We start from the raw sequence: 72089 nt of genomic DNA on the forward strand, positions 1-72089 counted from the left end.
TTTAATTTAATGTCTGCAGTCTGTCGATGATGATAAATCAAATCCATGAATACAGCAGCCCATACTGTACATGTGAAACTCACCACCACCCATCCTATCCTGCTCAGTATTAAGCCTGCATAAGTCACCGAAAATACAGTCTGCATTATCATCTGTCCTAATTCTTCTAAGTTTCTCTGGTGAATCATTTGATGGTGAATCATTTGATGGTGAATGATCTCAGAAAGATACTGATATTTGTATGTTGTCAAGACACACATCAGAATCAAGTACAATGCAAGCATGCACAAGGAATTCACTTCGGTGTAATTGGTGCTACAGAAATACTAAGATACCTGTACATAAAACAAGCTGCATACAAGACAGACATTGGACACACAGTTGGTATAACACCCCCGCTCTGCTTCCTTACAATACAACAGTACAAACTCACCATCACCCATACTGGGGGGGATGGGTTATTTAATTTAATTTTAAATATGTGTCAAGGTTAAGATGTCAAGGTTAAGAAATGGTATGGTCCACTTTAGGGGTGTCTGAAATCGTATTACAAGATTCTTCCAGGCATGAATATGGAAAATATATTGTAATATTTACGGTTACAGATAAGATATACTGTAAATGTTTCTACCCCCTGTTGTTTTGACCTCTTTTGGGGGCGGTCCAAGTCTTAATCAATCCCCCCCCATAATTCAAACCATGCATGTCCCAGGGGGGCAAAATGTTTGAAAATCTATTATCATTAACACTTCCAAACAGTCAGATCAGAAAATTCCAGTCTAAAAAAACATCACACCATTTCAATTTTTCCAATATAATCTTTATTTTTCATATACAAACACACATTTTCTGTACCACTTTAATAATGTTCACTAAACAAGCAGTTTCTAAATGTACAGAGAATTTGACATACTTACTCATACTTACATGTACGTATATTGTATATAGTGTATGCAGAGGCTATTCCACCCAATAAGAGGAGCTCTTTGACATCCCATTGAAAAAGGAGCAGCTTTGAAAATATGATGTTCCACAAAACAAAAGTAGTAAACAAATCCATATTTTACACTTAAGGCGAACACCATGGTTTACCGAATGAAATCCTACCATGTCACCATGTCTTTGTATTTCCTGTTGTAATAAGCTGTGACGCACTGTTGACATCCTCTGTGTAGTACACCACACTGGTCCAAAAACATTTACTTTGACAAATTCATACAAAGACTTCTTTTCAAGGATGATTATCATTACAAAACAACTCATGCACATTGTTTATGTATTATTTATTATGGCTATTATTCAGCTTGTTTGGTCAAGAAGAAGATCCTACGAAGCACTTCATGTGTCACAGCAGTTCTTCCTTGTAGACTCCTGTTCTACAACGGACAGTTGAATAAGGCTAGAAACGGGCAGCTAACATTAGCCTAATTGTCATCCGTTTGGACTGCTCAACTCAACATCCTTTAATTGTATCTATCCATTGTCTATCTTTACCAAGGTTGAAAATAGCAACAGCAGTATCTTCTGGCAAATATATTTACCCAGAATAACATGTTATTCTTGAGTATTGATACAGAAATAAAGCTGTATGAAACTGGGATGGCTATGAGATAAGAGATACCATTAGCTCAGCAACAAAAGTCAGGAAAATGTGGACATGATTTGGGGGTTGGGTCACTTTAGCTAATGTACAGATACAAATGAATGTGAGAAAGTCAGGATCACAGTTATTTTGTTATCAACATCTTAACAGAAATAATTCAACTACTTGAAAGGAATGGAAAATCGTATAATATAATATAACACTATGCCATGGAAATCACAGAACTGTTTAGGACTTAAAAGGTCCAGTATGTATTTTAAAACAGTGCTAAATGGCTGTGATGTATCGGTAGACATCAAGGAATGAGATCACATGATGACTGTGCCTATTTCACGTTTGGTTTGTTTACAAGGATATGCAAATGTTTAGAAACATAGCATATGCACATTTTCCAATTTTCAGTATGGCCATCGGGGACAGCAACAGGCAACACTACATGCTGAACCATTAAGATTCAGAGCAAGCTGCTAGTTGGCAGCTATGTTCCGAATCCTAAGCATCTACTCCCTTCTTTAACAAGTACAAAACTTGGGAGCATCATGAAAACAGAAGCCATACTATACTGTATGGTGCTGACAGATCCTTTGGCAGACTTTTAAGCCAGCGCTTGATTTCACATTCAGCACATCTAGACCAATTACTAGACCAATCATTAAGGATGAATGTCTCTGGCCCTACATCATGCCCCCGATACATGCCCCCCCTACACATACACACACACACACACACACACACACACACACACACACACACCACAACTCCCACTTGTGTGGCCGGTGTGCAATAAGAGAGGGAAAACAAACAATGTCATCGAAAATAAACTTTGAAACAGCGACTTTCCCTGTGAGAGAAATCAACTTTATAGCTGCTACATACAATCAAATGGTCCCTCAACTAATTGATGACAAGAAGGACGGTAGAAAAAGATAAATGCATAATAAATAGTGTGAAACATGGAGGATGTCCCATATGCTTTCAGCACAGTTAGTGTTAAAATAAAGTTGTAGCTAAAGTTGATTTATCACCCAAAGGAATCATTCATAGAAATATAGATGGATTTGTAAGTCTGGCATACTGTAGGGTCAATGCTGTTCCCCGTCATTCTGGTAAATATACACACATACTGTATACAAGAGAGAACACATACAAATCTTTACTTTGCAGTATTTGGTCCAATGACCCTGAAAACCCCAAAAAGCAATACTGATAGTAAGTCTCAACAGCTTTACTGATGACTTGTGCATTGAGAAAATGTGTGCGTGTGTGCGTGTGTGTGTGTGTGTGTGTGTGTGTATGTGTGTGTGTGTGTGTGTGTGTTGAGTGTACAGTAGAGAGAGGGGCAGGCTCTGGCTATGAGCCAGTGTGTATGGGCAGCCTGCTGGTCAGAGACCCTCACTGCTGTAGTTAGTTTGTGGAACCTCTGGCTGTGCTTCTCATCCGTCGGGGGAGGAGGTGGCGGAGGGGTTGGGGAGGGAGGGGTACAGGGAGAAGGAGACGAGGTGAGGGGGTCACTGCAGCACACACATGGAGCTGCGTGGGGGGTTGACTGTCCTGGCCACAGGCTCCTGGCTGTAGTTCACTATGTCTGCCTTTACCACGCGCTGCAGACAAACACATACAGAGAGACACACAAACAGAGAGCAGTAGTATTATGAGTATGCAAAGTATACTGTATGTTTACTGTACAAGTAAATATATAAACGTGCTTTAGAAAGGAAGACAGACTTGCTCTTCTCTCTTTTTTCACAGATGCGTTCAGCTCTAAGCCAATCAGGAGCTTCCAAACACAGGTCAAACTGAGGTCAAACTGACAGAAGAAGTCAGTTCACCCAAGTCCCCATCCATGGACTACCGACTACAATTGTCTAAATTCCTTAAAAGACAATGTTGACGTAATTTGATAGGAAAAATAGGACTAGCCTGAACCAAATTACCACCCACGGATTTCAATACTAGCCACCTATTTCGTTGTTTGGTACCTGTACTATAGCAATGACAATAAAGACCATTCATTCATTCATTCATTCATTCATTCATTCATTCATTCATTCATTCATTCATTCATTCATTCATAAATCACCACAACTCAAGTGCTACAACCACAATAACTACCACTACCACTACCATTACCACTACAACTAGTGTACTTTTAAAAGACACAACTAATAACTGTTTCTACTACACCATACACAAATAGGGTATATTATATATGGGATATATATTTATATTTTGGGATATATTTGGGATATATAACCCAAAAGCATATCTACATGTGACCAAGTACCGTAGACATACTGTGACTATTGAACAGAACAGATTTTGCTCTGATTGGGCTCGTCTCTGATGGGGCCTTCATCCTGAGGGTAGTCCACCAGCTCAGCTTTCACAATCCTCTGAACACAAGACAACACACCAGAGCCATGGAGAGATGGAGGGATGGAGGGATGGGGAGACAGGAGAAGAGGGGGAAAGAAAAGGAGGGGAGAGATGGAGGGAGACAGAGAAGACAAAGCAGTGTAGATATAGGAGGAGGAGGAGGTGAGGCGTGAGAAGGAGACGTGGACAGGGAGGTCAACAAAAACACAGACAGGGAGAAACAGAGGTACAGTTGGTTAGAATGGAAGATGGGTTAAAAGAACAGGAGAGGGTGATGTCATTTTGTTTATTTTTCCTTGAATCATTTTCTATTCTAATCTATGTCATATGTAAAGATGAAAGCTCCCCAAGTTCACTCTCTATTTCTTTTTCTTTTCTTTTTTCTTTTTTTCTTTTTACTTAATATAAAAAAGGGAAAAAAGACTTTGGTCATAGGAACTGAGTTGATTGTGATATGTTGAATGTAATGACGATTGTTGTAACCAATGACCATTGACAATAAAAAAAAGAAAAGAATGGAAGATGGGTAGATGTGAAGACGGGGGTCACGGTCTCGACAGCGAGAGGAATGACAGAGAAAACAAATGACACGTACTGGTTTGATGATTAAAATATATATATATATATTTTTTTTTTTAAGAAACAGAAATTGCTGCAACCAAAATACATACAGTACTGTCTGTGACCTATTTCACCATGCCACCTATAGCTTCAATCAACCCCATCTCAAAGAGTCCAACAACACAAACGATGCTAAATGCGGAAGCATCTTTTGTTTTTTTCTTACAATGAGGACATTTCCATGGAGATGTCCCTGTGAGTCAGTGGCACAGGGCTTACTGTTAATCTAACCCTGTAAGCAAAACCCAACTGAGACAACCGGGCCGTGCAGTATAGAGACAGCAGACCTGAACTGGGACAAGGAGCCGGGCGGCACAGAGTCCAACCCATACCACATGGTTGAAAGGCAGGCCCCTGGTTGGCTGTGTGATTAACGAGCTGCCCATGCCGGGTGTCGGGGTCTCAGAGTCGTCAGCGCTCTCAGTATGTGCTCTCTCAGACAGGGGACCATGATGAAGTGGGCTCCCAGGCCGATAAGATCTGCTTAGGGGTCGCGACCCCCATGTACCGCTCTCTAAACCTGACAACTAATAATGAGTCTCCTCTAGCCCCCCCAGCAAGACCCTGAGCCCTGACCTGCTCCAACACACACACACCCCCGACCCCCCCCCCCCCCCCCCAACCCAACCCATACACGCTACTACAGATCACAACTGCATCCCTTGACATCACTAACATTGCAGAGCAACAAGGTAGAACAAACTAGAAGACGGTCTCTTTTTCCTTTGTGTCTCAATCCCCAGTGTAGCACCTATCTGAGCACCTTCACCCTGAACCTCTCCCTTCCGTCTCTGTGTGCCGTTGAGAAGAGAAGAACACACATATCACTGGAAGTGGAATGTTCCTCACTGCGTTACAAACATCACAGACTAGAGTCCTCCCTCCGTGGCCGCTGTGGCAGGCTGGTGACTGGTGGATCAGAGCAGGCCACTCGCCCTGCTTGTTTGGCCTGGATTAAGGCACTTGGGTTTATTGAGACAGCTATCACGGGAGGTGACGGAGAGGAGCAGAGTTGGACACCTTCATTAGCCCCTGTCTGTTGAAAGCAACAAGGCTGAGATGGTGGGTGGTAGGAGGTATGTGTGTGTGTGTGTGTGATTCCCCACCCAGGTCAGTGGCTAGTCCCCTACCCTTCCCTCCCTCTAGGGGTCGTGACCTCCCCCTAGCCCCTGCCGGCCTCCTCAGCCAGCCGCTAGCCAGCGCGGCTCCAGCCAGTCATACTGTATCACCCCCAGGATTAATGCCCCTGCGTGGGAGGAGGTAACCCTGTAATCCCGGCGCTGCCCGCCCCACCGCGGGGCCACCTGGTCTGGGCGGGTGAGCAGGGGCCGAGAAGGCCGAGCTCGGAGGTCCCCCCCCCCCCCCGGACCCTCGTCGCCAGGAGATAAAACGCAATAAATCAGAGGACGCAGCCTAACCTACTCACCCCGCCTCGACCGACCTCCGACCTCTCACTTCACACACTAGTGTCAACGTGGTTCGACGCGGGGCCGTGTGTACAGATGGACAGTGTCAAGTCGCAGGTAGGGCATCGCAGGAGTCAGACATAACACGGCGTGTTGCCATAACAACGGCTTTTCTTTTTCTTTTCTTTTTACAGTGTGAAGTGAACTCCTGACCTGACACACTCCTTGTTGACCTTGCTCAGAGCTACAGTTAGCGCTTTGGCTAACAGTGAAGAAAGGTCACGGGGGAGATGGTGACTGTTACGGCCGTAGTGTGGTCGTGTGTGTGTGTGTGTTTTTGTGTTTTCTTGTGTCTCTCCCTAGGGCGATTGCCCTTCCGCCCTTCCGCCCTTCCTATCGCCATGGTGACGGCCTGAGGAGTGAGCACACCTGGTACAGGTGCAGTACAGGTTGCTGTAGAGAGGCTGCAGCGTAATAATAAACAAAAAAGTGTCTGATGTAAAACAAACAAGACTCACCTGAGACTGCTCCATCTCTGCTTTGTTGAGCTTCACGCCCAGAATCTCAGCAGCTACTCTCTGGAAACACAGGAACACCTGAGGGAAGACAACCGGGGGGGGGGGAGGAGAGTACACAGAAAAAGAGAGATGGGGAGAATAAGTATTAAACATAATTTCCTTTTTTTCTTTTTCTTTTTGGGGGGGGGCTTCTTCATCCTTAAGAATATCACACACCCACACGTCATCATGAGTGAACTTTATGGGTATGTGAGCCACACTTCTGACGTGATTTTAAGTGGCTAACAAACAGCAAGTGACTCACCGAATCTCCAGACTTGGCTGACACCAACTGGCTGATCAGGCCATTCTCCTGGCAGAAGCGCTGGTGTTTGTCAGGTTTCACCGTCCGCATGTGCTCCAGGTCGACTGGGGGATGAGACAACGTGACAACAACGCGTCAGCAAACTACACAGACGGGGCAGGGCAAAGGCTTCACGTAAGGTTATATACCGGCGTAGACAGACATACTGACACAGTGAACTGTCTCATATCTGGTGTGGTGGTTAACACAGAAAAAGATACGGTTAACACAGGGATTTAGATACACGTGACCCTGTCTCATTTAGACGGATAATAAATAAGCAGTCGTCTATAACTGTTGTTGTGGTTCTTCATTTCCAATTCTGCCTGTGTGTTTGTGTATGGTCGAGTTGTTTTAGTTAGTTGTTATTTAAGGACAAGGGGGGGGGTTCAATTTAAAGTCCCTGTGGCTCAATTCCCAGCTGGGAAGATTCCCGCCTCACTGTCACACACAGACATTCCATAGCATAGTACACGGTCCTTAATAGTCGTACCCTGCGGCTATGCACCTTTACCTTTACCTCTCCGTGACCCGGGACAGTCAAAGGAGCCCAGCTGTGGAGGCAGTTAAAACAGGCGACCCAAGGACGACTGCAGGCTATCCACGGGTATGGGTGTCTAACGCAGAGAATACCTCTGTGACATATAGTGTTTAATGCAATATTGGAAGCAGGCCTTTAAGGTGAACACGTGGTGCCAGAGAACTGGGTCTGTCACCACCTTGTTGATTTACTGCAAACAGGCAACAATGACGGGCAGCTTCTTTTCTAGCCATTGTGCGCCGTCTACTCTGTGCACTCGACTCCTGTGCAGTGATACCCAGCATGCTTTGCTTCAGCCCTGTTCCTCAATGCCGGGGTCATGCCGGGGTCGCTAGGGGAAGACACCCGGGGGTCCCGCTGCTGAAAGCAATAGCTTTCCTCTTTATTTGTGTCTTTGTGTGACCAAGGCGGCCACGCCCGGTATCTGGTGCATGCGAGGAGGCACGGCCTACTGTACTGGTGTTGCCTTTCTCCCCCCCCCCCCCTTCCCGCCCTACCCCCACGACTTGTTGCTCTTTGTGTGAGGCTTCATTCAAGCTGTCAGTGTTTTTTTGTTTTTTTTTACCCCGTTCTCCCGTTCTCATGCCCCCTTCCCTTGGTTTGTGTCTGTGTGTCAAAGACAAAATGTAAATGATCAAGAGGGAAAAAAAAGTTTAGAAATGTTTTTTGTAACTAGTTTCGTTCCTGAATCTTGTTTAAGAATGTCGACGATATAGCTGAAAAAAACATATCCTACTGTATAAGTCCAAATCATATGAGTCTCAAACATCATCACACGTGAATTTGAACGAAAAACCTTTCTATTACTACACACGCGCACGCACGCAACGCACGCACCACACACACAACATTTACTCTACGGCCGAAGCAGGTTGCCATGTCTTTCCTCCCCACGAGTAAACATGGCTGTCTCATAGGCGTCAGCACGTTATTAATTCGTGTCATTAAGAGCGGAGGTACTCCTCATGCTACTAGAAGTAAACTGTGCTAATCCTTTGGATCCTGAACACTTGGGAGAGGTTATCAATCATGTGTCACGGTCAGATTAGCCAACATTAACACACGCGGGGCAGGGCCTCGGGAGTGGAGGGAGAGTGGCAGGCCACTGCGAGGAAACGTGATGACGTGGGTGACAAATGAAGATCAAGAGCAATTAAAAAAACTACGGGAGTAATGTTCATCTGTGCTGCCTTAACAAACAAATACAGTACAGGGACAATAAAAGACCACAGTCAATAACAATGTTCATAGAGGTACAAAGGCATGAAGGATCATTTGCAAGTACTCAATGTTGATGAGGTTGGTAGTCCACCGCATTAGCGTTGTAACAGTTTTCACAAGATTCCATTTGTCATAAACAACAGGCAAGATGGTCCATTCTTACCTCACATGCTCAGTGACATGTTCTGAGCTCGTCCACAGACATGGGAGAGTAGTCATGTGTTATTCTGCTCTAGCTCTGACAGTCGTCAGGAGAGTTCAGTTATCACGTACCCCCACACAGGAGAAACAATACGGACCCGGAGACTAACAGAGCGAGAAGGACTTGAAATTCTCTCCCACACAAAAATAAAACAAAGGCGATGTGAGGATGTGGATGAATAGAACGTCTGGACATGGATGTCAATTAATTATATATGTTTTAATCTTCGTACATCTCATGACAATAAGAGATAAATGGTGCGGTAGAGCCGACCTCAACATTACATGCATGAAACCCCTGACAAGCTATCAGGCAATAATCAATCAACCCAAATGTAATGTCTGTCAAATGTAGTCCTGAAGGACTAACAATGACAAAGAGCAGACAAAGAGAAAACATTGTACAAATTGTTACAATTTGGAAGGCGAAAAAAAAAAAGTTTGATTTTTCTCCTAAACAAATTCTCGCCACATGTGTCATCCTGTCCGAGGACACTGACCGCACGAAAGCACTAATCCTACATTTTTTGTGTTTCGTTTTTTGTTTTTTTCCACCTTCTTAATGTAGCCATTTCCACTTATCAGGTTGAAACAATCTTCAACCGACGATCTGGTTTCCCTCCGTTTCTGACAAACTGTACATCAGGTTAACTACCCCCAGGAAGTCACTGCAAACAAAACTAAACTGTTTAGGCCTCCGAGCACATAGAGATAGCAGAGTGGACCATCACTCGTCAAGACCGATGGCTCTCCCTCACCCCAGTCACCGCCAGTGTTTACTTTAACAGTCTGTATGTCATTGTGGTGCGTTTCAGAACACAACAGTTGGGAGACAGAAATCCTTGTGAGTAAATCACTGGTATACCCTATTTGTCATACAGCACCGTATTACAAAACGAATATTCTAATAAAAGGTTAGAGTAGGACAAATGAACAGTGTGGAAAGATGTTGTTCCAATTATTTTCCTAAGTGAAATGACCAGTTTAATTTAAAAAATGACTAAAAGAAATGTAATATTTCCTCAAAGGAATCAGATTTGGGGCAACAGTGTTTAAAGTACTCGCATTGTATACAATTGGGTCAATCAAGGAAGTACTCCAGACTCATGCCACAGAGGTGCGTCAGGACCCGGTCCAGGAGACAGTGAGGAGCGCAGTGCTGTGTGGTCCCTGGCGTCACAGTGATGGTCCGGGGCCCTGTTACACTGGCACACTGAGCTGACTGCTGCTGCTGGGGCCCGAGTGGAACATTTAATGGAGCGAGAAACTGCCAGGGGATAAACTTGACACAACACTGTTCATCGGCCACCAGCCTCATTTAAACCAAACAACTGTTAGAGCATTGGGGAGAGGATGGGGGGCCTCCTGGAGTGGGCGGCTTGGGGGTCATACCCCTCTAGTGAAAGTTGCAGCCAGGGGTTTAACAACCTGAGGGAACACCTCTCACTTCCAAAATTACCTCACTGTGCCTGGCAGACCCTTCCTTGGGGGGGTCACATATAACCCTAAAGCACAAATTGACAAACTGGATTTTTTTATAACTTTCGAATCTAACCAAAATCAACCAGGTTGGCGGTTAAAACAACCTTTCTGTTACCTACAGTAGGTAAACATTTCAGATGCTTACAATGGTCCGATATGATACTTCTCTGTTTCCAAACCTACTGTTAATGTTCTCCCTCCACACCTGCTGCGTTATAATGACTGATGGTCCACTATTCTATGATGGGAGACAGGGGCCTGATATACAGCTTTACTTGTACTTTTTTTTTTTTTTTTTTACTATTCCCTTTGTTTGTGTAGAAGATGGACCACCACCAGAGCCATTTTGGCAGATGGGCAGCGCATTAATGTGGGCTAATGTCTATAATGTCTCTACTGCAGGCCCATGGAACCTAACATGGACTACTGCCGGATGCTGAACAATGTCGTGGATAAAGCCAAGATAAGATACTAGGGATTAGCATCCTAGAAAACAGCCAAACCCATTAGATTAAAGCCTCTTATGGACATGGTGAATGACATCATTCTCATGCCTTTCTTTCCTGTTTTCCTCTCTCTCCCAATATATGATATAGAACCCAGTATAATTGCAAGTGACATTTTATTTACTGTTAAAATTACTATTAAAAGGACATGAGGAAAAACGTATAGAATCTCACAAAACTCATAAGCGTATAATTGAATATTCTCACTGTGAGCTTTAATCTGTTTGGTCATTGACTGACCTTTTTTCTGCACGAAGTGGCCAATAAAATTAAATGGTAAGGTGAAATCATGCAGTAAGTTTTAACCCATTAGTACCCAACTGGTTTACGTGACATGAGCACAGCTCATAAAAGCTCGGCGATACGAAGTGTTAAGAGCTTTGCTGCTTTGACGTTTGCACGAAGAACAACATGAGCGTATAATAAACGTCAGGACATATTTGACAGAATTCAAAGCAGGACGGTACACATGCTGTTTGGCTGTTATTGCTTTATCTTCTTCGCCAGAGGCTGAGCGGCGATTCATTCTACATTTTTAATCTTTAGAGTAGAGAGAAGCGTTAAAACGTCAAAGTCAGTCTTGCCTCTAGAACACCATGCAGTCATTTAGAACATGCAGTAGCCAGGGTTTGGAAACCTTAAATGCTACTCTTGTGCGTTTTATTAGCCTTAAACAGTCTATGGATTGTTTACACAGCACAGCATGCACTGGGTTTATTTTTAGCAGGTTGGAGAAAACTGCTAGATTTGATATTAAAACTGTTAGTATTAGAGAAGTACTGTTGAAAGTAAATGTGTTCAATATTTTCTCAATTAAGGACATACAGTATTTCTGTAAAAACATGTTTTTTAAGTAGGCTATAACATATTGCTACCCAAATCGTATACTCTGTTTAAATTACCTGGATGACCTTTACTAAATTGACTAAATTAATTTCTAAGACGAACAGTAAAACACAGGGGGCGAGTGTATTTGTGACTATTATTATTTTCTGTATCTTAGAGAATAGACTGTGTAGGAGGATGAGGTGAGTCAGCCTGATGTCAGGGTGAGGGAGGCCTGTGTTAGACGCTTGTGTTAGAGGCCTGTGTTAGAGGCCTATGGGGGGGGGGGGGGGGGGGGGGGGGGCGTCCTGACTCCTGACAGAGACAGAGCGCTCTTTGTGCTCCAGTGCCCCTGCCCCGGTGGCCTGAAGCGGGCCAGCACCGCCAGGGGACCAGCTTTCCTCCAGGTCAGAAGTGTTCTGTCGACAGCTCATTGATCACAGCTCATCTTGTCACCCGACCGTTCTTCACGGACACACATGCAGACACAAACACACACACACACGCACACGCACACGCACACACCCTGCACACACATGTGCACATGCGCGCACGCACACACACACACACACACACGAAAACATAATCAGATACCCTAGTCACCTGTAAAACAACATTGAGCAAGTTCTTCCTCCCCCGTGTACAGGTGTGGACCGAGTAGGTCCAGTGATAGGGTGTAGACAGGTGAGTAGGTCCAGTGGTAGGGTGTAGACAGGTGAGTAGGTCCAGTGGTAGGGTGTAGACCCCGTTCGGGGTGGGTGTAGACCGGTGAGTAGGTCCAGCAGTAGCCGGCCGTTGGGGGGTGGGGGCCGGGAGTTGCGAGGCTGTCAATGCTCACAGTAAAACACGGGGCCCGCGGGCCTCGCCGACTGGGTTAACGGGCTCCCAGGACCAGTGAAAGTGAACAAAAGGCCCAGTTCTGAGCCGACCGCACAAGACGCTGGCCGGGGTTTCACTGGCCGTGTCCTCTGAGCTCTCCTGTCGCAGTTAAACTAAGTGGACTTTTATGGCCGAGCTGTAATACACAGAGCTATGAGCCATGAGTGTGACTGTGAACCATAATAATCATACAGAGAGCACCAGGAGTCGACATCATTATTAGGGACGTGTTAGGGGAATTATTAGATCGATCTGCTAGCAATCGGAATCGGACGATAATGAGTAAAAAAATATGTGATCGGGGAAATCCGATAATGCTTTCTAGTGGCCGATCACGACAACCGATCGATAACGCAAACAACGTGAGCCAATTCATTGCCTCGCGTGCTCATTAACCTAAACGAGCCACTCTTGCATGCTTGTTAAAGTAAAATATGTCGGTGTTATGTGTTTATAACATTAACCCTAACCCTAACATTAGGACTCCAGTTCCCAGGATGCTTAGAAGAATGTTACCTGTGTGTGTAGCCTAGCCGGCAAGTTGAATGAATGAATGAATGAATGGTCTTTATTGTCATTGATATAGTACAGGTACCAAACAACGAAATTTGGGAGGGGGGGCTCCCCTGGTGCTAGGAAAAAAAAAAAAAACTAAAAACAAGAAGGGAAAAGAGCTGGTTTACACAAATAAAGGCTATGTACACTATCCACTATACTATACTATACAAATAAAACACTGTGCTGTACTCTATGCTATGCTATACCTATTCTAACATTTCCTATCTCTGAACCTTATGTACCCGAGGGTTGTCATATTGCACATAGTGTTATTGCACATTCATTTAAAGTGTCGCAGTTTGCAGGTTTGAAATGTTCACAGTTGTGTTTCAGTGTTGCACTTGATTTCAATCTCGTAGCTGCCATCAAATTGTCTAGATCAGCGGTTCCCAACCTGTGGGCCGCGGCCCACTGGTGGTCCGCGAGAGTACAGCAAGTGGGCCGCCAAATCATGGGCCAACATTTTTTTTTATTGACGTTTTTTTTGTTACAAAAACGTTTTAATTTTAAAAAGATAAAAAATCTTGGATTGAACAGCCTTGATCGTATTGTGTGTGGTGTGCGCCGATATTTCCATCCGAAAAGAAGAAGTCAGCTCGCTTCTTGATTGGCTACATTCCATCCCGGACTCGCGAACAGGGTTGCCAGATGGGATCGACATTTTCCACCCTAACCACAGTCTAAAAGCGCTAATTCCACCAAAAAAACCTGAGCCCATCTGGCAACCCTAGTCGGGAATCGGGAGTTGCCCACACACATAAGGATGTTTGGTCGTAAATATTGAACACATACAACATTTACGATCTTGGTATTTGATCACCTGCTATATAAAACATCGCCGCTCGGCTTTAATGGTTTAACCGCTATTTATTTATTTTTTTTTTGCCACGCTCCCTCTAGTTTTTGGTCAAATTACGTCATTGTTTTGAGCGCTCGTGCGCGTTTCATGCACGTGCACGCGGAAAAAAAGTGGTGGGCCGCGAATACTGGACATATCTGTAAAGTGGGCCGTGAGTCCTAAAAGGTTGGGAACCGCTGGTCTAGATTGTCCAGGGCCTAGAACCTAGGTCTTTGCTGTGTTCAGGGCCTGAATGGCCCTGGGGTAGAAGCTGAGCTTCAGTCTGTTTGTCCTTGCGAACATGGTCCTGAACCGCCTGTCCGAGGGCAGCCGAGCAAAGTGTTCGTACCCAGGGTGGGATGGGTCTCTGGAGATCTTGGAGGCCTTCCTGAGGCAGCGTGTGTTGTACAGCTCTTCCAGAGAGGGGAGGGGGGCGCCGGTGATCTTCTGGGCCGATCTCACGACTCTCTGTAGCGCATTCCTCTCTGCGGCTGTGCAGCTGGAGAACCACACGCAGATGCAGTAGGTGAGGATGCTCTCCACTGCGCAGCGGTAGAAGGTCACCAGCATCTCCTGTCCGATGTGGTCTTTCCTGAGGACTCTCAGGAAGTAGAGCCGCTGTTGTGCCTTCTTGATGATGGCTGCTGTGTTGATCTTCCAGGACAGGTCATCCTGTATGTGCACCCCCAGGAATCGGAGGGTTGAGACTCTCTCCACGCTCCCTCCATCGACGAGCAGGGGCTGGACCTCAGATTTTTTCCTCCTGAAGTCCACGATGATTTCCTGGGTCTTTGACTGGTTCAGCAGCAGGTTGTTAACCTTGCACAGCTTGCCCAGCTGCTCCACCTCATCCCTGAACGCCGCCTCGTCCCCCCCCGAGATGCAGCCCACCACGGTGGTGTCGTCTGCAAACTTTACGATGGAGTTGCTGGGGTGGACGGGGGTGAAGTCGTAGGTGTAGAGGTTGTAGAGGATGGGGCTTAGCACGCAGCCCTGGGGGGACCCAGTGCTGAGTCTGAGGGCTGTGGGAGCCCACCCGCACCCTCTGGGGGCGGTCAGACAGGAAGTCCTTGATCCATGCACATATAGAGTGTGATAGTCCCAGGTCTAGTAGTTTGGTCACTAGCCTGTCTGGAAGGATGGTGTTGAAGGCAGAGCTGAAGTCCACAAAGAGCAGTCTCGCGTAGCTGTTTCCCCTCTCCAGGTGGGATAGAGTGGAGTGGAGAGTCGTCGCGATGGCGTCCTCTGTGGACCTGTGGGCTCTGTAGGCGAACTGGTATGGATCCAGGTTGGGCGGGAGGCGTGTGACTATGTGGGCCCGGACTAGTTTCTCGAAGCACTTCATGATGATTGGTGTGAGTGCCACCGGGCGGTAGTCGTTTAGGCAGCTCACCGTGCTTTTCTTCGGGACTGGGATGATAGTTGAGGTTTTCAGGCAGGGTGGGATGGTGGCCTGGGACAGGGACTGGTTGAAGATGTTGGTGAAAACCCCGGCCAGCTGGTCGGCGCAGTCCCTCAGCACCCGTCCCAGGACGCCATCCGGCCCTGAGGCTTTCCTGGGGTCCACCGCCTTCAGCACGCGTCTCACTTCATGCTCTGTGAGGGTGAGGCTGCTGAGAGCTGGAGAGAGTGGTGTTTGTGTTGTGGTTACCTCCGTTCGCCCCTCGTCGAACCGGGCGTAGAAGGAGTTCAGCTTTTCCGCCAGCAGGGGGTCGTCCTCCGCGGCTGTGAGCCTGTTGGCTCTGAAGTTTGTCATGTGCTGAACCCCCTGCCACACCCGCCTGGAGTCGTTGCTCAGGAAGCATTCCTCAATCTTCTCTCTGTGGTCTGCCTTGGCCTCCCGGATGCCGCGCTTTAGGTTAGCCCTGGTGGTGCTGTAAAGCAGTGTGTCCTTCCCTGAGAAGGCGTTGTCCCTCTCCTTGAGCAGTTTTTGGACCTTCCCAGTCATCCATGGCTTCGTGTTGGGGTAGACCCGGACCCGTTTGTCCACGGTGGCTGAGTTGGTGCAGTTCACAATGTGGTTCAGAACCGACGACGTGAACTTGGCATTTTGTAAATAAAAAGAAGGCTTAAACCTACACCTAGTTTAGAATAGAAATACAAACATAACAGTGTGGAGCTAGGGTAAAATCCTTCAACACAGCCAGTTTAATAAGGCACTTGAAGTTGCATCATGTGGCGGACCATGGCGAGTTTGAAAAGCTGACCGCGGAGAATGAGAAGAAAAAGGCAGAGAAACGTCCGCTAACACAAACCCACTATAGAGACCCACGCGTGTGCATGTCATACTCAGAGATAATGCCTGAAACATGCTCAAATCAATGCAAGACGCAGGATTGCCAAGTCTGGGATGTATGGCCCACACTTCAGCTGGCTGTCCACGATGGAGCATAAGTGATATCATAGCTACAGAGCCAGCCTATCAAAAGGTTTGTGGAGATTTTTTTTAAAAGGCTCTTAAAACATTTGGGCTTAGGCCTCGCTTTATCGGATGCTCTAAATGTTAAATGTCTTTTCTACACTAATTTTCATTTTTTTTATTAGCCTATTAGTATTAAGATATTATTTGATCGGTATCGGCAGTATATCGGCCGATAGTGCTCATAGATTATCGGTGATCGGTATCGGTGGCAAAAAACGGTATCAGGGCATCCCTAATAATTATGCACATCACATTACCAGAGACTGATTCACAATTATATGGCTGTCCTATGAGATCATCATACACTGTTACACATACCAATTAAAACGAAGTAATCTCGTCCTAAATTCAGACCATTGTTAATTGAAACATAGAAACAAGCAAAAGGTAACGCTAAAAAGTGAGGTGCAACACTATCACCCAACAAATAAAATAAAAGGTAGAGGATACTAAAAAAAAAAAAAAGGGAAAAAAAAAGAAACATTTTGTCCCAAATAACATTCAGAAACACAACTTTCTAACCTTTCTAATCACATGATTTCAAAAGACCCTAGCTATTTAAAAGGGAAGTATCCGATGCTGGGTAGGCCAGGCTAGGCCAGGCCTAGGCCAGGCATTCCTCCATATCAATGTTGTGGAGAAACTAACAGGAATAAGACTCAGTGTGACCGTGGTGAGGGTTCCAGGCTGCATTGGGGTCAGGTGGCTAAGCAGGGCTGCGCTGTGCAACTCAAATTGCCCATGACTTGCCACACAAGAAGGCATCCGAAGACTGATCATCTACTGCATGTGCAACAATATTTGCTTTATGGATGGCTAAAATGAATGAGGACTTTCCATGTTACTGCAGGTTCACGAGTCAGAGGGATGAGTGTGTGAGTGTGTGAGAGTGTGTGAGTGTGTGAGTGTGTGTGAGTGTGTGAGTGTGTGAGTGTGTGAGTGTGTGAGTGTATGTGTGTGTGTGAGTGTGTGAGTGTGTGAGTGTGTGAGTGTGTGAGTGTGAGAGTGTGTGAGTGTGTGAGTGTGTGAGTGTGTGTGAGTGTGTGAGTGTGTGTGTGTGTGTGTGTGTGTGTGTGAGTGTGTGTGTGTGTGTGTGTAACCTACCTAATCCCCTTCATCCTCCCATAGACTCAGTGTGACCTGGTCATCCAATAACAACACTAGTCTTCTTCAGACCAGCAGAGAGGCCAGCTCTTCAGCCAATGCGGTCGTGCTACGACTCTGATACAACAAACATTGAATTTAACCCACGCTTCCCTTTCAATACAATGTGAGAGAGAAAAAACAGGAAACGCTGGACGTGCTGTATACTGTAAACATTCCACATCTTTAGCCAACCATAACCCTAACCCTTACTAGATTCTATACTGTATATAGAATATTTTAACCATAACCCTTACTAGATTCTATACTGTATATAGAATGTTTTAACCATAACCCTTACTAGATTCTATACTGTATATAGAATGTTTTAACCATAACCCTAACCCTTACTAGATTCTATACTGTATATAGAATGTTTTAACCATATCCCTAACCCTTACTAGATTCTATACTGTATATAGAATGTTTTAACCATGCACCGTGCCGTACTAGATTCTATACTGTATATAGAATGTTTTAACCATGCACCGTGCCGTACTAGATTCTATACTGTATATAGAATGTTTTACGGTGTTGAACCTGCGGTCACCCTCCCCGTAGCGCTACACAGACACGCTGACGTGTGCATCCCCTATATCTAGAGAAGGGGGGGGGGGGGGGGGGGGGGCGAGGGGGGGGAGGGCATTGGGCTTTTGTTCCACCACGTCTATTGTGGCTAAACCGTCCCCTTGGGGGCAATTAGGACCTTTTAGTTTGTTGTAAGAGGACCTAAGTATGAGTGGGCTGAGCCAGGAAAAACATTTCTGAGCTAAACCAAAAACAGAAGCGCATTGAGCTCCTCCGGGCTCCTGGGCTTCTGAGCATCTCTCTATTAACAAATGTGCAGGCCTACACTGAACAGACAGGACCCGTGGCAGCTTTACAGGGGCAGGGGGGGGGGGGGGGGGGGGGGAGAGACGAGGGGGGGGGGGGGGGAGGGGAGAGACGAGAGGGGGTCGGGGGGGGCTTCAAACCCCACCCTGGGCCTTGCCAAGAGGGCAAACAACATGGACAATGTTGGTGGCGGAGGCCAGCTATAAGAGAACCGAGGGGTCTGGCGAATACACGCTTTAGCTTCTGCACAGCCGACTGGGCTGGACAAGGAAGAGGAGTGTGACACATGTGGTACGTGGGCAGGTCAGGAGGTACTCGCATGTCACGCATGTTGTTTGACACAACAGTGACACAGAGCCAATTAAAATACATGACTGTAAAAGGCAGCGAAAGTGAATGTGTTCGTTCAAACTTGTGAACGATAGTGAGAGTGTGTGCGTGCGTGTGTGTGTATGTGCTGTGTGTGTGTGTGTGTGTGTGTGTGTGTGTGCTGTGTGTGTGTGTGTGTGTGTGTGTGTGTGTGTGTGTGTGTGTGTGTGTGGGCAATAAACTCTCTCTGTGCAACAACCTTATCTATCTTCCAGCCAGTCGGGGGAACATTTCCCATGGCGAGCCGGTGTGGATCTGCTGGACTGAAGAGCGTCAGAACCTCTGTGCTAAAAGGCATGAGTGATGAGGAGGGGTTAAGAGAACTGAACCCATTTAAGTCACCCAAATAAGGACTGTGGGAGCCCGTGATGGATGCCCTGGAGTTCCTCAGGGAGAGAGGGCTGGAGAGGAGAGAGGGAGATGGGGTGGGGCGGGGGGGGAATGGGGGGTTGGGGGGCAGGGGTTCAGTGGTCCTGTCTTAATAAAAATAAATGTGCTTGATAAACGGCATGAAAAGAGGGTTACACAGTTCCAATGTCTACGTAAACATGCCACTTGTTAAATCTATTCTACAAATGATACCGGTAATGATCTTGGCCTGAACACTGTGTTTTAGGGTTTACGACGATCGCAAAATGTCACATCGAATGAGATACAGTCTATTTGCTCAGTCCTTTTGTCAATATTTATGGACAACATTATAACAACGAAACATAGCTTTGCATGACCATTATATAGCCACGTCATAATCGTTTAGGAATTATTTTGTACTGTATGACTATCAACTAGTAGTAGCCTAAAGCTAAATGCACACAATAAATCCTTTGGTAACCTCTGGTAACAGTTATTTGGCTACATATACTGTCCAGTGTTAAAGGAGAGCAGGATCTTAGCGAGGGAGACTACTCCACATCAAGCCAACATTTCCCTGAGAGGATTCTGTGTACCATACAGTGTTACACTGGGCTGCGCTGTAATAAACAGTTATAGTATGTTTAGACAGGCCAAGAGCTTAGCATTCTTCCATTACCCGTGTGTGTGTGTGTGTGTGTGTGTGTGTGTGTGTGTGTGTGTGTGTGTGTGTGTGTGTGTGTGTGTGTACGACTGAGTGTGTATAACTCTGTTATGTGTATACACGTGTGTCCTCAATAAAATATTTCATTGGCTTCCTCCCTGAATTGTTACAAGTGGTGCCATTATTTAAGCCAAGGGTCTGGGTAGCATGTGGAGGGCAAGGGTATGCACAGCGCTGGGCTTAACAAGCACACTTAACCTGACACGGCCAGGCTAGGCAGAAGAATGGCCAGGCTGTTCCCCCGCCTCGGCGTGGCCGAGCAGGGCAGCAAGACCACCGTAAAGAGAGAACAGGAATGAAGATAGCACCCCAAATAACAAAATCTGACTAGTCTATAAATTCTATTAGGCTCAATATAAAGTCTAGAGTACAGGTCTTAATTAGGTTTTGGCGTGATCAGTGTATACCGTATATGGGTCAGTTTAGTTTTGAAAGGTTTGCTAAAAATCTGCTGAAGTGGTGAGTTAGGTAGCTACACTTCAGAAATAAGAACATGCGCTAAGTCAAATTCATAGAGAAACAACACAAAAAAACCGGAGCGTTGCAACGAGAGAAAGGATCTCTCAGAAGACACGCTCCCTAAGGGACCTAAATCCATATCGAGAGCAGATATTGTTTTTGTAAGCTCCTAGATCTAGTCTGTCGTTCTATTTCAGTTGTCATAAACATGGTCTGAGGGTTGCTTCCCCTCACTCAAACTTCATGGGAAACCTACAAAAAAACAATCTCAAACACCGCTCACCAAGAATGCTGTCCATTTTTTGGGGGGGGGGGTCGGACTCACTGTAAACGAGTGCCGCCCTCCCGGGCCACTCGGCCGAAACAGAGAGCTACGATACATAAACGTGTTAGAGGCTCCTCAGCAAAAGAGCGAGAGAGGGAGAGGGAGGGAGGGGAAAAAGAGAGAAACCAAAACAGAAATGTCTGTGTGGGCAATTCCCACAAGATAGCAAGACTAACTCTCTCTTCATGCCCCCTGAAAAAAGCGGAGTCCGTGAGAGGGTTCAGGGATTCATAAAGTCTCGCAAGGTAATTGATTGCTCCTGGTAGGGCAATCTGTGTGGGATTTTCTTTTTCTTTTCAGTTTTTTTCAGACTGTAGGAGCAAAAAATAAAAAAAACACACGTTCTCAGCAATATAGCCATTAGGTGGAGACAGACGGAGTGAGGGGGGGGGGTCTCTGGCAGTGGGGGTATAGACTGCTTAAATCCATATTACAGTATATATATATACACACACACACACAGAGAGAGAGACACACACACACACACGCACACACACACGCACACACACACGGACACACACACACGGACACGCACACACACACGCACACATACACGGACACACACACACACACACAAAATGTAGCCTAAATACGGAGGCGCCCGCCGTTAGGCCCTGGGCATTAAGAGATGCATCGAATGCAAAGACGAGAGAATCCCATGTTAGACAGGCGAATTAAGCTGTGACCTACGGCCCCCGTTGAGTAACATTAGAGAGAGCTTCCTGTGTAGACACCACTCTGTGGACCGTTCATCATTGGGGGGGGGGGGGGGGCTGTGGATGGAGTAGAAGGGGGTGGGGGTGGGCGACTGCCATCATTACACACACGGACGCTTACTTTATAATAACACGGCGGCAGCCTCGTCTCCACATCTGTCAGAGGGATGTTTAAAAAGAGTCATCATTATTAGTCTTTTTTTTTTTTTTTCTAACATGGGCGGATAGGCGGAGGTAGGGCGGGGGCGGGGGGCGGGGGGCGCAGGGGCTGGGAGGTAGGAGGAGGTTGTCTGGTTATCATCCAGCTCCTCTCCTCACTCAGAGTCACGGCCGTGGCTGGGGCTGGGTGGGGGGGGGGGGGCAGGGGGCTTGAGGGGTACTAGGATTGACGGGTGGGGCAGGGGGGGGGTGGTACAGATAAGAAGTGCCCAGCAGCCACTGCAGCAGGGTGTTAAATCACAGAGAGTCACGCACACATCGCCGTTCACATCGCCCAGGAGACCACGGCCGCCGCGCTCCATCAGTTATCTTATCACATACATCCATTCTCCCTGAGCCCTAACATACATATCTGTTATCATCCAGCACACTCCTACACACACACACACATCCAGCACACTCCTACACACACACACACACACACACACACACACACACAAACACACACAGACACACTCCTACACACACACACACAGACAGACAGAGTGGGAGCACAAAGGCATAAGAGGGTACAAATAATCAAAAAGCCCAAGAGAGGTAAAGAAAATATATATATATAAAAATTATATATATATATAAAATCAGACAAAAATCGCCTCAATGTTCTTTAAATAATACGGTTACACTGCGAACGGCAGTGAGGCTGTGCGGAGTACATAAAAGAGTGAATAAAATTGTAACGGCACAAAGAAGGCATCTTCACTGAGAGGAAAATGCCCTTCTCTTCACAGCTCTCTGAACATGGGTTCATACAGGATGTCTCTGCTGCACACTCGATTTCACCACGCATGAGAGTTTGTGTGTGTGTGTGTGTGTGTGTGTGTGTGTGTGTGTGTGTGTGTCTGTCCGTGTGTGTGTGTGTGTGTGTGTGTGTGTGTGTGTGTGTGTGTCTATGTGTGTGTGTGTGTGTCTGTCCGTGTGTGTGTGTGTGTGTGTGTCTGTCCGTGTGTGTGTGTGTGTGTGTGTGTGTCTGTCTATGTGTCTGTGTGTGTGTGTGTGTGTGTATGTGTGTGTGTGTGTGTGTGTGTGTGTGTGTGTGTGTGTGCGTCTGTGTGTGTGTGTGTGTTTTTTTAGTCTAGGCCTTTTGCCGTTTCAGTTTTTTTTAAATGCTTTGAAAAGATTGACAAAAAAAATAACACGGTGGCGTTGTTACTGACACTCACTCTTGTTCCCCACCAGGGAGACCACGGGCTGGACGTCCGACTCCTCGTTGGCCTTCTTCACCATGCTGTACCAGTCCTCCAGGTTCTCAAAGCTCTGGTAGTTTGTAATGTCGTACACGAGAAGCACACCCTGCAATTGAAGACAAGAGAAAGTTACACACTAGATGAACCTGGTGCACACTGAGCCGCTATTCAGCTTTTGGAGGGATATATACAGTATATAGATATATATATATATATATATATATATATATATATATATATATATAGATATGTGTGTGTGTGCGTTTGACGTTAAACAAACCTACACATATCCCAGAGAGGTGGAGTGTGACAGAATGAGCAGTAGGTGGCACTGGTGCCTGATGGGAAGCCAGTCGGTCATCATACCCACCTCCGCACGGGCACGCGGACGCACTCGCTCTCACACACGCGCCCGTACACACACAAACGCCCATACGCACACGCACGAAACGCACACGCACCCACACGCCCAAAAACATGGCATATCCTAAGCTCTCTCTGATGATGATCCGGGAGTTAAAGATGATGCATGATCCCCAGCGCTAAGGACACGCAGCAGGCCTCCTGTCTGAGCAGTCTGTCCGCAGGCAGAGCTTTTGTCCACAGAGCCAAAAACAGTCAAGGTAGGATAATGGTGGGGTTGGGTTATCTCGGCGTCAGTGTCTGGTGTCTGGGCTGGTAGATGGAAGGCTGGTGGTGTTTAAGGCTGGCTGTGAGGTACTGTACACTCGCCCTTCCTTCATCTAATCCTCAGGTGTTGTCAGTGCAAGTGTAGACAGTGTCGGAACCACTAGACCGTTAAAGCTCAAGCGCTTATATGTACGCGAAATGCGATCAAAACCCCAGAACGTTACATACAAAAGCGCAACAAGTTGGCGCGAAACGCCTCGACGAATAACTAAGTACAAAAACCTGCGTTTTTTTTTGTCGTCCACAGCCTTTTGCTATTTCAAAAGGATAGAACACACACACACACAAAAAACAACGCCAAAGTAAATCTCTCCACTCTGCGCGGTGAAACGTGGAGGGTGAATCCCTCAGTATTGGGGCGTCTGTTTCGGAGACACGCAATGTCACAACACACTAGGTCGGTGACGACAGTTCACATCAGTTACCATGACAACGTGTCGCTACCAATTCCTCCGTGATTGATTACAGCCTGTGGTGTCGGGAACAATAGTGGTGAAAGCTTCATAAAGCACTGGTGAGAAACCTGCGGAGCAACGTATTCTAACGTGGAACTGACATACAACACCTTGTTAGTGCAGGAGTGAAGACACACACACACAGACACACACACACACACACACACACACACACACACAAAGCAGGTGTGTGATGGGTTGTCTTGTTCTCTCCATCATATACAGGCCGGGCTGTTCAGACAGACAGAACCTATAGCTTCCTCTTTAAACGAGCCTAGCTCTGAGGGTCCCTGCGGGTGACAGGCATCTGTAGTCTGTAGCAACAGCAACCACTTATGGATGTTGCCTAGAGGAGCGCCGCTAACGCACAAACAAACACACTCCTATGCTAGCTTTATTGCATGTCAGCACGGCCCTCTCATTGTCACATTCATTATATAACACATTATGTTCATTTGCTCACAGAGAATGAGGTGAGAACCAGGATGAGAGAGAGAGAAAGAGAGAGAGAGAGAGAATTCATCAATCCTTCTTTACATACTGTAGTGCGCATACAGCTAGAGTATTGGAACTTGGCTGCAGCCTACTCAGGGTCCTGTTGCACTAATATTATCATAAACGCGTATTAATTACACAGCCTAATAGAGAAACACTATTACATTGTAAATGGGTTACAGTAAAACCTTCAGAAATCTAACATGAAGAACGATGGACCACCTCTGGGTTTATTGAGAGAGAGAGAGAGAGAGAGAGAGAGAGAGAGAGAGAGAGAGAGAGAGAGAGAGAGAGTGTGTGTGTGTGTGTGTGTGTGTGTGTGTGTGTGTGTGTGTGTGTGTGTGTGTGTGTGTGAGAGAGAGAGAGAGATCAAGTTATTTTCATACACTACCTGCGCCCCGTAGACGTATTTATCCAGCATTTTCCCTCCAATTGTTTGTCCACCGATGTCCCATACTTGCAGTGTCACATTCAAGTTGCCTGAGGGAAGAGAAAAGGGTGAAACATTAAGACACTGGTCAAGAAAAAAAACGTAGGCTACCTCCTCATTTCAAGCCTACAATGGAATTTCACAAACTACAATACTTTTAGTTTTTTGGCTTGACATGATAGGTGCCTTTTTCGAATTATCAGCTTGTATTGACTCAAGAGTGAATGTAACGCGATAGACTGAAGAAAAATTGTTGTAAGACAAAAGCTGATGGTTCTGTAAATTTGTGAGCTTTCCACCTCGGATGTTTTTGTGTTCTTTAAGCGTTTAGGCGTTTGTTTGAACAAAGCTCATAATCTCAGGGAAATCGCGAGTCAGCCGTAACTGGAGCCTATATTTTTCGAGGAGAGGGATTTCTATAATAAAAGTCGACGTTGTTCATGTACATATTGGAAACAATAAATCAGAGATTAATCTTTCATTCTAACCGCTCTCTCCTGGCAGGTCACCCACGCTCCACATCCAAGAATATCCAGCCCAGAGATTCAGGGGGATGAATAGGTATGCTTACCCTGTAATTTAAACATTCCCAATACCCCAGCAAAGGAGGAGAAGAAAAAAAAAAAGAAGCACTTATTAGCCTGGGAATAGCTGTTTGCATTGTGCCTTTTTCTGCCAAGTAAAGGAGAGCGAGGAGAAATATATGTGGTGTTAAGAAAAATAGGGATAATTAAACAGAAAATAAGAGGAAAAGACGACTCCTGCTCCAACGTGTGGCAAGAGGGAGGGAAGAGAGCAAGACCGAGAGAGAGAGAGAGAGAGAGAGAGAGAGAGAGAGAGAGAGAGAGAGAGAGGGAGGAGGAGAGGGGTACAAAACCAAATCCAAATAAATATTTTCTTCCTCTGGAAAATGAAAGGAGTGGTTGGAATAAGAAGAGGAGGGAAGACCAGACAGTGAGGAGTTTATGTTGGTGTGATGAGGGCCCTCCAATGGGGTGGAGCGGCGATGGAGGGCAGAGCGCTCAGTGTGTGGACACGGCTGGACAAGCCGACCCCCGCACACTATACACAAGTTCCTGATGGAGCAAGGAAGGAAACCCAAGTGTTCACAGTGACTACATCTAGACTATACAGTGTCAATGTAAAGCTACATTGAAGAGTGCAATGAATAACTCTTGGTGTTACAGTATGTGAGCTGGGCCTAATACCCACCCATCCTTTGCACTTGGACATTCACTTTATTTATGTTTCAAAAGATTCACGCTGACTCGACAGCACCGAATGTTTTCATGCTTGATGGCGGGGCTCAATGTGTTCTTTCTGTTTATTGGCGAGAGTGAAATCCAATAAATACATGAATATAAAAAAAACACTGTCCTATGCACGAATGCATCCAAAAATGTATAGTATCACACAAGAATGTGATGCCTGGCTGCAAAGATCAGAAAATGAAAGAATAGCAGAAATTATCAAGTAAATTTCCATCCATAGTCCACCCCGGTCATCCCCCCCCCCCCACTCCTCCCCTCCCTACCTCGTTGGTTTGGCCCGACACATCTGGAAGAGGTATTGTTATAAAAAGCACACACAGAGGAGGCCGTTGTGTGCCAATCGGCCTTGCCTCACCTCTCCTCGCGTTGGAAAATGTACATTAAGTTTGACAAGCCGGGCCTTCATGGTGAGAGGGGCCAGCTCCCAGTATACTCTAGCCTATCTTATAGAGACCCTCACAGCCCCACAGCGCCCCAGAGACCGACACAACTCATCCAATATAAGCCAGGGTGGGAGCAAGTGATGGGGGAGCCCTCCTAACGATCCTCTCTGACAGACCACCCAAATCGCAACAGGCACCACCTCTTCATCAGCTCATCAACACCCAATTCCCCAGAAAATGTGCCATTTAACAGCTCCGGTGTTGAACTGAGGTCTGGGCGCTATCATATCTACAATATTGTTACAGATGCAGCCTACAGCAAAACTTTTGTCGAAAATCACGAGGTGGACTAGAATTATTAGCATGATTTCTAACTGTCTAAATGTTCACTAAGGTCAGCCTATTCATTCTCTTTTACAAAACATTTTAAGGAACTTCTTGGGGGCGGTTTCCCTCTCCTGACATCTCATTACCAACTGAAATGGAGGTAACGATGAAATGTAATATTTTTCACCAACTCCCAAATCAACAAAATGATCATATTTTCATTTCAGCACTTAATTCTCCCTCAGGTTATGTTATTTTAATAGTAATAAAAGAATGGAACCACTTTGCAGACTTTTCGAGCTTTATGCCTTGGCAGAGTTTTCGAAAATGCAATTTAAAAATGCTGAAAATCCCCATTTTATATGGTAGGAAGTCCAAACGGAGTGCTTTAGTCTTAATATAGAATTTAGTCAATAAACATTTATTTTACACATCTAAGGGGATACAGAGCGTGGCTTTATTTCCTCCGATTTGAAAATAAACAAATAAGAACAGGAATGTTTTATGTGGTGCGGAACAAAGATCAGTTGAGCCTTGAGGATCAACGATATGAATATAAAATGCTAAATGTATTTACCCTGTACTGTGCCCACAGAATTATGTGCTAGACTTGCCTCTCTGGACATAAGCTGTCCATTGGCTTCATGGAGGAAAAAAGAGCCCGGTTGTTTGCACTGGAGAGAACAGCTTTCAGACTCAATAAGGCTGAGAAGTGGCAGACTCCACAATGTGGTGCGACCAAGAAAGACACATTCAAAGTCCTGACTTAACCTGAAGAACAAATCCTTCTACTACATGGAAGCCCTCGGCTGCGTCAGGAAATGTAAAATATGAACAAAATAAACAAAATAAAAAGATTTACAAAACTCAAAAGAAGATTCACGGTCCTCTTATGTAAAAAGGGGTAATTATCAGCAAACTGAATTAAGCAAGCCTAGGCCTACTGTATATGTTTACCTTTGATGAGGGAGAGGTTTAATTCACATAAATACTAATCCATATAGATCTTCTGAATCAAATCTGATGACCACTTTATCATCCTATACTGTATGTTTCATGAGCAGAGTTCTTAAGCATTAAAACTAGACCCACCTCATCCCCGATAGGCAATTGTGGATTTACCGTGTGTGTTTTTGAATGCTTGTGTCTGCGTGTGTGTGTGTGTGTGTGTGTGTGTGTGTGTGTGTGTGTGTGTGTGTGTGTGTATGTGTGTGTGTGTGTGTGTGTATGTGTGCGCGCGTGTGTGAGAGAGTAACTGCATGGGTGCGCGAGTAGGTGTGTCTGTGGTGAGGTACAGAATAAGCTTTTACTCCCAAAGGATTATGAAGGTGTGTTACCTGGCAGAGTTATTCTCTTCAGAAAGAAATCCAGACCAAGAGTTTGTTTGTACTGTTTCCCGAAGGCCTCCTGGGCGAACCTGGTGGCGAGTGATGTCTGAAACAGGGAGAGACAATGCTAAGACCCGCGCTCTGCAATTAAGAAGACTGGAAACATTTAGGCTGTGTTTATAAAAAAATTGGTAACAAAACCTAATAATCACACACATTTTAAATGCTTTATTTATCTCCACATAAATAGTACAATATCTAAAGGACAAATACTATCAGTGCATTTTGACATTATGAAAACAGGCAGTTACAGTAGTGCTGAGCCAACAAGCGAGCGCACACACGCGCACGCGCACGCACGCACACACACACACACACACACACACACACACAGTGGTGCTTTGTTAGGGTGCGCTGTAAGACAACAATCAGTTGACTCCTAATAAATCAGACCTGTACTTTTGTATGTTGCAAAAAAAAGTTCCAATGCTTGGAAGACATTGGTTAATTCTAACCAGTGTAGTTAATATCAGCTGTGAGGCCTCTGCTGTCTGCTGTCTTAAAGAACTGCCATGGCTCTGACGGCGAAAATCACAGTGAATTAAGAAAACAGGTGTCTGGTTGATGTCTCCAAGCTACAGCCTCAATAATAATTGCACTGAATTACAAAACTCCATCACTCTATGTCACTTTTGAGTTTGGGGTATAAATGTCATCTCGTAGCCTAGCCTTAAAATCCATGGGAATTCACTGCACAGAGACCTGACATGCCAAGTTTAATTCATTTTGATGGATGAGGACGAAAGGAAAAAAAAGTGCTGGATGTCTATTAGCTATCTTTAGAGCAGTGTGCTTACGTAAACACAGAGGAGCACTGAAACAGCGGGGCTCCGCGGGTCTTCTTGTGGTGGATTCAGCTTATGTACTACTTGACAATCACTCAAGGTTATAGAATTTGAAATAAATTGTTACTTGAACTCCGCAGAGCGTCCACTTATGTCGCAATCTAGCTCAATTTACTTTCAGGTTGTGCCAGAGAAAGCATCAAAAATACAAAATGAGAAAACGAAACAGACAAGTACACCAACAGGCAAGCATTATTCAATTGTCTTTGCGCCATAACAACATGCCAGACTTCAGTCTCAGTTGTTAGGTTGCTGCACCTTTTGGGCATGCCACTTTCTCCCAGCTGGGTTCGCTGATAGTCACACTGTAGTACTTTCTCCCATTTCAATGTACGGTTTACAATTACACACAATTCTCAAATACCAATGCTTTCTTTATGGACCTATATAGGCAGCCAGTGTCCATGATACTGTGTATATAAATCAAACTGTGTGCCTACGGTCCTACGCCTCTGTCCTATGAAACTGTGTCAACCTCCCGCACCTGAAAAAGGCCTGAAAAAGTTGCCTCGTTGAGCGCGTCACCAGCTCTAAGGTGAGTGAAGAAATTACTGGAGGTGACTGACGCAACGAGGAGAAAATCGGCCATTTAAGTAGCCCAAACAATCATTGACAACACAGGAATAACCAGTCCAGACAGCAAAAATCTATTCCACATGCTCTTGTTCGCTCAGCCAGCCATTTGTCTTGGCATTCCAGTAGCTTGGCTACCCTCCCCTTTCTGTACTCCTTTTTTTCCACCATACAATTGGAACTAACCAGGGCATGTAAAAGCTGGCGTAATCCAGACTTCTCTCCAATAAGGGAACAGAAAAGGGTCACCAGTGATACCACTGCCGGGAAATGAGGGAAGTTCCATCGCGAGGGGCGGGGGGGGGTGGAGACACAGAGAGAGAGAGAGAGAGAGAGAGAGAGACAAAGATGACAGCCTGTGTCCATGTGACGCAACTCAAATACTGTAGACTATTTCAATATGACTAATGTACTATGTTACTGTCTGTTAACACAGTGTTACTAGTTTTACTGATTTAGCCAAGTATACCCCCGTTTAGGGGCTACTTTCTGTAAACTGTTACCAACATCTGTAATGCCATAGGATGTCGGGTGGCGCTTTGAGCGTCTATATTTTGGCATCTTCTAGGCCGAGACTACGAGGACAAGCGTTCACACATCTCCCCTATATTTCTGAATGGACAACCACAAGTGAAAATACCACGCAAGATGGCGTCCAAGAAAAACGGATCCAATTGCAATTTTCTGAGCAAATTGACATTAATAAGGGGGGAAAAGGCATTCAAGATGTCAGTCACCGGTGCCTGTTCAGAATGGGGGGTAGGGGTCCTGTTTTCTGCCCAAAACAGACAAGCAGGTAAGTCATTCAGACAGTGATGAACTGACACCTGGCAGCCCTGTGGGGAGGGTTATTAATGTAGCGTATCTAGTGGGGAACTGAGTTCCGTGTGTTCTCGGTCCGCTAGTCTTTTCAGACTGAGAAGAACATTCATTTTTCTCATTGAGCCTCCTCCATTACTGCTACACTCGTTTTCTTTCTCAACTCGTCCCTCGAAAGGAAGGGAAAATGACATTCAAAGAGAGGCTAGCGACGCTGAGAAGCACTTAGAATCACTGCAGTAGTACATTCACACAATCACTGGGGGATTGAGAGATGCATTGAAGAAGAAACATTGCCGCATTGTCATGACAACCTCTTTGCTTTTGCTGCAAACAAATGTGTGGTGTGACAAAGAGAAATGTCTGCTCCATTGAGAGGTTACCTGCTTCCTAAAAAGCTATTACGAACACACAATCCAGCCGCCTCCTTATAAGCACATCAATCCTTAGGTCTACATTAAATAGACTAGGGATGCACCGAAATGAAAATTCTTGGCCGAAGCCAAAACCGAACTTAAGGAAACACTTGGTTGAATGACGAATACCGAATACCGAGTGCATACCGGCAGTTTTTCATTCATTTTGCCAATTCTTGTACCATTGCATACATTTGATAAATGTAGCTTTTTTATTCATGCTTGTATGCTTATTCATGTAAAATGATAATTATCTAAATGATGTGTTTGAAATTGTATATACTTTATGTTACGTAATATTTCCTAATTTCATGAAAGGTGTAAAAATTGTGACAGCGGCTGGTGAAAGGGGGAACAAGTCGCCAATCAAAATGATCAGACTTTTATTTGGGAAAATGGAAATACATTTCAACATTGTTGAAAATCACATCGCACACTCGCTAGTCAAGCCAAAATACTGCAATGCATTGGATTGGGTGAGTAATCCCCACTGCTACCTAGTTAACTATAACACTACTTTACATTGTTAGCATGCTCACAAAACAAGCTGTGTTAGTTGACTAGCGATGTGTCATTGATTCTCAACAACGCTTAGCTCGCGCTTTTATTTTGATGTCGTGAAAACGAAACAGAGGCCCAACATGTTTGCTGTAATTATAAGACTTGGCAGTAGGCAGTCATCACTCAATGCTTGTCTCATTCACAGAACAGGATACCGTCTCGTATTCGGTAAACATTCGGTCTTTTCACACCGAATGGCCGAATACCAAATGTGCTTTTATTTGCTATTTTCGGGTGGCCAAACTTTCGGTGCATCCCTAAAATAGACTGTGGAAAAAGTGTTGATATGTTCTAAACACAAATCTTTGAAGTAGCCTCGGTCTACTTTCAATATAATAATCTAAAATGTGTTAGTATAATTATTGTCCTTAAAAAATGTGTATGTAGTGTTAATGACCATTGGCATTCAAATATGTCTATTTGTCTTCATTTAACAAAGTAGGCCTACACTTTTACAAAACATAGGCCTATAGGCCTACGTCAACCAAGTGAATGAATGAAAATCACAAAATAAAAATGGCATAATATTGTTATTTATGAGGTCAATAGTTTGAATGATGACTGCTTTATTACTGGACTCAAGGTTGACAGTGAGCAAAAACCACTCAAACATACGTAAACAGAACACTACTACCACAATTGGTTAAATAGATTTTTTTAAATCTAATTAAATAGAGGAACATTGACTGAAAGCTTATCATTAAGAACACAATAAATGCCTATGGAGCTTCTTTTTATAAAAAAAAAAGAAGAAAAAAAAGAAAAAGAATAACAGTGAATGCGTCTTTAAAGATGTGTGCAATCTGGAGCAAGGTCAATCCCATTTCTGCAGACTGCGACTCAGCCCCTGCTGCTTCATATGAAGGAATCGGTCATTACTGCAAGACCACATCCGTCACGTTAAAGCGCTGCTTGTGCAGCAGGGAGTCCAATAAGAAAACAACATTGAATAGAGCCGATGGCAAAGAAGAGATTTAGCTTTAGCAGTGTTCACTTATTCCTTCCTCCACAACACTATAGTACCGGTAGTCCGGTACAGTACAGCTTTAAAACTGTTAGGCCAATTTAGATGATTCGCCTTCTAGAACATCTTATTTTAAATGAATCTAAGAAGTTTTTTTAAGCATAGACCATCATTTGAGGTCAACTGCCAATCCAATATTTTACAAGATCTTCTAACCATTATTATTATTTCCTTATATATATTTTATTATAAACCCTTTATTTGGTGAGGACGGAGTGGCCCAAAAAACATTTGTTTCTGTTTCCTTAACTTCTAGCAACTAGGTAACAAACCACTAGGCCCATCTACCATAGTATTGTTACAGTAGGCCCACTGTCCAAAGCCCTACAGAAATCCCTCCAACAGCACATGCAACATGGATTATGGGCCAGGTACAATTAATAGGTTTAGAGGAAAGTATCCTTAAAGCCTGATTTAAATTCACACTATGCTATATTTGAACCGCTTCCGCAATTACTCGTATAGTAGGTAGGCCCTACCTCAACCATCATGACAACAATACCCATTTGTAAATTCTCACAATTAAGTTTGCTTTAGGCCAGAGGAAGAAAACAAAATCTACAGAATTCTGTATGTTAGTATCAAACTTGAATTTACAGCCCATTGTATTATTGTATTTTGTAGGGCCATTAGAACAATGCACTTGTCTGTCTTAAACTGAAGCACATCACTACGCTTTGGAAACAGACTATATTATATAGTAATATATATCAGGAATTCAGTTCAAGGTAAATAGGTGAATAGCAATCCAAAAGGAGGAATTCTTCGGTGTCTTTTCCAGACTGCTTAATGTTTCTCATTGATGACCTGTAGTAATACCATCTGATTACTGAGCAATATCTTGATTAGGCCAAGATGTTCAGTCACCTGAATCAGGTGTTAAATGAACACGTTTCCCCTATGGCATGGCAATGCACACAGGCCACAGAGTAGCTACCCTCCTAACCCTACATGGATCTCTATTTTCCGTCAAGGGCCGTCAAGGCCCTGAACACAGAAAAGGCCTAAGTTCTGGGCCCAGGACAGTCCGGACGGATTGTATGGCAGCTAGTGCTGAGGCACAAACATGTACATTTTCAAGCCTGCAAACTGTGACACTTTAAAATAATGTGAAAAAATACTTTCTTGTGAAATATGACAACCCTAGTTGACTATCTGTGCAGTATAGTACAGTGGATTGTGTACATAGCCTCTATTGATGTAAACCAGCTCCTTACCTTCTTGTGATTTTATGCATCTATGCTTTTTCCAAAATGTGTTTCTTTTTCCTTTCCTAAACACCAGGGGAGCCTCCCCTCCTAAATTTCGTTGTTTGGTACCTGTACTGTAACAATGACAAATAAAGTCTATCTATCTATCTCGTTTCCATACTGAGTCCCTGTTGCAGTCGTATATCAGACGGTAAAATAACATATATAGTACCTATCCTTTATGCTTGTCAAGCCAACCGAAAAACCACAAATCTGAATCGTCTTGAGAAGCATCAGCACAGCAACTGTGTTGTGCAGTGACACTAACCTTCCTAAACAGTTGTGTGTGTGTGTGTGTGTGTGTGTGTGTGTGTGTGTGTGTGTGTGTGTGTGTGTGTGTGTGTGTGTGTGTGTGTGTGTGTGTGTGTGTGTGTGTGTGTGTGTGTGTGTGTGTGTGTGTGTGTGTGTGTGTGTGGGGGTGTGTGTGTGTGTGTGTTGTGCAGTGACAGCTAACCATCCTAAACAGTTGTGTGTGTGTGTGTGTGTGTGTGTGTGTGTGTGTGTGTGTGTGTGTGTGTGTGTGTGTGTGTGTGTGTGTGTGTGTGTGTGTGTGTGTGTGTGTGTGTGTGTGTGCAGTGACAGGAGCTAACCTGTACTTTAGCCATCATCTTAGCTATCTATGCTAGCTCACTGGTGTTGTTGATGTTCACTAGCTAAGCTTGTGTCTTTATCTGTACAACATTGTTATTCGCTACAGAGCTAAACGCTAACGCTAAAATACACGGTTGGTTTGTTTAGCTGTAATCTGGAATATGTATTCAGTTAGCTTAGCTTAATCTTGCTAACGCTAGCAGAAATGTCAACAAACCTTCCCAGACGCGCCGTCACCGATAACCACGATTTTAAGTTGCCGGTCTTGACTGTCCTCTTCAGAGTCCGACATGGTTCCAAACTAGGATGATTGTGTTTGTTATATAATAAAATAACTGTCTGTTTGTAACCAAATAGTCCCAAGTTTATTGAACGTAGCTAATCAGAGGAGGATTAACCAGAGCGAGGCAGCCAGACGCCATGTTTTCCTCCGCCACTGTTGCTAGGCTGCGTGTTCCACTGTTGCTAGGCTGCGTGTTCCACTGTTGCTAGGCTGCGTGTTCCATTGTTACGTAGCAGCGTCTCTTGTACTCGCGCTGCTTGCTTAGGACACGTGATCTATGTTTATAAATGATTGCATGTTTATTATAAAACGTTTTGGTATTTTTATTGTTTTTATTGTATTACTTATACATTCAACCTAAGGTCGAAAAGAAAACTGGTTGGTAAAACTACAATGGATCAGTCCTATATTATGATATGACGCGTCCCTGTCGCTATGTTACTAGAGGTCAAAGGTTGACAGGTATTTTCCCTAGAAAAATATATTACTTTTAGAGCTATTCCTTCTACCAATGTATTCTACTCATTTTTAATGTCCATTAATATCCACTGCTCTGAGCATTACACATATAACATTAGACCAAACGTGTTGTTAAGCAAGGAAAAATCTGACAAAAACGCTCAGCATCAGAGTAGATTGATAAATATAGCCAATAAGGACCCGTCATAAAGAATAAACCTACAAATCTGCAAATGATCAGGTGTTTCTCGATGACCGATATGCCAGGAAATCAGACATAGACTTCTTTATGTATTATCTTCATAAGGGGTCATTGCTTTCCTCAATCTGAGTAGGCTATACAGAATGGTTTACCTTTATTTTGTTCCTCAGTAGCCTAATGAATGATATCTGGGGGGTATTCCATCAACGTCACTAAAGGAAAATCCAGGCTCGCGAGATTATCAAAAATAAGACTGGATTCTCCTTTAGCTGCGTTGATGGAATACCCCCCTGCAGGCAACCTTTATGAGACATGTTGTGTACCAGACGCTACCATTTGTATTTTAGATTAGACATTTTCAAGTAAGAGTAAGTGAAGGTTGTAAAACATATTACCATTACATTATTTATCTGCAAGCAATTTGCTATGTTAAACTGAAGTTTAATTATCATTAGTTTTTATTTAAAATGTTTATTTAAGTTCTAGGCCTATACGTTTAGATTGTATGGCATCCCATTTCATTTTGTTCAAAGAAATATTTTTGCATTTATTGCTTTACTGATAGCATAAAGGTAACTTACACCTTTGTTGTGTTCTGCTCTTGGTCTAAAGAATCAAGCATAATGGATCACTACATTTATTCAGGTGATTTTACAAAGCAAACCCAAATTCCCATTTTATAGCCTGGTTTTCATGCACTTTATGCATATTGTGGGAAAGGGACAGACATTTTGCTATGCGAGGTAATCCAGAGGAATTTGCACCTGGGTCGTGCTGAGCCAGGTGGCAGTGGCTGTCGGTCAATATTGGCGCATCAAGATGGTAGGTGAGGGTGCCAAGACAGATGCCTGTGAAATAAGAGAATTGTGGGGGTCTTTATATGGCAGCTTCTAAACTGGACATACAAAGACGAAGATGCACTGCAACAATAACATGGTTTGTTTTTGTAAGAGAGACATATAGGCCTAGCACCAAATAACTGTAGGTTCTAAATGTTGATAAGAAAATGATTACAGGTTAAGATGACAATGCTATTGATATGTTTGGCAATATCTTTCATACAGTACATGTTCTTCAGGAAACTGATACCAGAAACCTCATGAATTGCCGGTTAGAAAATGACATGGCTATAGGCTATACCCCTCCAAAAGTATAGCCTACCGACCAACTCTGCTTAAATAATTGACACCATGATCGAGGAATAGTAAAATTGAGGACCTAGACTAACATGCCATATGCATGTAAGTCATATTTCTTTCACACGTATTGTTTATATATATATATTTGCTTCCTGGATGAACTATTGTGGATGACAACGACAGTATGGGATTATTCACTTTACATTAAAGAAGCATTATGTTGCATTAAAAACGTGGCATACTGCTGCACATGGGATTATTATTAACTGGGTTGGATTAGGTATGTTTTTTCATGGGATTTTACTTATCATCATACTTAAAACATAAAATCATGCGCATCAATACTGAGAGAAAGCCTTATAGATATGTCGGACATTGATACGGGCAGTATCGTTGGGAAGACTGATATAACAGGGAAATACAAGACAAAATACATCAGGTTATATGGAACAAAAAACATTGTCGTACAATAACTTGTGTTATTCAAATAGAGAATCTGCATTTCATTTAAAAAAATCGATTGATACAGCTTTACATTTACAAAAAGAAATTAAATAATACACACTTTGTTATTGCCTATTTCACCACATTGTGAAATCCAAAAGATATTCGGTGTAGGCTATTTCATGAAACTAAAGGGGGTGCCTGCCTTGCCTAAATGTTCAACAGTAGCCTAATTTAGATGATCGTGGTTTTATACGTTTCGCTTGATACATGACTTAGATATGTTTTCAGTTTGTATTTCAGTGTACACGTATTACACTCATATTTTTTTTAATAATTAAAATATGTTGCGCATGCATTATTCATTTGGATATCATTGGCGTGCCAGCTGCATCACCTGTCCTATCCTAAAAGAATCGCATTTTCTGCCACATGCAAATCAAGTGTGTGTGTGTGGGGGGGGGGGGGATTAAACATCAATCATACCAATGTCTATATCTTGTTGTGTTTGCATGTATACAGAATATATAAGTTGGTCCTTGTAAACCAAACATATTTAGTTATCATATACATCCTTACATGTTCAAGATGTGATCAGCACAGCACCAACAATTAATTATTTTAATAGAATCATTCACAGATAGATCATTGAAGACGGCACACATGCGTATCGCGCGCACTTTCCTGTGCAAAGTCTGTTATGCGCTGTCAATTATGCGAATAAGATATACACCATGGTCTGATTTCCCGGACACAGATTAAGTCTAATCCTAGAGAGCGTCTGCCATACAGATTTACCATTGATAGTGGGATTTCGTCCAAAACCATGTCCGTCCCCGTCCCCATCCCGTGCCTTTTCCCAACAAGTTCACAACAAGCCTGCATTCTGGATGCGTCACATAGCACCCTGCAGAAATATTTTTCTCAGATTAACCAATTTGAGGAGATTGACTGTTTGAAATACTTTTATTTCATGACGGTTGGCTTCCAAGATGTTGAAATGTCTTCCACAAATTTGTCAGATCAGTTTTAAATGGCCTAATTGTTGAATTGCATTGATCGATAGATTTTTAACCTCAGTTCATTTGTTAAAATGTTTGTTGAGGCTAATTGGCGAAATTAACGTGATTTGTTAACATATATAGGCTATTTGGTTGTGTCCATATTCATATAGGATGATACAAAGGCTACTTTGATTAGCCTACATCAGTGGGCTATAATCAATATATTTGTTAAGGCTAATAGGCCTACTCTTAATTATCAGTTACGAACTGCAACTGACAATCAGTCATAGCTACCCTAAACATAGGACCAAATAAGGTGCATGTCTTGCATTCACTGTTTAAGTGAGTTAAATTGAGTTTTAAGTTGTTTTACCTGATATGGCCTATTCTCCACTGGGTCTGAACATATATCAAGATGTTAATTATATATACGCAAGTCAGTCATGGGATAAGCTGATGGGCACAGCTTGCATAAACCTCACAGAGCACAATGATTTTCCTGCCAGAGGTTAAATTGTGCCATAGAATGAGATTGAGCGAGGACACCTGTTGGGCATTTTGAATTTTCATTAAATTTTCATGAGTGGAGGAGAGAGATGCATTATCAGAACCCATACTCAATAGACCAATATGTATACGGTATTAATGTGACGTTCGGCCGTGTGGCTGTCGACACTGTATTTGCTGCGGATGTCATATGCTATAGCACCTTTCGTGTAAATGTCCGCATCATGAAAATTAGTAGAATCCCACCGGTCAAATTTTGCAAAAAATATGTCGCGTTTCGATAACTGTGCTATTATAACCTGGCATTTCTAAATATTATTTAAGCCATACGCACCGATAAACTTATCCATGCATAGTGAAACATGTGGTTTATGGATTAAAGTGTCAAAGAAAGTCATATTAAATGCCAATTTTCTATCATTAAACTCGCAACTTGATCTGGAACAACAACTGGAACATGTCTCTGCGAGAAAAAATAATAATTTCGCTGATTAAGTCCCATTATATGTGTCAAGCGAACTAATTTAACTTGTTGGGAATTGTCCTTGACAAGATCTTACACAAAATATACGGGGATTCGTGGAATAGTAGAAGTGTACCAATAAACTGGAAAAATTAGACATAGTGTGTTCAAGTTTTAAACCTTGTTAAAATATAATTCGGTGTGTGTGTGTGTGTGTGTGTGTGTGTGTGTGTGTGAGAGAGAGAGAGAGAGAGAGAGAGAGAGAGAGAGAGAGAGAGAGAGAGAGAGAGAGAGAGAGAGAGAGAGAGAGAGAGAGAGAGTGTGTGTGTGTGTGTGTGTGTGTGTGAGAGAGAGAGTGTGTGTATGTGTGTGTGTGTGTGTGTGTGTGTGTGTGTGTGTGTGTGTGTGTGTGTGTGTGTGTGTGTGTGTGAGAGAGAGAGAGAGAGAGAGAGAGAGAGAGAGTGTGTGTGTGTGTGTGTGTGTGTGGGGGGGGGGGTCACACAGATGAACACAATGGCTAGGCCGCTAGCCAGGCTGTATCCATACTCGTAAAATCATGTACCATACTCTGAAAGGCTCTATGGAAGTACATACGTTCTTCACATTACCATACCAGTTGTTTTGGGTTTCAGATGCAGATAATTAGAACAAAGCCCAGAGGTGTGACTTTATATTTTAGGGTTGCCTTAATTTTCTATTTAAATGTATTTGTATCTAAGCAATATTAGGCCTATTCATTTCGGTGACAAATTAGATCAGACAAAATTAATATAAACGGTAGGCATAGGCCTATATCTTTGTCCCAAAAAGGAAAAACAAAAAATATGTATCAGGCAATCTTCTGGTTTCCCATAATTAAAACCATGTTTAGGCCTATCTAAAGTGTATACTTTAACTGAACAGTGTTCCACTTCACAGTTTATGATCAACTAAAGCCCCCATGGGTCTCTGGGACTGACACCAGATTCTATGCACATCTCTGAAATGAGAACGCCTCTTTCTGAGATATTTAAGAAGTGATTTCAGCGAGAATTTCAGTTGTAAAAGGGGACTATTCCGCTTAAAACCATGCAGGCAATAATAGGCTATCCATATCGCCATGGCCTGCTATGGGGCTCCATGGTGCGCATGGTGTGAAGACAGAAGGAGGAGCAACCAAAGACATGACATATCTAAGGGTACAAAACATAGCAAATGCGGGATGATTAATAATCGAGGTATAGGCTAATCCATAATGGTAGAAAATTCGCCATGCCTAACTTCACCTATAGCCTAATAAGGTTATCCATATAGCTGGCGCTGGATAACTGGAATCTGGAAGTCATAGCCATGCACTACGCATAGAGGACAGGCTGAAACTATAATGTATCAGGTTCAAGGTTAAGTTTTAAATCATTTAAATATATAGATTGTTAATGTTGAATTGAACGGATAGTTCACGCCTTTACACCTTATAGACAGATGCTTTCTTACAGTAGAAACTGTAATCAATGCTCCAGAGTTACTTCAGCGAGGTCATTTCATTTGAGGTGATTTGGCCACATAAATTAACTTCCCCATATCACTCACATTATTTTTTTGTTAGTGGTGGCTAAAGTTAGCTGAAGTTAGGAGTGAGTTAAACAACTCTAATGGCGTACAGTTTCTCCTGACCATTAGACTATTTTGAAGTTAAGGAAACATCTGACTATAAATTGTAAAATAGTGAACTAATTGCAATACATTCATAAAATAAATAGGCCTTAGCACACTATTGCCTACAATAGGGGCTGATGAACGTAATTGTGTACGCTTAATTTGGCCTATACCAAGTATGACAAACAATCAGGACTTGTGTTTACATTCCACAACATACTCAGAATCTTCATGTTTTCGCAGCTTATATATATATTATATTAGGCTATACACATTTGTCGCCTATTCCCTCCAAATTGCATGCAAACAGTTGGGAGTTTGGGGTGGGGGTCTAATGGTTAGACAATGGAATGGGGTTAATGCACACCAATGTGGGTGTTTGCATTTCAACGATCAAATGTTGAAAGGAAAACTGCCAGGACATTTCACTCTATATCAGATATCTCCTTATGCTGGCATGAGACGGATATGCCGTGTCAAGGGATGTGGGATGACCTTCCTTCCCTATAATGCAGATCTATGTAGGTTATGTTTACGTTTTATAATATATGATCAACGCGAACGACATCTTTGTAAACTGAAATTCGAGGGGAAAATAGTAGGATAATGTATATAATCACTGCATGGACCTTACATAACGGTTGTAAAACGGTTGATATCATTCTTGTATAGGCTCTTGGGACAATTTGGTTTGTCAATGGGGTGAACAGCAGGCCGTTTTTGAAACGTATGGCTATTGGCCCAATGTTGATGAAATTTGAATGTTTCTAAAATGACTACCCCCAAAAAATATATAGATTTTTTTTTCATGTTATTTAGTAATTTCTTTTGATGTTTCCTAAAAAAAAACTTGGTAGTCCGGTAAATATTTAAACCTGAATTTACACAACATTTTCAATTCAAATAGTAGGCCCATATGCGCAGAATTAGGCTACGGTCTAATTTTCTATCAGTGAAAATAGGATAGGTGATATGAGCCGGACTTTTCCGCTAACCTCTTTAACCATGGTTGTATATCTCTCGTGCATGTTGACATCCACCTCGCAGGGCCCTGTCAGTTTACACAGCTCGGGAATCAGGGAGCCATTCATCACTGTCTGGCAGGTGTGTAGGGGAGGCGAGGGATGGTTCCTCTATGGCCTACCTGTCTTACTATGGGTTAACAACATTGCAGAACATTTCTCATTGAAACTTTGGAAATGAGTACATAACAAACGAGTACATATAGGCCCATATGCGAGTCAAAAGTTGCCTATAGCTATTATTATAATAATGATAATGAGGATGATAGGCTCTAAAACTAGATCGAGTTCGTCTGATAGTGTCTATGTACCACCACAATATGATGATTGGCTTAATAATGAATCCTCACTTTTTAAAATAATGAATCCTCCCTACCACCTTTATAAATAAGTCCGGCCACACTTTGCATTTACCCGTGTAAGGTCTGCAATCACAACATTGTAGTAATATAAGGCTACTGTTACGCAGTAGATTACACTCTGTAATTGCATATGCCTAGAGTAAATAAATACAGTGTACAAATAGGTGCATTACAACTTAGTGAACATTGTAACGTTCATTCAAGTTTCTCAGGAAGATAAAATGTTATAGTCAAGAAAAATGTTACTCTTGAGATTGCTATTGAGAGCTGGTTTTCAAATCAATGTATCCGACCGTAATCAATCCAACCGTGGAGTCCCCGAACCAACAATAGTTCCGCTAACCCTTTGGTTTCCCGCCGGGACGAGAATGTGTTCATTATCGTGACGTTAGAATTATAAGGTTCTATCTCCATTTTTATCAAAATTGAGTTTTTTACATAATCTGATCCATTAGGTGTTTAATAATGCCTGTGTGGTGTTATTTTTAAAATGTTGACATTTTTGAGTTAGTAATTCATAAAATACAAAGGTTCCATCTCACAGAACATAATGGAATGTAAAAACTTTGACGCTCAATATCTCTAAACTGCCCTAAACGGAGATAGAACCTTATAATTCTAAGCTCACGATATGGCTACATATATAGGGTATCATTCGAGGTGTATGTCGGGGGACTGTTGAGTCCAAAGCTCTAATCATTCGGCTAGAACTATCCAGAAACAAAGACCTATAGGCTATATGTGCGCCCGTAGCTTTATAGCTTTATAGCTTTATAGGCTATATGGAAGAAAATCAGGCTGCCCAACATCAGCACATGCTAACTGCATAGGGTAGACCTGAGAAAAACACTGAACTGTAGTAAAAGGAAAACGTGTTATTTATTTGTTTGAGTTAGACCTATTACGATGTAGTTGCAAGCAATTTATCAACACAATAGCCTATGACCATTGCTCAGCAACTTGTAAACGCAGAGTGTAAATACCAATTCCAATTCAATAACTGGTTGGTAATAAATCCGTCTATAGCCTACATGTTTTTAATCATTAGCATAATATTATGATCATGATTATTATTATTATTTAGGCCCACAGCAAATGAGGTCACCAACAATTTACTTACACTGCTGTTATGTTATACAATGTTATATGTCAATAGAAGCCTATATAAGGACACCCGTATCATGGTAAAGCTTGAGTCAAACAAGACTAAGTTTCGAAAAAAAATGTATATGCCTGATATGTTTTAATGTTTGATTTATTTCTAAATAAACAGTTAACAATTAGAAAACAAAAACAAAGAGTTCAACGGTTTACTGTTCCTGCACAGTTCATATCATAAGGAAAACAAACCTTCAAATCAGTCGGATATAATGTCCACACTCTATCTCTATGTCTTCGAAAAGTGCCGAAAAATCTTACCGTTACCCTACACCCGCAGCAAGAAAAAAAGTAACAGAATTATTCTCAGAAAAGCTGCAGTGATACTTCCAATGCTTTGCTCATAGGAACTAGGATAGGCCTGAGAGGCTTACACTCCATACATTCCCAAACAATAGCCCTAGTGTTCTATAGTGTCACCACGAAACCAACACAGGTGACATGTTCAGTCTAGACACCGTGGAGCAGTTCAAATCGGAGGCATTTGGCAAAGTCAGGAGTTCATTATACCCTCTCCCTTTTTTCTTCTCAAGAGTCGAAGTAGTAAAATGCCTCGTTTTCCTGGGAAAAATAAATACAATGTACTGAGGCTGGGCTATTCAATAATTCTCACTGGTTCCCTGCAGCACACGCGGAGAGAGTCCATGCGGGGAGGCAGTACGCGTAGGGGTAGTAATATGAGGGCTGGAGGGCCAGGAGCGGAGGCCGGGGCAGGAGGTCCCCGGGGCTGTACTGTCTCTGGTCGTCCCGGACTAACACCTTCACCGCCACTTTTTTCGCCGCCGGGGCCGAGGCCAACATGTCAGCGGCCATCTGACGACGTTTCGTTTTGTACCGGCGGTTCTGGAACCATATCTTGACCTGCGTCTCTGTGAGCTTCAGCGAGGCGGCCAGGTCGGCCCTCTCGGGCCCGGACAGGTACCTCTGGTGGTTGAACCGCCTCTCAAGCTCGAACACCTGGGCGTGAGAGAACGCAGCTCGCGACCTCTTTTTCCTCTGTTTGGGCTGGTCCCCTGAACTTTTATTATCACAATTCGCCTCGTCTTGGTTGTTGGAATCTAAAAAAGAAAACATCGATAGTATGTTATAAACGACGAATAATAACGCTATTGACATCGTTGTCTAACATGTTTTTATTGTGTCATGAACATGAAAACTTTGGGTTTAAATTGCATAATAAAATCATGTTTGTCTTTTATAAAGTTGTCTTACTATATTCGTATGAAAGATTAATGATAGCAAAACATGATTTTATTTCATGCAACCGATGTCCATGATTCATTTAGGTAGATTCGACAGACTTTTTTTTTCAGTGCATTGACCAACATTGGAATAGCCCATAGCAGCTGAAAACGTATATATACATCTCAAACTAAACACATTCATCTAGCCTACAAACCAAAATCTCATGGCGATGTACAGTAATGGCCTATACATTAAAGCCTAACAATAAAACGGTGATACAATAACATCCTGCTGGGTCGTGCGTAAAAGGGCGGCGCACACAGGCGAGTCAACAGGCACATACATGCTTTGTAGGAAATTAACTTGGGTGGCCCAGATTTTTTACTGAATGTGAATAATGGATCAAATGAGAGATTCACTGGATTTCATAAAGCATACTGTACAATGTAGCCTATAGGACAAATGCACTTCTTACCCGAGGCGTTGGGTTCACAGTCACTGAGACCCTTTGCGTGATCGACAGCAGTAGACTCGTGATCCGTTTCTTCCAGCAAACTTTCCTCCAGTACATCTGAAGCAGGACCCCCGGGGTCTTTCTCTGATTTGCAAACGGCCAGAGTCTTGCTGTCATTGTCGTCGCTGAGACCTGAGTCCGAGTCGTAACTTTTCTGGTCACTGGCCATGCCACAAGCCCCCTCGTTACTACTTCTACACGCAGCGGTGGTAAAGTCCTCCGACCCAGTATCATCAATCCCCCCGAATATTTTCCAACATGCAGTCTTTGAGAAGCACATGTCCAACTCGGGCAAGTGTCTGCTGTCCTCTTTCTTGTTCAGAATGGCTTGGATGGAGAAAGGCATGAAGGAGTTGCTGCGCACGGCCATTTTCCAAAAAGCAACGTTGCTTGAATCTTATGAATAGTATAAAAAAAAAAAAATCAATGAACAAATGTCAAATCATCCACATTTTTATTCACCTTGAAAGCGCTAGAACTGCTTTTCTGTCACTCCCCAGGCTTGTATCTCATTGCATTCCCAGTGAAAAGGCACAGATGGAAACACAGTGCTTATATCCCTGCCAGGCACGGTGCTGCTCCATGCATAGCTCTGCTCCAGCCTCAGCTCTCTCTGGTTTCCTGCCCCTCTCACACAGTTCTGCTACCCCACCTCACCTGGGACTGACAGCGAGGCCTCTGCGCTCCCCATTGGACCAGAGCAGGGGAAAGTCGCTTGGTTATTGGTCCCCGTGAATTACGACACACTTACGACAAAGTCAGGGCAATAAATGCCTTTTTTCAGCAGGTTAACCCTTCACCCACCAAATAGGGTTGTGGGCATCCTATGGGGCATCCATATGTCCAGGCATGTAAATAAAATGCAGATATTGTTTTTTTACGCATGGGAAAGACCTATAAAAGTGTACCTCTAGTTTGTCTAACAAAGGAGCTTCTCCGCCTTATTATACAAAACATGTTTGCTTGCTCTATTTGGCTACCAACCATCCTACCAGGTAAGCCTCGCTCTGGATAAAAGGTGAACCATGATAGACTCAAACATGATGTCAAGTTCATTGATATATTCTGACTGACTATAACAGGAAAGTTACTGTTCAGGGAAAAGACTATGGTTTATGAGTAAATATATGTAAGAAGTAAGAAGCATCAATTTGTCTTTTACTTTTTAAGGAATTGCGAGGTTTTTTTGTGCGTGTTTGTAATGCGCATTATAGCTTTAAAGGGCTTTGCTGTTCTATTTTTTTCACAGACTGGTGATTTTTTAAATTATAGTTTTTAATGGAAATATGTTTGAGTTTTAATGCACGGGAACGTGTTTTTAAGTATAGGCACGTCACACAGACCTCGGGTGAGCCTATCGGGCGGTGCAGTTTTATAATATTAATAGGCCTCTATATAATATTCCTCAAAGACAATTAGATTTAAGCTTGGATATGGATGGGCCTATAGTGTATCTGTGCTTTAAAATAATTTAACGAATAACTACTTGTGATTGTCTCACTCGTCAAAGATTTTTATTCTGATATATTCAATTGATTGATTTCAAGTTAGGCTCTGTCATGCCCATTTGCCTTATCAGAGTAACGTTGTCATTTTTAAATACTGTTATAGGCCCAGACAGATGTGTTATACATTTGCCATCCGAATAAAGGCTAAAATAATTCGTCCTAATGTTAATTCAATAGGTCGCGTCTCGTATTTATTGATTTATCCGAATAAGATACACGTAAATGTTATAGGAATAAATTCATCGGTGAAGGCATCACCTAGGCCTATTTCCCCGAAATAATAACGATAATGAATATTCAGCTATTTGACATATTATTATGATTATATAATGACAATAACAACAACAATTATTATTATTGTTATTATTGTTATTATTGTTATTATTATTAATAATAATAATAATAGTAGTAGTAATATTGCTGTTGTTGTTTATTAATTAGCGCTAGTAGGTCTACAGCCTAACATTATAACAATGTCAAATTATTCGGTCCACTACACATATTAAACTGTAGGCTAAATTAGGGTACAACTCACAAGTACAAATCAGGTAATAGTAATAGGTCTATACATATTATTAATGACCGAAAATGTCGTTTTAAGTGAAAGGTTATGACTTGTCAAAAGTATATTAACTTCACACTAACAGGGTTTCCCAGCACACAACTTGCTTGTATGTTGTACTTCAGACAACAGCACGTCACCGCTGGGCAGGTCAGGACTCAAAGCTTCTCTCAAACAGCCACTTCATACTTCATACTTCATACTTCTCCAAGTTATTCATTTATATTTCTGCATGATAAGGTACAACTTCCTTTTACTGCCACCCAACCGAGGTTGGCGGAATGTGTTTTCAGTACAGAATGGTGGGGAACTCTTCGTTGACCCACACTGGCCGCAGCATGCAACTCGGCGTATAGCCTATTGATTTGTCCATCAGTGTTTCATTACTGGATTCAATATTCACTATCCGCCTTTACCTTGACTCAGAAAATAATGATTGCATTTGATAAAAGGTGAAAATTGTGATAGGTCATTGGCCTACACTGCCCTGTTGTTATGATACTTAATTTTATGAACTATCCTTAAAAAGTCCATAAATAAGATGATATCACTTCAAACGCGTTATGGTATTGATGGAGGACTTCAACGCGTTCAGGGCGGATATATCATGCTGCTCTATTGTATAGGTATTGTATTGTATAGGTCTAAATTATCTTCTCTTTATGTTGATTGACTGAAAATCACAATAGGTGTTTGATCAATCCTGATTTGAATTTGAATATGCCCGCAATGTAGGCTATTTTCTATTGTCTTTTAGATTGATTCGTTTAATATGCACAGAACCATGACGAGGATTTTACCCGTGAATCTGACCCTAATTAGGTATATTTGTAGATTTCCTCTTTAGCCTTCCGATCTTGTGAACACGTTTTAACATAATTGCAGTATTTTTCAGGGACCAAAATCAGGCTTCTTTAACTATAAGGTTCTGGGAAAATATATACTGGACGTACAGGAACTCATTCCAACCCATCACTAACACACCTACCTGTTTTAAACAATCATGTTATCGTGGTATTCAGTTTGGGCCAAGGTTAATTGAATCAGGTGTGTTACTGAGCTATAATTAATGCCTAGCACACAGTAGCTCTCTTAGAGACCCCATATGTCCTAGGTAATATTAGCACACATCAAATCATTTATAAAACAAAAAATGTGTCGTTTATCTCCAGCTCAGATGAATGTATTGTGGCCAGACATCTTAACCTGACTGTGTTATCCATTTCGGCCTGACCTGTTGCACGTATGTCCTCTACCATCTAGTGGTCACTGAGTATATTACATGATCATTTGCGTATGTGGCACTCTTTGATGAAATGTACTGTTCTGTGAAAACAGAACACAACATGGGAGGTGGATACATTAAATAATATCTTGTGGGATGTAAAAAAAATAAAGTGTCCAAAATGATGAAAGGCAGTAGCTCCCTATTGCAAAGTTAGTGTGGTGTTGTGATAAAACTAATTGGATGATAATAGTTATCTATGGAGTAGCATTGTCAACAGGCCTGTATTAATTAGTGAAGCCATGATGAAATGATTCAAATAGCAAAAGCAACATTTTCAAACAGTCACCTACTAGTGTCCTGTTTCTAGAGAAAACATGCGTGGTATATCCTCAAAGTATGTCTTTGCATGGGTCCTAAAACTGGGTTCTAAACCTGGGTTCTAGACTACCTCATTTTCATTTGATTTAAAAACAGCACTTTTGTTTACAGATAATTAACGATAACAATCATTCATTACACTCATATAGTGTTGTTCTCAATAATAAAAAAAATACTATTGTTTTTCCATTGTGCAATTTTTATGACAATATGTTTTATGACTATATGTTGTATATGTTGTTTATGTACACTTATGATGATATGTTGAGTGTTACTTTTTTTGTTTTTACAGGAACTTCCATGATAATCTGTAATCCAACCAGATGGACCAGCTAACTTCAGCTGTCTTAGTTATATGCCGGCCTACTATGTACTATGTCATTATTATTATTATTACTTTGTTGAGCCATGAAGGGAGGGTAAAAAGATGGGACTGTAAGGGGTGAATAGGATGGAAAATTTGTAAAATGGAGAACTTGTTCATGTGCCAGACGTCTACATACTAGTGACTCAGTCTAGCTATCAATGTGATGTCAACCAGAACTCCCTGGGCTCTGCTGTGTTTTCATAACCAGACTGGGGGGACGACCAGGAAGTAAGTAGCTGGAAGTGGCACGAAATGTAAACAGTGCAACAGCAGTTTTGTGTACAGCGAGACAATAAGGGATAAATAGTAAGTGATATGCAATAAAAGCTGTAAAAATCTGTGTGTGTGTGTGTGTGTGTGTGTGTGTGTGTGTGTGTGTGTGTGTGTGTGTGTGCGTGTGTGTGTAGAGAGAGTGAAACAAGACTGGTTTTGCTGTTTTGTTAAGACACCCTATTTGCAAAGAGGAGTCTGTCAAAGCAGTTGAAGAAACCTATACCTCTGATATCACTTTCTAAAGAGGGGACCTCCTGCTGGCTGGGGGGGGAAGGACACTGACTGACAAAGGTGTGAGGGACCGACACGTATGTCAAAATGTATATGTGTGTGAGGAACCGACACGTATGTCAACATGTATATGAGATGTGTGTCAGGGGTATGTATCAAGAAGATTATGCACAGAAATAAGATATTATATTTAGATATAAATATACATATTAGTAATTATATATAATATATAAAATATTTGTACTATAAGTATTTACCGACTGCATCATCACTTGTTGGGGGTCGTAGTACAATAGGGATAAGATGGTGGGTTTGTCTTCCACATATTTTTCACCCATTAGCTACCTCTTCAGTGTGATGCCACAACAGAGGGAAAACGATACCATCAAAGCATTATGAGACGATGGCACAACATACTGTAAGACTCTCTCTAAAAAAGACAGCTTCTAACTATAATCTTATGTTTTTAACAGAAATCCTGGTTAATCGAGCGGCATGACAGTACCATGGTAACATCTCTGTTTCCCCTCCTCTCCAGGGTGTGTGTTTATGACAGGTCCTGAACCTTTGCGTGCTGGTATGAGGAAGGAGGCTCACAGCACGCCATTCTCTCCCCCTCTCTCTTAGGAGAGCCGCTGCCAAATTGTATTCAGATGGAGCAATGCATGAGAGGAGGGCACTGCCAAGAGTCATTTGCAATAAATGCTCCCAAAAAGTTCCTCTGCATTTCTCACCAAATATCAAGATCCGCCATGATAGCACCCTTAATCAACTTCAACATTGAAAAGTGGAAGGGGGTTGGTGGGGGGTGGAGTAGGAATGGCACCAGGCTATAAGTATGCTTTTAGTCGCCTAAGTAACAACTGAACCCTCCTAATCTTTCTTTTTTTTTTTTTTTTTCTTTCCTCAAGAAAAATTATCCTTGCATGCGATGGACCACTAAATGGGAGAAGGCCTTTGGACGGCACACTTAATACTGTAAATGGAACCAAGAGGCCTACCACTACCCTCCCCCTCTTGGAAGTTATTCAAAACAACCCAGCTTTGGCTACATTACTGTGGGCCCACAGTCAAAAGTACAGGAGCACTTTTTAGAGGGGAGGGGGGGGGACTGTTACAGTCCAATTAATTTGTGAAGATAGCGCCGACATGATTTATAGTTGATTTCGGGGCGAGCTCTCCCGACAGACAAGCTCCTATCTGCCTTTGGCATGCCACAGACAATACATGCAACTCAAGCACATTCATGCACGGCTACTCTCTCTTCAAGGGCCTAGTTGCCCTAAGTGCTCTGTTACCAATCGCTTTCTCTTGCGCTCACGCTTCAATAGAAATGTCCTTCAAAGAGAGAGAGCCCACTGGTGATTGTTATGTCTTTTGAATACACACAAGTGTGGTGGATCTGGTTATCAAAGCTCCGATGACCAATCAGACATCACCGAGTCGAATACACCTTGAGTCAATAAGGAGGATAGCTACATTGCTAACATTTGAGCTCAATACTGCTTATATAGTAGTCTAGTTGTTATGAAATTGATCACGTAGCTTGAGTTAGCTTAAAAGGGTCTAAGATGCACTAAGATGCACCTGTTTTACTGTTGCTTCTTTATATTAAGTGAATATAAAAACCTTTGAACCTTGCTTTTATTATTTATTTAATAGCCTGTGTTAGGGATAGAGTACCTAGTAGTTCTCGCTATGCTACCCTTTCTTTGCAAGTCCATTGTATCCCATCTATGCCTCCCTTAACTGTGTGTGCAACTCTGATGTATACCATGGTCCTTGACTCTTTAATATTGTTAACAGATCAACAACCTCTGAGTATATTAAAAAAATGGAAGAACACGCTAAGGAGTCAATCTAAACCCCAGGTCTGGTCAAAGGTGGCCCGCAGAATACGGCAATCGACCTAGTCTCTTTATCTAACCCATTCCTGTATACTTGTTGTTTCTGTACATTCTTGTACAGATAATAACTCAAGAAGCAGCCAGAGAAAGAGTGCCTAGCTGATAAGGTCTCTAAATGCCAACAGTCAAGCTTAAGTCAGGGGATTAAACTCTCTCTGCCTTAACCACCGTATTCTTTCAATAACGCACAGGCAAGAGAAGAAACCTCTGAGCCTAGACCCCCTCTTGGCTGCCTCTCTCTATTTCTGTGACTCTCATATGAAACACTTCTGACGTTAAACACCTGTTAACTTTTATGTCTTGTGAGAGGAGCGGCTGAATGGGAGGCCATTATATTCAGTGCCAGTCGCCGGAGCCAAATCCCAGCAGAGGAAAGACCACTCCCAATATGGACGGGCTTGAGGAGCGAGACCCTTATCCCAACAGCCGAGGAACAGCCCTGTTAGCCAGGCCGTCTGGGAGGATCCCTCCTCTCTGTTCAAATCCAATAGTCCTTCTATTTCATCTGACAGCTAGATGAAACCACACTGGGCTTTTCAGAGTTCTCACTAGATTCATAGTAGTACATCGCTACCCAGTAGACTGCCCTCACCGACACTCGACACTCACACCATGTCAGAACGAGCTGTCGTTTGATGGTGAAGCTCTTTAAGGACGAGATATATGAATAATCTGATCACAAGGTCAAAAATCTAAAATCGGGTTTTAAAAGATGAACATCTGGAACCAAAGGAGTTGGACCTACTTACCAGTATATCGCAATCGTATGCAAGAGTGTGGCTGAGTTGTCTAGTTGTCTAGTATGTCTGACTGCACGGGAGCAACGAAGCAGTGTGACATCCCTACCGTCCTCCTACAGCCTAAACCAGACCCTCATTAGACCTAGACTAGAGGTCTATACTAGACCCTCATTGTCCCTAAACCTTCAACTGTGAAGGTGGTTCCAGGAGTGGTTCCAGACAGGTACTCATTAGTGAACGAAGGCCCCCAGTCCCTCTAATAGTATCAATCACTGAAAGGGACGTTGTTTGTCTGCCAGGCCCGCCGCTGGCTACATGAAAACTGATCCAAAACTTTAAAAAGAGGTGTTAGGCTAATATTTAAGGATTGGATTCCTGAGGAGAACACCTTAAGGAATCGGATTTAGCAATCCGCAGGAATGGTCGGAAAAAACTCCATCCAATCCCCCTTAAAAAAACCTTTTTATACCCCCCTTTCAATGCTTTTGGATTCTGTGAGCTCAGGTGCGGCGCTTATTTAAATTCTTGTAATGTGTTAACGATCGAGGCATATTTCATTCTTAGCTTGTCAGTTTTATCTCCCATTAGTAAGCAGGAATGTCTTCTCTTCTCTTCTCCCCTCGGCTCACTGGCTCAGGCCTCTGCTGTTTACACACGACAGACACACAGCATATCCATTCAGACAAGGCTGAAAAATAACAGCTGGGAGATGCTAAAATGAAAGACGTTTTTATAGCCTCCCTTCTACAATGCTACTTATTTACCACCTCATCTCATGGTTCTAGCCAAAGAAAGATACATGCATACATCTCCTTCCCTCAACAGGTGTTAGTTTGCTCCAGTAGATTTTATGATGCAGTGAGAATTTGTTAAAACTTGTTTACGCTTGATGGTACGTACAAACACGGTCGACCGTAAGGTGTGTACGGTTTAAGTGCCATGTTTATTTAGAAAGTGATCTGTAGCCACGCACAATTTAATATAATATAATAATGTCATATATGCCATTTAGCTAACGCCTTTATCCAAAGTGACTTACATCGCAGTGAGTTTTTCAGTATATATGGTCCCAGGGGGAATCGAACCCACAACCTAAGGGTTGTTAGCACCATGCACTACTAACTGCGCCACAGACGACCCTGACACATTCTACCACGTTCATAAAGTCTGACTGAACCTCATGAGACTGAATGACTGAAACACTCATTTAAAAAATCACACACCAATTAGTTTTTGTTGTTGGCCGTCCGAGAGGCATTTAATCTCTTCCAATACTAACAACAAGGCATAAGCTCCATGAGCAGGTTACAAAAGATAAAGAAAAATAGAATTCCATCAATACGATAAGTAGTGACGAGCACAAGCAAATCTACATGTAGTAAAAAATAAAATGAAAAGCATAAAAACACAGGGGGAAAGGGGGAAACATCTTTACATTCATAGAATGAATATTTCCATGTTCAAGTCGACAGTGACTAATGGGAAAAGTACTTAAATACTTGACACTAAAATAGTTGATGCTTCCTATACAACACTAATGCTATCTTCATTGTGATTATGATTTCACATATCGAAGAAATACCAAACATGTGTGTGTGTGTGGTGTCATACTGAAGGAAATGTCATGTAAATGTGTGTAACAGTATGACAGTAAGTCATGACCCAAAGTCAGTTATCTGTGACAAAGAATTTTCCCCCCACACAGCCCCAGAATTCACGTGGGCTCCGTACATAAGACCTCCGAGGCCGCGTACATAAGACCTCTGATTGATCACTAATACTCTAGTTCTTGAGGCAACACTGGCCAGATCTAAGGTAGTTCGTTGAAGGTATTTCGGGGGACAGAGCTTAAGGTCCCGCTATCATAGGAATGTCTATAATACTGTACAGAAACTGAGCTTAACTACAAATTGCTGCAACACCATGAAAACAGCTCCATGCGCAAACGTCTTCAAACACCAACATATCTCACCCATACAAAAGATTGAATAGACCTGTTTTTTTCCTTTGTTTGTTTTTTATATCTGCTCAATTCATGTAAGTTTCCATCTGTATGCATGTGACATTTAGCAAAAAAAGTTATTTTAACACTACAGTAAAATCATATATTAAAAAGGGAATCTTATGAATGTTCTAAAACCAGGGCTTGGGATAAAGCAGTCCATTGCTGTGTCTTGTCAGGTGTGTCCCCCCCCCCCTAGTTTATTCATCGCTTGGTTCTTTTGGAAGGGGGTTCCTCAGATTTCTGCCCTCCTCTAGTGCGCACCGCTGGGGGGCTTGCTTCACGTTTACGTCCTGCCTTTGCTGTCGCTACAGCCTGTCCCCTCGTCCCTCTATAGGGGAAAATGGGGGACACAAATCAGTATGTGTGACAGGATATCATACTAATGATCAGCTTGTATTTTCGAATAAATGCACTTCCACATTAACTTACCGTGTGTTTGCTGCGCCGTCCTCTTTACCGCTGAGTTTACTCACAGCCCGGGTGGACGGCTTACTGGGTTTCTTCCTGGGGAATGACACAAATGCAAAGCAGCTGCATTCAGCAAATAACTTTCTCATGTGGAAGAGCCACCATACCGTATACAGGAGACAATATTGTACAGATATCTTGGTTCCTGCATTGTTTGTTCGGAACAATCATCATGGAAATTGAACGAATTGTCTGAGTCAATCATTGTCTACATGATGAAGGACATGTTCTGTTTATACCTCTCAGCCTCGAGTCGAGTTGCAGCTCTCGTTGTAGTTCTGATCTTGGTCCCCCCATCCTCTTTTTCCTCTTGTTCCTCTTCGCCCTCGCTGTCTTTCTCGCCTGTCTTTTCTCTTCTGTCCTCCGGGGTGACTGCTGCTACTTTCGGGGGCCTGCCCCTCCGAACAGGCTTCTTCTGAGGTGCCTCTGTGTCCTCCTCACCCTAGGAGAAGGACAACAGAATCAGTTCACATTTCAGAAGGCATTTTGGTTTCAAGTGCTCAAAGTGATTTGAATCAGTACAGGTGTCTACATACGTCATCTGTTTTGTTCACAGTGGGGTCCTCTTCTTTCCCTTCCTCCTCCTGCTCTTCAGACTGGCTCACTGGAGGAGAGGGAGAAAGAGAGAGACGGAAAAAGATGAGAAGAGAGCAAAGCATGGGAGGACGTGTGTGTGTGTGTGTGTGTGTGTGTGTGTGTGTATATATATATATATGTTCGCCGGTGTGCATCTGTCTGTCTGCCTCTCCTTACCACTGTCCTCTAGAGGTGGTTTATCCTCCTGCTCCTTCGGTTCACTGTCCTGGCTCTCCATCTCCTCCGGCTGGGACTCCTGCAACGCAATTGAACCCCAGTCATACACAGACCTCCACAGTTCAGCTGAACACACTAGTCTACTATCATCGCCCCTACCCAGTCATTTCCACAGATCTGAGAGGTCTGGATAGGTGTAAGCAATACGGCGATGGCTCCACCTAGGCCTCCAACACGCTACATAGAGCACCCATTATATAGCTTAGACCTATTCAGTCCTTTAAGATCTGTAAACACAGCGAGAGTAAGGAGGAGGGGCTAGTGGCCTAAATGGAAGCAGACCATGGAGCAGAACCGTATGGTTAGGTCTTACCTCCCCCGATTCTTCGCTTTCCTCAGACCTCTTCCTCTTCCCTGTTTGAAACAAAAACCAAGAACATTAAATGTCGCAGTAACTGTCATTATGGATTCAAATACATGTTGTGTGTGTGATTAAAAGACTCACGAGATCCAGAGGTCTCCTTGGACTCAGAGCTGTCTGCATCTTGGCTGGTCTCTGGTTTTGGGGTGGGAGGTCTACCTACTCTGCCTCGGCGACCGCCTCTCTTCGGCTCGTTCTTCTCCACCACCGCCTCCTCCTCCTCCTCCTCTTTCTGAAAGGTTTGGGGGACAAAACACAACGGATGCTTTGTGTTGCTTAACTCTTTGTATTGTATGTTGACTGGAGATGTATGAAACTAAAGACGGATCTGATCACGTCTGTGAAACGGACCTCTGTGTTCTCTGGGTTTTCCTCTGAGGTGTCCTCTGGTTTCTCTTCCTCTTTCCTCACCTCATCTTCCTTCGCTTCATCCATCTTTTCTTCATCCGTCTTCTGTTCATCCTTCCCGTCATCCTTCTTCTCTGCGTCCTCCTTCTCTGCATCCTCCTTCTCTGCATCCTCCTTCTCTGTGTGATTTTCGGTGTCCTTTCCATCCTTCCTCACTTCATCCGTCTCGTCTTCCTTCTTTTCATCCTTCTTCACTTCATCCTCCTCTTCTTCCTTCTTTTCATCCGTCTTCGCTTCATCCGCCTCTTCTTTCTTCTCTTCGTCCTCCTCCCCCTCATCTTCCTTCTTCTTCTTTTTGTCTGTGTGATAAAATCATATTAGTTGTGTCCCTGATGAATTACTTACTTACACACAAGAAAAAAACAGGAACACCACACAGGGGTGGCGCAGGAGGTAGAGCTGCCGTCTAATGATCGCAAGGTTGGCCGAGCCCCGGCTGGCCACACGTCGAAGTGTCCTTGGGCAAGACACTGAACCCCAAATTACTCCCAGTGAGCGGGCCGGCGCCTTGCATGGTAGCTTGCCGCCATTGGTGAGTGAATGTGTGTGAAAGGCCGTTGTAAAGCGCTTTGGATAAAGGCGCTATATAAGTGCAGTTCATCATTATTTTTCATATGTATCTAATCACAGGAGGTATTAAATAGGCCTGACACTGACAGTGTTCAGTTGACCATCTTACTTGATGTGAGGGGTTCTTTGGCTTGGCCACCAGGACGTCTACCTCGGCGGGCCGGAGTCTCCCCTGCTTTCTCAGGCTGTTCAGAGTCATACATACCACATGGTTAAAACAAACACTGTTCACTTTATGGTACGCACAGACAACAAGGGTGTGAGACACTCAATGTTAAATGTTGACCTCTTTAAGGTGTTCCTCCTCCTCAGCTGTGGGTTTAGAAGACCGCCCCCTGCGTGGTGTTTTGGATCCCGGAGCCTTTTCATCAGTGTCCTATAATAGAAAAAACATTTGAGCAAGGGCAATACATTGCATATACCTCATTTGATATAGCCACTACTACATCTGTACATACCATACTGTACATAGCTACCTTAACTGTACATAGCTCATAACTGTATATACATCTAACTACCGTACTTGCCATACTGTACCTATCTCTATCATGTTTGTTATTTATATATATACAGTGATGCTTGAAAGTATGAGAGCCCCTTGTGCAATCATATATATTTTTTGTTTAACCATGAAATCTTTATTTAATCAGAACCTGTCATTTTTATCTGACATAACAGGTTTATATTTACCAATTTAATATGTTGGTTTAGAGGGAATCATGCGTGTAGTAGGAAAACTAAATTATAAAGTGCAAAAATAAGTGAACCCCAAGTTGCCTTGGTTAAATCAAGTAGGCAAGTAGAATCAGGAGGGTAAATAATTGGGTACCAAATGAACCAGTTGAAGGACAGATCTTTCTGATATAGAGATAAGAAACCTGGTCAGTTTTGTGTTATCCATAGAGGTAAATGCAAAACACACCATGCCGAGAGCAAAGGAGATCTCAGAGGACATCAGGAAGAGGTTAGTGAGAGCACTTCAGTCTGCGGAAGGCTATATAAGATTTGAACTCCATTAGTCCACTGTGAGGCAAATCATTTACAAGGGGAGAGCATTTAACATGACAGCAACTCGGCCTAGAAGTGGACACCCTTCCAAAATATCAAGAGCCACAAGAAAGAAAAACAAAATCAGGTAAAAACCAACCCAAACATAATATTTAGAGATTTGCAGATCTCCCTTGCTGCATCTCAGGTAACTGTGCATGCTTCAACAATAAGAAGAACACTGAATCAAAATGGCATTCGTGGGAGGGTTGCTAGGAAGAAGCCTATGTCAGATAAAAAAGACTGGTTCTGATTAAATAAAGATTTCATGGTAAAAAAATAATATAAAATAAATAAATCATGCACAAGGGGTTCACATACTTTCAAGCATCACTGTATCACTATTTACACTATAACACCGGTTAGATGCTAAATTGCATCTCATTCACTGGTACTTGCACTCTACAATGACAATAAAGTTGAATCTAATCCAATCTCATCTAATCTAATCTACATGGTTGCAATGTGTCCATATAGGCAAGGTTAACTTGAGAAAGTTCTTACCTCAGACTGTTTGGACTGCTGTTCTCTACTGTCCTGTTCGTTCAGGTCCTTACCTGATGAGTTGGAGAAAATACATTGACATGTAACAAACAGTATTTCACAGAATGGAGCTATCCACTGACCTTCCAGATCTGAGAAGCTATGAATCTTTGAAAGCATAATGAAAAGAGGTTATTACTTTCACTCACTCTTAGGGACAACATATGGACTGCACTTATATAGCGCCTTTATCCAAAGCGCTTTACAACAGCCTCTCATTCACCCATTCACACACCAATGGCGGCAAGCTACCATGCAAGGCGCCGGCCCGCTCACTGGGAGCAATTTGTGGTTCAGTGTCTTGCCCAAGGACACTTCGACATGTGGCCAGCCGGGGCTCGAACCACCGATCTGCCAACCTTGCGATCATTAGACGACGGCTCTACCTCCTGCGCCACAGCCGTCCCATAACAACATGATTCTCTTCAGTGTATATCAATGGATTGGTTTACATTTTGATAGAATGGAAACAAAACGTACCAGAGTCCTTGGCCGTGGTAGCTTTCTGATTGGACAGCCTTCCTTTGCGGGTCACTCTTCCCTCTTCCCGCTTGTCCTCCTGGACACCAGACAAGGTATCAAAAGAGATCCATGTATTTGTCATTTCATTAACATAAAGAAACACGAAGAGCAAATGAGAGGGTTACCTTTTCAGAGAGGTCCGATCCCTTTACGTCTTCTTGTCCGTCTGACTTGGATGCAGTACCTGCAGCACACAATCCCAGTCAACAAAGTTCCAAAATAAACAACACTAAAACATACATATAAGCAAAAAGGAGAAAGGACCATATAGTTGGAGAAAAGTACCACAAATGGCACAGACACCTGTGTATGACAAAAGATGGAGAATGGAGACTCACTGGTTTGTTTGACCAGTTTGGGTGGGCGTCCTCGCCTGGTCTCTCTGACCGCCTCTGGCTGCTCAGGGGTGTCAGACTTCACCCCAAATACACAGTGAACAGTTTAGTTAATATGACAAAAAAACAAACTGTGTTTACATCTGTGTATGAAATGTGCTATTGAACCAAGTTTGATTTCATTCGAGTTGTAGCTGAACATGCAAAATTATGTGCGGCATCACCGTTACCGAGAACTTACAGATTGTGGGTCTGCCTTTTCCTCTTGTGGTTCATTCTGGTCTTTCTCTGAGGGGGTGAGAGCAGGAGAGATATTGACCAGACTCTCGTCCATTTCCATGGGAATCATCTCCATTGTGCCATCCACCTGTCATTCAAACAAGAGTAAGAGTAAGGTAACAGTCAAGTCTTCACTGAAACAATGCGAATGGTTGAGACTTCTATGTAACAAAATTATTTTTTAAAAACAACTCACGTTTGTGTCTTTCTCTGTTTCTGTGGAACCAGCTTGGGCCTCATCTAAGCAAAGACAGAGATAGGTAAAACAACTACGAAACAAATTATACATTCTATTAATTACATACAATGTATATATAATGCCATGCAGTACCTTCTTTACTGGGTAGGTCGGCTACTTCTTGGATGTAGAGTGTATCAGCAGAGGTAGTTTCAGACTCATTTGTGCTTCCAGCATTCTCTTTAGCCACCTTGGTTTCAGACACAACGTCACCTGGGGTTGCAACGGCAAAGAGAGGAGGTAAGAGAACTGGACCACGAAAACGGAGGAAAGCCATGTCCAGGACTTTGGACTTCTGCTAGGCTGTTTTGCTGTGGCGTTTCATGAGAATGTAAAAATACCATACAAATCTCATACCTTGTTTGTCCAATGCTGGTACCGACTTGACAAAAGCAACATCCTCTTGGCCTGTTTTTTCCGCCGTTAAGTCCAGAGTAGCTTTATCCCCCTGTGTGAAAGAGAACAAAAGTCTCAGATTGAGTAAAACATTTTTAAGAATAAACATAATATAAAACACTATAGAAGCCATTCTCACCTGTGGTACCACTTCAACGATTGTCACCTTTGACACCTCAGTGTCCGAAACATCTGCAGAAAGAGAGAGAGAGTTGCTTATTTGTAACTTTTAACTAACAATAAGCACTCGAGATATGCTCCAATGATACAATGGAAGAGGACAGACAGCCACATTACCTTGAATAATTGGTTGTTCGTCCATTTTTGGCTCATCCTTTTCCTGGGAGGTCACTAATGATGATGATTCAGCAGCTGTGAGGTCACCCTCTGCCACTTCCTGAACATGCCCAGGACCTTCCTGCTCTATTTCTCCAGGTGCGGTGGTGTCCGTCAGCTGCGGGGCAGATATCGGCACGTCCGTAACCACCGGTGTATCTGCCGCGTTTAAGCTAGGAGATACTTTGTCTGGGTCCATCGAGAGTAGGGTTAAAGCTGCTTCTTTCATCTTGATATCTGCATCATGGAAGGAAAGCTCTGGGCAGGGAAGTCCTCCCGCTTCCTCTCCGTGGTCTCCATGCGTAGTAGCCCCGGCGATGTCACTTCCTTGGCCGAGTCTAGCGTCCACCGAGGCGCAGACGTCCATCAGAGTCAGAAGAGCGTCCGTGTCCGTCAGGAGGGGGGGGCGTGGCGGTTCCACCTCACTGAGCCGCGCTTCAGCGTCGTCGTCCTCCGGTTCAGGGGTGATGTCACTTAAAGCGTCGTAGGTGTCATCTAGTGAGACCGAGGGAGTGACGGTGGCGGCAGTGAGGTCAGAGTCTGTGCTTGTGTCCTTGGGTAGAGCAGGGTGTTTCTTAACAGGCTCCGACATCTCAGGCGGAGGAGGTGAGGAGATGGAGGATGACCGTGAGGACTTCTCAGACCTGTCATCTCCTTTATGGCCTTTATTCTTCTCGTCTTGGGTCACTCCACCTTTCTTCTCTGAAACTTTGGCCTTCTTCTCAGCTGTTTTTTTGGCACTCTTACCGGCGTCCGCCTTCTCTGGTGGGTTTTCCTCTGACGCCCTCTTGTGTTCCTTTGTGCTTCCCTCTCTTTTTCTTTCCTTTGACGTGTCAGGTCTGCTGCTGACAGGCACTTCTCCTTTACTTTTAACATCCAAACTTTGACCTTTCTTCTCGGTTTTCGACGAGGACTGAAGTTTGAGGTCCTCCCTTGATTTCGACCGGGACTTTTCCGGGACTTTTCCCTTCGCTCCGTGCTCCGTCTCCCTGGACTTTCTTGGATCCTTGTCTGTTTCGGTGCTGGATTTGGCCGGCTTCTCACCTTGCTCTGCTTTAGGTCTTTCTTTCTCACCGTCCTTGCTGTCGGACTTGGACTTGGGTTTCTCCGTGTGTTTGTCGTCGGTGTGGCTCTTAGACCTCTTCAGTGCTTCTTTGGGGTGTTTCTCTTTCTTCTTCATACTCTCGGCTCCAGGCTCCATGTCAGACCTCTCCTCGGAGGAACCAGTGGAATCTGGGGGGAGCAACTGTCTTGGGTCGTTCTTATTGGAGGGAATCTTCTCTCCTTTGGTCTTTTCCCTCTCCTTTTCTTTCTCTTTTTCCTTCTCCCTGAACTTTTCCTTATCTTTCTCCTTGTCCTTCTCGGCTTTGGTGGCGTCTACCGACGGAACCTTACCTTTCTTGGTTGTGGCATCTCTGTGAGCCGCCGCCGCCTCGTCAGGAACATCCTCTGACACAGACACCCTACCCTCCCTGGCGGTCGCTGACACTTTCTTATCACCTTTGACCTTTGTCTTCCTGTCCCCTTTGTCGTCCGAGGAAACCTTAACATGACCTCCTTCCTTCTGCTGAGGCTCGTCTGGGTGGGATTCACCCCTGGCTCTCTTCTCTGGCTTCTGCTTGTGCTTGGCACGCTCGTCCGACAGACTGCGCTCCTTCTCCTTACGCTCTTTCGAGTGCAGCTCCTTGCGGGACGGCCTGTCGAACTTCCCAGCGGGTCGCAGCTTGAGCAACTCTTCGGATCCTTGCTCCAAGTCCAGGATGAAGGAGTGTGTCTGGAGTTTGTCTGTCAGTTTTCTGGGTTCGCTAGAGTCTTCTGAGACACTGCCACTCTTCCTCCTGCGCCTCTCGTCTGATGACGCAGACTCAGAGGTCTTTCTGATGGACTTCGGTTGCAAGCTCTTTGAGGAGACCGCTTTTCCTTCCTTTTTGACAGATACAAGAAAGATACACAGATGAGCCACTGACCATTGACAATGAAAAGAAAGGTGGTCATAGTGTTTTGGTTCATTGGTGTATATCGTCATGAGATACCATTGTTATTCTAAAAGAGGTCTCATTTCACTATTAATGATTAAAATCATCACATATCAAGGTGTTGTTAATTCACAATAAATCAAAAACACCTTAAAATCACACGCTCTAACATGATATTAAAGACACTTACTTCTTTTTTCTTGCTTGAAATATCTCCCTCTTTCCTGAAGGATGAAAATGACTTGATTTTAATTTGAGAACATATGTGGTGTGATTAACTAACATACATAGTCATCCAACGGTCTACAACATTACAAAGAAACAAACACACACCTTGAGTCCCGCTTCCTCTTCCTATTGAGGGCCATTTTCTTCTCTAGAACTTTCTTCTCCTTACGAGCCTCCTTGGCCCTGGGGTCCTGTGCCTCGAGACTGGGGGATGCTGTCTCCTGCTTCCTCTTATCTGTACAGGGAGTTATCACAGACTGAAACCATCTGATCTATACCGTCAACTCAATACAACAATCAGAAATATAATAAAATGTAAAGGTTCCAAGGGGGAAAAGGCAATAACAATATATGCATCATATTTAAAAATGTAATATACCCTGTTCTTCCTGTTGAGCTGCTTTCTGTCTACGCTTCTCCTCCATGCGCTCCCTGTTTTGCTGTCGTTTCAGCAGCCTCTCCTCCTTATCCTTGGCCTGAGAGAATAGAGAATATAGGTGGGAGAGAGAGAGAGACAAAGACAGAGACAGAGACAGAGAGAGAGAGAGACAAAGACAGAGAGAGAGAGAGAGAGACAAAGACAGAGACAGAGACAGAGAGAGAGAGACAAAGACAGAGACAGACAGAGAGAGAGAGAGATTGTATTCAGTCACATATTTGATCCCCAAATTCATCCAAGGCAGACATAAAGGTATTTACTTTCCATAAAAAAAAACAGACTGAGGCTGTCACTCACCACGGACCGTCTGCGCTGCTCCACAGTGACCTCATCATCAGAGTCGCTATAGTAACGAGAGTAGAGGAAGGGTTTGTGTACGTAAGCCTGTCGGCGGGGCTTGCGCTCTTTGTCATCCTCTTGGTCTGTACTAGTCTCCTTTTTCTCCACCGGCTCACCTTCAGATTATAGAGGAGATAAATTATATTAACGACAAGAGAGCTTCAAGATTGCCTTCTCAGATATCACATTTTCACTTGAGATTTTGTTGTTGTTTTGAAACACTAATCTCAGGTTCAAACGTTTTGAATAAACTGACCCTAAAAAAATATGAGTCTTAAACAAACACAAACAAACCGTCTGATGAAAGCTCTCCGTCTTCTGAAGAGTCCGATGGTGGCTGGTCATCATCACTCTCCCCCTCAAATGACGAAAGGTCGCTGGTATGGACGGAGCTCACAGTGATGTCACTCAGGCCGTCAAGGTCAGAGTCTTCCAGGGAATACTCTGATAACAAAAAAAAACACAATAACAATATTATTTGGTGCCCAATAAGTCAATCCCCAAGCATATCATATAATTGTTGAAGACTTATTTTGTAATAAACAAACAAAGAACTATCCAATAAAGACAAGACATCTTACCTTCTTTTAACCTATCTCTGGCCTTCTGTTTGATGTGGTGTTTCTCACCAGGGGACTTCATTGGATCAGCATCCCGGTTTAGAGTCTCCTCTTTGGGCTTTCCTGTGGTCGTGCTGCCAGTCTTGTCTTTACCTTCCTCAACTCTGCCCTCTTCTTCCTGCTCCTGAGTCCCAACCTCCGCCTCCTCCTCTGCCTTCACCTCCTCTGCCATCCCCTCCTTCTGAGAGTCCACCTGCTCCTGTACCTCCTCTGTTTTCACCTCCGTGGCCTGGACCTCTGACATAAGTTTCCCTCCATCTTTTTCGTCTTCTTCCTCCTCCCCCTCCTCCCTATCGTGGTCTTGTTCTCCCTCCTCCACCAGACTCATGTCCTGTTCTCCTCCCTCCTCTTGCATCGCCTGGTCCCTCTCAGAGCTCCCCTTGCGGCCTTTCTCTCCACTGGAGCTGGCGCGGGAGCTGGCCTCCTGGTTGAGGGTGGTGATGGTGTCCAGGATGGACATTGCATTACTGGCCATGGTGGTTGCTGGGACAGATGTGGAAGCTTGGAAGACAACATCATCAACATCATCATCATCATCATCTCAAACCAAAGTTAGTCAGTAATGGACAGTTCCTCACTCAAAATAAATATACATTTGACATAAAATAAGGGAAGATAAAAAAAGAGATTGGCCTATTATATATACCCACAAAATAACAATTAAATAGATCAACCTTCCCTGTACCCCCCTGAGGAATGCTAGACAGGAACAGGTACAACAGTTTGTTTAAATTGTATCCAAGTCCATTTACCTTGCACAGGGAGATTGCATTCTGGTTTCTCCTCTACTTGAGGAGGTGGGAGAGGAGGTTCCTCGACATAGCTGCCGGGTGACAGGAACTGACGGACAACCCTCTCCACCTGTGGCCTGAAGATATGGTTGATTTTGGGATCCACCACCTGAGCGACTATCCTGTCAACTCCCTGCTCCAGCATGCCAGACCTGCCACAGAAATAAGAGTTCCTTTTCACACATTTGGATGTACTGAAGACAGACTAGCCGATGTATTATTAAAGCATTAGTCGGGCCAGGATTAATGCTCACAGACAACACTTACTGTAGCACCAGCTGTCTGATGTTGTTTCTCAGTTGATTCTTGTTCAAGTGGGGACTCCATGTGTGGTTGGAGAGGTGATTGGACACAAAGTTGTCCACTCGTTGTCTTAAATTCAAGTAAGCAGGCTATACAAACACATGAAATACACAGTCAGTGAACACATGGAAAATCTGACCGCTTTAGCCAATGCACCAATACAATCTGTTTATCCACAGGATTATGATCACACACTGTGATGCACAACATAGGCATTGTGAGCCAAGCTGACAAATAAACTAGTCATCTCTGAAAACAGGAATGTCACTGTAAAGGTAACTGTATTGTCTAGCGAGCTTAATAATTCACACATAATGATGTTTTGCATACATACGTACATACCCAGCCATCATCACCTTGTCTTGAGATGTCTTAAGATGTCTTAATTAACCAAAATAAGACATTTTGTCTGTCAAGATGTCTTAAGTCGTCTTAAGACCTAACCTGAAGACATGCACTCACTTAAGACATGGAGCATAAGAGCCATATTATTTTCTGTGTCTTGAAGATCTTAGTAAGCGTTACCATTGTATCCACGTCTGCTACATAATTCCCTCCCTCTCTCTCTGTCTCTCTCTCTCTCTCTCTCTCTCTCTCTCTCTTTCTTTCCCTCTCTCTCTCTCTTTCTTTCCCTCTCTCTCTCTCTCTCTCTCTCTCTCTTTCTTTCCCTCCCTCTCTCTGTCTCTCTCTCTCTCTCTCTCTCTCTTTCTCTCTCTCTTTCTCTCTCTCTTTCTCTGTCTCTCTCTTTCCCTCTCTCTCTCTCTCTCTCTCTCTCTCTCTCTCTCTCTCTCTCTCTCTCTCTCTCTCTCTCTCTCTCTCTCTCTCTCTCTCTCTCTCTCTACTAGTATCACACTAGTATCTGTTCTATGCTAACGCTAGTGTCAGTGTAATCTTCACACATAATGATGTGTTGCTACTTCGATCGTGCAGCTAAGCGTTGTTACCTTGGTATCCACGTCTGCCAGACAGTCTCGTCTGAACTGGTCAAACAGCCCCTGGGTCTTCAGATGGTTGACGATCATAGAGACCAGCTGGGGGTCTCCGGGGGGCAAAGCAGCCATCTGTTACAATAACGTTTGAGTTTTGAAAAAGATAATCAGATCAATAAATGGCAGAATGAGCGCCTCATAATAAGTAACACCCCCGAAGTTTTTTCTGTGTTGCTAATATTTTGATTTGGAAGGATCCCTTTGATCCGGAAGTTGAACAACATTTACAACCGGAATGAAAATACTACTGATGATGCTCTTTAGATTGGCGACCTCTGCCGGCAGAAACAGGCAACAGCAGCTGACACGATAAGGCACAACCACAATTTCCAGCATATATTCGGAATTTCTGTAAAAAGTTCTAATTTAAGTTTACAATAATAACCATGTTATTCGGATTTGTCAAAAAATATTATATATATTATTTTATTATATATTACATTTTCGTGTGGTCAACTTGGTGCAAATGTGGCGTTGTTTAGGTATTAAAATGTAGGTACGGCCAGTAGATGGCAATGTTTACAAATCTCTCATCTTGCCTTTATAGCCACTTTTGATACAATATTATGCCTCATCTGTAACAACAAACAATCAATGGTAACATGATATAATGCATGTAAGCAGTACAATGTCGTTGACTGTTCTTCCTATAAAATAATAATGATCTCAATTTATAACCTTACCAGATGGGTCGATCGACTATCCCTGTATGTAACTTCCATACAATCTGCACGGTATGATAATACGATAATTGATTAGTGACAAGTAACTGCTAGCCAGGGACTTAACCGATCCAGTCTGGTATGTAAGACATTCTCTTGTTAATTTATTTTATTTGTGTATTAAATAACTGCTCGGATCAGGAAAAGATGTTGACAGCGGTGGGATTCGAACCCACGCCCCCGGAGAGACTGGAGCCTTAATCCAGCGCCTTAGACCGCTCGGCCACGCTATCACGTCTGTGAAGCGCTGCAAGTGAGTTTTTTTATCTTCTCAATAGTTGGAATGGTTCATGTAACATGCGATTTGTCCTTAACCTTTAGTGACTGTGAGTACTGTTGGCTGGCTGATTCTTTCCATGCAAATTAATGTGTCAAATGGGGTAGTTTGTGTGCTATATTGGTTTGTGTGTAGCGTCACAAATGTTTTTTTATTGTATTGTTTTTTCTGAGTTGATAGGGGGCTGATGTGTAAAAAAAGGTACTGTAAATTATGTAAATTATGATTTTTTTTTTATAGTAAAAAATAAAAATAAAAATAAAAAGCATGATTATTACTATTATGATTCTGATTGTTATTGTTGTTGTTATGTTATGTGAATTTTATTTTTAAATTGTAATATATATATAACAATATATTGTTGTTGTTGTCGTTATTATGTGACCCAACTCATGAACAGTGGCCCTAATTGAATGAATGAATGAATGAATGAATGGACTTTATTGTCATTGCTACAGTACAGGTACCAAACAACGAAATTTAGGAGGGGTGGCTCCCCTGGTGTTAGGAAAGGGAAAAAAAAACACTTTTTAAAAAAATCACAAGAAGGGAAGGAGCTGGTTTACATAAATAAAGGCTATGTACACAATCCACTGTACTATACTGTACAGATAGACGACTAGGGTTGTCATATTGCACAATAGTATTGTTTCACGTTATTTAAAGTGTCACAGTTTGCAGGCTTGAAATGTACATGTTTGTACCTCAGCACTACACCTGATTTTTTCAGTCCAGCAGCTGCCATACAATCCGTCCAGACTGTCCAGGGCCCAGAACTTACCGTAGGTCTTTGCTGTGTTCAGGGCCTGGACGGCCCTGTGGTAGAAGCTGTTCTTCAGTCTGTTTGTCTTAGCGGCCAGGGTCCTGAATCGCCTTTTCGAGGGCAGCCTGGTAAAGTGTACGTGCCCAGGGTGGGTCGGGTCCCTGGAGATCTTGGAGGCCTTCCTGAGACAGCGTGTGTTGAAAGCATATTCTAAACTTTAGTTTAACATAGGTGGAGGTCAAATGTTATTTCTTATTATGAACCCTCGTAAAAAGGGACTTCAATTCCCTGGCTCACCTCAGACCGAAATAAGCGGTCAAATGTAATGTTACTAAACAGCAATTACAATTACAGGCCATCAAGACTATGGGCAGTAATCTGAGCATTATAATTAAACCAGCTGACAAGGGGTCACACATTGTAATTATGGATAGAGTCCAGTAGCTTTTGGAGGCAGAGAGACAGAGAGAGATAGAGTCCAGTAGCTTTTGGAGGCAGAGAGACAGAGAGAGATAGAGTCCAGTAGCTTTTGGAGGCAGAGAGACAGTTAAGCATTATGCACCATTGCCCCACTCTATTCAATCTGAGACACAGGGCATGATGCATGATATAGTATCAGAACTTTGTCAAAACAATTTAATCACAAGTAAGCAAATGGTCTATCTAATGGGCTCAGAGATTCCTAGGCCGAGACAATGTTATTTGTTTGGAAAATAAATTGCCATGCAAGGTGAAATGTAATTGTTAGCCTGTCATTTAAAGAAAAAAAGTTTGTGTTGATTTTTAGTTTAACAGTATATGAGCAAATGCCTTAGTGGGGGTGTTGGCACATTACAATAATATGATATATTAGTCATGTGTTCTCATATACTCATGTGTGCTGTCACCAAGGTGCGACTAATCTATAAATAAGCATGTGCAAATAAAAGAAGCCTCTTTCCGGTATTAGCTAAACTGAAGTGAGCATTGTGTGTGTTTTTCCTCCGTGAAATTATTAGTTGTTGGCGGTGTGCCCTAATTGACGCAATGGCCAATCTCACAACTATGGAACAGCTTTCTATGCATTTTCAAGAATGTACTTTCAGTACCATTTTCACCCACAAGAGGGAACGGTCTACCCTCTGATGGAAGTGTCCGGTTGCTGATTTCATCCAGGAGACCAGTTCCAAGGCTCATTTTACCCCCAAATAGAGTGCCATATCCCGCTAATAAAATACAGTTCAATGAATGACACTTTTATCTCTCTTTGTATTAATTCTCTTCATCTGGTGTTCAATATTGATCTATTTCTATGCCTTTATTATTGCCAATTTGCATGTTTATTTTTCTCATTCCTCGCAGGGCCTGCCGAAGGCAGAAACAGACTTGCTTAGGGCCACAACCACTAGAGGGGGCCACACTGACAAAATATACATAATAATATTTTTTTGAGGACTGATGATGGATGTAGACTGTTGTTTTGTCGTTAACATAGTTAACAATTGTGTAGTGTTCACTTTATTTATTTGGAATATTGTGCACTCATATTGATTATTTATTAATATTTGTCCAAATATTTTAGTTTTTCATTGGTTATTATTTATTTGTTATTGTCTTTAGTTATAGACCATGTTATGTGTTTGTTGCTTTTATAGTTGAAAATGTTGACTTTCATTGTTATTTAACTTCTCAAATGTTATACAGTGGCTATAGAAAGTCAACACACCCCTTCAAAAAATGGGCATCAATCCACACACAATACACCATAATGACAAAATGAAAACAAGTTTTTAGAAATTTCTGCAAATGTGTTAAAATTGAAACACAGAAATACCTCATAATACCGCATAATTGCTCTGACACTCTTGAAAGCTAAAAAGCAAAAATGTCATCAACAAATCATTCAGTAAGTTGAAATGAGTCCATCTTAATGCAAGGATAATAGTTAATGTAATTTTGGAATCAATATCTTTGTGTACAAAGTTGAATCAAAGTTGGATTTATTCACTGACAAGCGGAGTGCCCGGGGGTCCTCTTTGCGGCTAAATAACTTTGCTTTACCAGTGTTTACAGTTAAAATTCTGTCCTGCTGACCTGTAAGCAGTGGCGTAGCGGACGGGCCTGCAAAAACATGCAAATCTGTTCACTTCAAGCACTGCAAAACTACTCACTACAAAATCGACATATAAAAGTGCAACACAACACAACAACACACACAAATCAAAGTAAAACTAGTGCATCTACATCTAGTGCATCCTACATATAAAAGAGTTCAATACAAAACAAATGGAAATATTGTTTTATTTTATTTTTTCCCCTTATTATTCTTCCTCAGAATTAAAACACGTGGCCTTCTGCGCCTCCAGCTGCACGGCGGCGTAGGTGGGGCTGGGCAGGGTCTGCACCACGCCCGTGAAGGGCATCTTCAGCCCCGGGACACACAAAACCCGGTAGCCGAAGCACAGGAAGCCGTCGGGCCCCATCTGGAGGAACTGGATGTCGTACAGCGACGGGCCCCGGCCGTGTACCTCGCCCACCCTCTGGAGCAGGGTGACGGCATCCAGGGCCGCGGTCGGCGGCCCCCTGGCGGGAGACGGGGGCTGACACACTCCCACCCGAAGGGAGGGAGGGGGCACCCAAGGGGGGGAGGAAGGGGGAGGGGGCGCCCCCCGAAGGGTGGGAGTCCCCACGGCCTGGGAGAAGGCAGGGGGGGTGGCTGGCGGGCCAGGCGGGGGGGGGGGCAGCAGGGAGGGCCGGGGGGGCTCGAGGATGTGGCAGGGAGGTTTGAGGGGCGACTGGAAGTGATTCGGGGGGCTCGGGGGCTCGTCGGTCCTGGGCCGGGCAGCGGAGGACTGCCACTCCACAGTGATGGGCACCCCCAAGTGCTTCTTAAACGCTGCAGAGAGGTGTGGGGGGGGGGGGGGGGAGACTTTCGTTAAATTTTTATAAGGACCTGACTTAGAAATAACATCACTAGCATAATCTGCCCATTACGGCAGCCACGTGTAACGTATGTGTCTCACGTTCTAGTGCTTTGGTCCGCATATCGGGATCTGATGTAATGATGGGACTTTTCTTTCGAAAGAATGTGAATACATTTCCGCGTTGTTGAAAATCAATGACACACTCGCTAGTCAACTAACACAGCTTGTTTTGTGAGCCTGCTAACAATGTAAAGTAGTGTTATAGTCAGGGGTGCACATAACTGGTGTGCCAGTGCGCATGCGTCGCCAAAATGCATGCTGCGCGGCAGATCAGCCGCATGAAGGCGCTCTTGCGCACCAACAGCTTTTTTTTTTTTTTTTTTGGGGGGGGGAAAAGTTGATTTCAGTGTTTACAGAACAGAGCAGTGCTTAAAGAGATGTCCGTTTATATCAGTGTGTTTAAAGAACAGACATTCAGTTAGTGCTTAAAGAGATGTCAGTTTATTTCAGTGTGTTTAAAGAACAGACATTCAGTTAGTGCTTAAAGAGATGTCAGTTGATTTCATTGTGTTTAAAGGAGTCGGACAGACTTTCATTCTTAAAGAGCAGTCATTTGATTTTGCATTTGTTTTTTGTTTGTTTTGCACACAATAATTTGGTCGTTCATCTTTATTTATGAATAAATGTCATTTTGCTAATAATATATCCATGTATCCCTTTTTTATCCATCCTGTGGGACGGGTCGTGACTCGCGAGCTCGGCGAGCACCAAGCAGCATCCCTAGGTGCTCCTCTGAGCACTGGCCCCAAAAAGTTATGTGCACCCCTGGTTATAGTTAACTAGGTAGCAGTGGGGATTACTAACCCAATCCATTTCGTTGCAGTATTTTGGCTTGATTAGCGAGTGTGTGTTGTGATTCTCAACAATGTTGAAACGTACTTCTGTGTTTCAAAAGAAAAAGTCTGAACATTTTGATTGGTTGCCTATATGAGGACCAAAGCATTAGAACGTGTCACATGTCTGGTCCCTGTGATGTGTAGCTATGACCTATGACCCTACCTTCAACCAGCACCTTCTTGGCCATGGAAGCGGCATGGTGGGAGGAGTAGAACACCACTGCTGCCACACCCTCCCCTTCAGGACCCAACTTCAGGGACACATCCTCCACCCCGTCACAGAACGTTTGCAGCAGCTGGAGGAGAGATAAAACACATTCAGGTGTTTTTTCAGTGGCATTTGATTTCTACATTCATGCACCAATGGCTGGTGTTGAAGGTACAAACCAAAAGACTGGAGCGGTATCTGACACATGTTCCTTACCATTCCTCATTCCATGTATTACAAGACACTGTACATAAACTACCTCACTGTACATAGCTCATAACTGTAAATAGCCTTACCCATCACTACCATCATTACCATTCTTGTTCTATTTATATCATGCCCTTATATCACTATTTGCACTTTTGGTTGGATGCTAAACAGCATTTCGTTGTATAGTACTTGTACTCTGCGATGACAATAAAATCGAATCTAATCTAATCTACAACAATGAGCCTGTCCTCCCCTCAGTTTTCCCCTCACGCTAAAGCCCAGTTCACATCTAGGATTCGCAACGCAACTCGAGTTGCAGAGGTCCGAATTACCCTGTGACGGCCCTGA

At 43.3% G+C, this 72089-nt stretch overlaps 3 protein-coding genes and 1 pseudogene across 5 annotated transcripts in view; all 4 read right to left on the minus strand.

The window, feature by feature from the left end:
- Nucleotides 1-3036: 3036 nt before the first annotated feature.
- rab28 (RAB28, member RAS oncogene family) lies at nt 3037-34521 on the minus strand. Of its 2 annotated transcripts, XM_080526388.1 has the most exons (8): nt 34403-34521; nt 28056-28152; nt 24699-24787; nt 22644-22773; nt 6829-6932; nt 6525-6602; nt 3899-3996; nt 3089-3204 (listed from the first exon to the last, which is right to left on the minus strand). In XM_080526388.1, the coding sequence occupies exons 1-7, from the start codon at nt 34475-34477 to the stop codon at nt 3904-3906; spliced, it is 666 nt and encodes a 221-aa protein (XP_080382514.1). In that variant the 5' UTR covers nt 34478-34521; the 3' UTR covers nt 3089-3204; nt 3899-3903. The 2 variants fall into 2 exon arrangements, with proteins under 2 accessions (XP_080382513.1, XP_080382514.1); XM_080526387.1 differs by lacking the exon at nt 3899-3996 and having other exon boundaries at nt 3037-3204.
- Nucleotides 34522-43472: 8951 nt separating this feature from the next.
- On the minus strand, nt 43473-44932 carry nkx3-2 (NK3 homeobox 2; the record flags this gene model as incomplete). Its single annotated transcript, XM_080525908.1, has 2 exons — nt 43473-43921; nt 44524-44932. 2 exons carry the CDS (start codon nt 44930-44932, stop codon nt 43473-43475), a joined length of 858 nt encoding a protein of 285 aa, XP_080382034.1.
- An 8162-nt stretch (nt 44933-53094) lies between these two features.
- On the minus strand, nt 53095-65834 carry bod1l1 (biorientation of chromosomes in cell division 1-like 1; the record flags this gene model as incomplete). Its single annotated transcript, XM_080526331.1, has 29 exons — nt 53095-54089; nt 54191-54265; nt 54469-54671; nt 54766-54833; nt 54983-55061; nt 55356-55396; nt 55488-55635; nt 55755-56110; nt 56491-56566; nt 56668-56757; nt 57933-57985; nt 58452-58530; nt 58619-58677; nt 58832-58907; nt 59070-59195; nt 59304-59347; nt 59439-59558; nt 59703-59793; nt 59881-59933; nt 60039-62001; nt 62244-62277; nt 62387-62516; nt 62661-62757; nt 63018-63175; nt 63354-63503; nt 63641-64162; nt 64432-64622; nt 64738-64862; nt 65718-65834. 29 exons carry the CDS (start codon nt 65832-65834, stop codon nt 53963-53965), a joined length of 5451 nt encoding a protein of 1816 aa, XP_080382457.1. The 3' UTR covers nt 53095-53962.
- A 3990-nt stretch (nt 65835-69824) lies between these two features.
- The window catches only part of LOC308153248 (dead end protein 1-like), a 10607-nt pseudogene continuing 8342 nt past the window's right edge, over nt 69825-72089 (minus strand). The window contains exons 4-6 of the transcript in view: nt 71487-71619; nt 70194-70399; nt 69825-70103 (exon numbers count right to left, since the gene is read on the minus strand). The product of the transcript in view is annotated as a dead end protein 1-like (transcript). The remainder of the gene's footprint in view (nt 70104-70193; nt 70400-71486; nt 71620-72089) is intronic.

This window comes from Nansenia antarctica, assembly GCF_963989245.1.
Source record: "Nansenia antarctica genome assembly, chromosome: 3".
Taxonomy (NCBI): Eukaryota; Metazoa; Chordata; class Actinopteri; order Argentiniformes; family Microstomatidae; genus Nansenia; species Nansenia antarctica.

Bases quoted from the DNA above. Each gene is read 5' to 3' on its own strand.
- rab28 (XM_080526387.1), bottom strand. From the start codon at position 34,477: ATGTCGGACTCTGAAGAGGACAGTCAAGACCGGCAACTTAAAATCGTG. The intron at 28,153-34,402 runs GTTTGTTGACAT...TCCCTGTTTCAG, and splicing joins GTGACGGCGCGTCTGGGAAG to ACATCACTCGCCACCAGGTT. The intron at 6,933-22,643 runs GTGAGTGTCAGT...CTCATCCCCCAG, and splicing joins CTCCCTGGTGGGGAACAAGA to TCGACCTGGAGCACATGCGG.